At 36.5% G+C, this 72,089-nt stretch overlaps 4 protein-coding genes, 1 long non-coding RNA gene and 1 pseudogene across 7 annotated transcripts; 2 read left to right on the top strand and 4 right to left on the bottom strand.

Moving 5' to 3' along the window:
* Positions 1-2,765: 2,765 nt before the first annotated feature.
* On the bottom strand, positions 2,766-3,959 carry LOC146929113 (uncharacterized). The gene has a single exon (XM_085707218.1). The coding sequence runs from the start codon at positions 3,957-3,959 to the stop codon at positions 2,766-2,768; it is 1,194 nt and encodes a 397-aa protein (XP_085563344.1).
* Positions 3,960-4,281: 322 nt separating this feature from the next.
* On the top strand, positions 4,282-10,905 carry LOC146929111 (uncharacterized). Of its 3 annotated transcripts, none has more exons than XM_085701180.1 (10): positions 4,282-4,548; positions 5,405-5,487; positions 8,366-8,591; positions 8,688-8,917; positions 9,006-9,230; positions 9,309-9,401; positions 9,479-9,583; positions 9,945-10,244; positions 10,465-10,537; positions 10,648-10,905. In XM_085701180.1, exons 3-10 carry the CDS (start codon positions 8,372-8,374, stop codon positions 10,677-10,679), a joined length of 1,278 nt encoding a protein of 425 aa, XP_085557306.1. In that variant the 5' UTR covers positions 4,282-4,548; positions 5,405-5,487; positions 8,366-8,371; the 3' UTR covers positions 10,680-10,905. The 3 variants fall into 3 exon arrangements, with proteins under 3 accessions (XP_085557306.1, XP_085557305.1, XP_085557307.1); XM_085701181.1 differs by lacking the exon at positions 10,465-10,537 and having other exon boundaries at positions 4,411-4,548; positions 8,366-8,411; positions 8,472-8,591; XM_085701179.1 differs by lacking the exon at positions 10,465-10,537.
* LOC146929112 (uncharacterized) lies at positions 6,410-8,262 on the top strand. Its single transcript, XM_085707217.1, has 4 exons — positions 6,410-7,020; positions 7,089-7,157; positions 7,246-7,351; positions 7,435-8,262. Exons 1-4 carry the CDS (start codon positions 6,410-6,412, stop codon positions 8,119-8,121), a joined length of 1,473 nt encoding a protein of 490 aa, XP_085563343.1. The 3' UTR covers positions 8,122-8,262.
* Positions 10,906-13,942: 3,037 nt separating the features above from the next.
* Positions 13,943-17,886, bottom strand: LOC146929110 (uncharacterized; annotated as a pseudogene).
* Positions 17,887-35,546: 17,660 nt separating this feature from the next.
* LOC146929109 (uncharacterized) lies at positions 35,547-38,595 on the bottom strand. The gene is made up of 4 exons (XM_085707216.1): positions 38,331-38,595; positions 37,486-38,270; positions 37,251-37,365; positions 35,547-35,758 (listed from the first exon to the last, which is right to left on the bottom strand). Exons 1-4 carry the CDS (start codon positions 38,593-38,595, stop codon positions 35,547-35,549), a joined length of 1,377 nt encoding a protein of 458 aa, XP_085563342.1.
* Positions 38,596-60,252: 21,657 nt separating this feature from the next.
* Positions 60,253-63,063, bottom strand: LOC146929108 (uncharacterized). Its single transcript, XR_015005962.1, has 2 exons — positions 60,848-63,063; positions 60,253-60,603 (listed from the first exon to the last, which is right to left on the bottom strand). It is a non-coding gene; the product is annotated as an uncharacterized LOC146929108 (long non-coding RNA).
* Positions 63,064-72,089: the final 9,026 nt, after the last annotated feature.

The following is a 72,089-nucleotide window of genomic DNA, read 5'->3' as shown; positions in this document are numbered from 1 at the left end:
GTGTTTTACTCTTGTAAGATAACCATGAATTTCTAGTGTTTATACATAGAGTTTAGTACCCCTTTTTATGCCATGCTTACTAAGCTTGTAAATACTTGCCATACAAATGTTTTATAGGTTTTCTATGACCACTACAGTCATAATATGCATAGAAACACTTGATTTTGAGGTTTTTGGGTCAAAAATACCATTTTTACAAGTTTTGGACTGTCACAACTCGCCACAGCGAGCAGGTAGCCAGCTAGGCCACAGAACAGGGGGGTTGCTCGCCCCCAACTTGCCACAGCGAGTAGGATCACTCGCCTAGGTGAGTAGACAGTGTGCAAAAGCACTGTTTGCTCGCTTCAGGCGTTGTTGGCATGTTCCGGTTCAATTTCTCTTCGAGTAGTCCTTTTATAAAGTAAACCCCTCAAACCAAAATCCTATTTGATAATCTTGTGCAATGTTTTCTTGAGAAAGAAGCAAGTATTTGACAAGTTAGCAAAACATGGCAAACGAGAGACGTTACGATAAGAATCGGGTAGCAAGTTAATCATTCGGGAAGGGAATGAAAGTAGAGCCTTGACATAGCTTGTCAAGAACTAGAATAGTTTGTAAAGAAATAGAATGCTAGACATGAGTCTTATGCTTGAAAGTGAAGTAGATAAAATAGTCACAAGAAAGGGGGGGTTTGAATTGTGACCCTTTAAAAATAACCTGTAACTTAAAAATAATTCTCAAGAAAATTCTTGGAATGGTTAAGTTAACTTTCTGAACTCAGAACGTTCTGAAGTTCATACACAGAAACTGATTAATGAAGTAAATGTGTTGGTGTGTGTTGTGTATACTGAAATTAAAGAGTATAAGGAAGAAGGAAAGAACACACAGAGATTTATAGAGGTTCACCCAATGTGGGCTAGTCCTCTCCTCACAATCTTGTGAGAGTTTTCCACTATGATGCTTGAGATAACTTCTCAACTCCTGCACCTTACAAAACTGTGTTCACCTGAACACTTACAACCTGTATTCTCTAAGCCTCAGCAGGCTTGCACCTTTTTGCTAAGTTAACCACTTAGACTTTTACAATTCTTGCTCAAGCTAACACTTTAGAACCCCTAAAGCTAGATGAGACTTTGTTACAATTTGTGTGAGAGTTTGTTTGTGAATCAGACAAACAGAAGAAGAGAGGAAGGAAGAAGTTATCTGTGACTAAGATAACAAAGAGGGAGAAAGAAAATTGATGTACACTATAAAGAAGGTAAGAAGAAAACCTTCAGTGATGATCAATTGTATTGCAAGAGCTTCAAACAAATTAAGTTGTTTTCTTGTATGCTTTGCAATGGTGCAAGTAATGCTGAGCCTTTGATCTCTATTTATAGAGTTTTTGGGCTCATATAGCCGTTGTAAGGTGACCAATGGTGTTATGCCACGTGTCCTGGGCCCCACAAGCTTTTACTTGAAAATCTGGGTGAACATTCTGACCATCAGAATGTTGTTGAGTTCCCAGGATGAACATCAGAATGTTGCTGTGTTCTTCATCAGAATGTTGGAAATTCATGATGTTCTTCATCTGGGTTCATCATGGATGAATGTTGGATGAATTTCTGGGCTTGCCCAGCACGTGATGTGAGATTTGTTTGAGTTTTATCCTCCAAAAAGTAGCCTTTCCATAAGCATCCAGTTTTGCTGGAAAAGGTGGGATAAAGTACACCAAATCTGTCTTGGACTTTGTGCAGGAGAGAGAGAGCAGTGGATCTGCAACTTCAGGCTCATGCTAAAAAGAAATCTGCTTGTTTACAGCTCAGAGGTCAGGTTATCTCTGATGCAAGATCTCTTTTGCTTTGCTTGCTAACTTTTCATCAACTACACTGTTCATTGGTAGAAGCATGCGCAGACATGAACATTCTGACCATCAGAATGTTCCATTTGTGCTTACTTTAGGATGATTTGTAAGACTAGCTTTTAATGTAATCAATCCTAATAGTAAGGACACTACTGAAGTGCAGTGAATGCAATATCTAGGATTAAATTCACATTGGAATATTCCTAGTACTTTAATGTTCATAGTCTTGGATGAACATTAAAGATCCTTTACACATGATTCCTTGTTCATGCCTTTATTTGTTGATAGACCCATGCAAATGTACTTTTCTGGACCTTTCATTTATGTCAAATGTACTAGCAGGTTCTTCATGTTCTTGATGATCCTGTGTTTGCTTATGAACACTTTCTGGGTTTCCATCAGAACGTTCAGCTTTCTGAACTTCAGCTTCTGAACTTTAGCTTCAGCTTCTGAACTCTTATCAGAACGTTCTGATCAACTCACTGATCAACATTCTGAACAACCTTCTGAACTAACTTTCTGAACTCAGAGTTAGTTCATGATTTCAAATGTCCTTTGATTTGGTATGTTTTAAACCTGTTCCTGTCTTAGTAAAAACACTCAAAAGCGCAAGTTAAATACCAAGGAATTAATCAAAGTCCATTTAATCCTTTAATCATTAAAGTTTATTATCTTTAAAATTAATTAGGGATTTTGCCTCAACAGAAAGATGCGAAGTGATATAGAGCATTCTCTTCGCATAGGAGCTAGAGTGACCATACGAGTATGGCAAGACGTGAATTGATTAGATATCTCTTCACATAGTAGGTCAAACAAGCATATAGTTTACCTCTAGTAGGATCGTTTAAGGATCCGAGGTAAAAGAGATAGCATGTATATATTTAATCCTCATGCATGTATAGACCAAGACTTTATTACAGATGTGAAGCGATTAGCTATCTATTCACAAAGAAAGTTTAAACAACAAATAAGTGTCGTGTCTCTTGGGTTCAGCAGCATGAGAAGGTTCAGATTTCTCTCTATTGGCTGTGACAAAAGTGTTCAAAGAGTCAAACAGGGCAGACATGTTTGGAAGCTTTTGAGTGGTTCTGGATTGAGGAGGTGGTGGTGTGGATGATGGAATGGTGTTTGGTGTTGGTAGAGAGGACACCAAATATTGGCTAATTCCAGCAGTAGACCCCATAGTTGATGTTGACAAGTTCACAAACTGAGCATGTTCCATGTTTTGATCAGAGGGAACATTCTGATTAACCTGAACATTCTGATTAGGTTGAACAAGATGCTGAACTTCCATAGAGGGCAAAGATCCTGAATCCAGTGGATTTGGATCTGCTGACAGCTGCTCAGTGGGAACATTCTGATCTCCAGCTTCCTGAACATTCTGATCAGTATTGTTTTGAACATTCTGATCATTTGGCTGAATGTCTTCTCCTTGAGCATCTTGAAAGATCTCATTATAGAGATCATTTGTAGTATCTTCAATGTTGAGATCAAAATCAGAATGTGTTCCAACATTCACTTGAACTTCATCATCAACTTCCATTTGTTGATTCTCACTTCCAAGAGTGTTTGATGCCAGGATTGCAGCAACTTCCTGTGTATCATTATCAACATTCTGAGCATCTTGCTCAGTATTTTCTTCAACTCTTATATCTCCAGAAGGTGCTTCAACTTTCTGCTGACCTTCAGCAGATTCTCCAACATTCTCAACAGCTTTCCTAGCAAGCATGGCTTCAAACTGTTGAGTGCTTGCTTCAACCAGCTCTCTTGCGTGTTCAGCAATATGAGCAAATACTTCTTGAGCTGGGGTGGGTTTTCCTTTCTCATTATTGTGAGAACTTGATCCAATGACCTTCTTGGCATGCTTGTCAGACCTTTGTTTCTTCCTGACTTCTTGAACATTCTGATCAGCAATTCTTTTTACTGATTCAGTTTTTTGAGGAATGGGCATGTTGGAGGAAGTGAGGCGTAGTTGACTTATGGTTTTAGCTGTGAACTTCATGAAAGTATCCAGACTTTCTTCTCCATCCAGAGACACACCAACAACTTTGAAGATGGGTGTCAGATGCATCCCATATGGTAAACCAGCAACGTTTTGCTTGAAGGAGAAGCATTGGTCAATCATGTATTGAATCATGATATAGCAGAGATTTAGGGGAGTCTTGTTCATAAGATGATAAAGAATGCAAAGGTCTAGGTCTGTGATTGCATCAAAGCACTACAAGAAAATTGCCATATACCTACGGAGGTTTATAGTGACGGACAAAAATCCGTAGGTATTGATAAGTTTTACCTACAGATGTGGCCATAGGTATAGATATCTAAAAAAAATAAAATAAAAATAAAAAAATAATACAAGAGAGCGCGCCTAATGAAACTATAGACCGGGAAATATCCCGCTTTTTCCAATTTTTCCCACATCTAAATTAAAAATATATAAAAAAAAACCCCAACTCCATTCTTCACGTTCCAGAAAAACATTTCACGTTCCAGAACACGGTTTCATTCTTCACCCATTTCCAGAATCTAAATCGAAATCTCACTCTTCCTAATCCTGAAATGGCCAAATCAAAACCTCACCTTTTCTTCCCTGATTGAAACCTCAGCCTCTCTTGTTCTTCCCTGTTCCCAAATTGCAACATTGTTCACACCCAAATGGAAATCCTTGAAGATCAACTGAAAGAATCTGAAGTCAAATCCCTCTGTCTCAAAGCAAACGAGATCATGTAAGCCATCAATTTTCACGTTTCTTCTGTTTTTATTTGCTGTAAGTCATCAAAGGACAAAATTCTGTTATTAGGTTTTCACTAGTTTCACTTGATTTTTTGATTTATTTTTACTATAATATTTGTTGATTTTTTGATGTGTTTTGATTACATTTTTAGTATGATAGTATTTTTACTTACTGGGCACACTGTGATAATTGGGCACACTGTGATAATAAGTAGTAACAATTATTTTAATGAAAAGTTATTTTAGTTTTAGGGTATCTGTCAAGGAGATTTAGTAGGTTTGGGGAGTGTTTGGGTTGATGTATTTGCTCTTATATACGGGCATAAGTGTTGTGAGACTGTTATTTGGCAAGAACTTATCAAAACAGCTTATGACATGTTCATAAGCTGTTTTCAGCTTATTCTCATAAGTCATCGAAGATAGGCTATTAAAATAGCTAATAGTTTATGAAAAAGCAACATAACTTGATTTTGGCAAGAACTAATAGTTTTGTAAGACTGTTGTTTGGCAAAAACTTATGAAAACAGCCTATGACATATTCATAAGCTGTTTTTAGCTTATCCTCATAAGTCATTGAAGATACTGATTTAACTTGGTTTTCCCATTTAAGAAAATATAAATAGAGCTTCTGTGAAAAGTAATGACAATGATGAACTAAAGACATATGTAAAAAAAAAGGTTAAAAAGATAAGTAGCGAAGTAGCGAGACTGAAGCAATTATGGCCAAATCAATGGTTGTAACTCATTCACATATTTTTCATGAATTTTCATTTGCTATATTTAGTATTTTCCTTAAATGTTATATATCTATTTTGCTAAGTGAGCTTGTTAATGATTTGTTCATTTCAGTTCCAATTCGTGACTTGTTTGTTCCTGTTCGTGACTCGTGTTCCAGTTCTCTCCTCGCTCTGCTCTTCATCTACGAATTGCTGGTATATTTTGCTTTCTCATTCTTGTTTTATTCGATTTTGATTCAGATTTTTGTTATTGTTTCATTTTAATTGTTGTGTTAATTTAAATCTATGAGTTGTGTTGTGTTAATTTGAATTATTGATCATATGAGTTGTGTTGTGTTAGTTTGAATTTTTAATGTTTAGCTCTTTAGTTTGGGACTGTAGGGAATGGCTATTTAAGGTGGATACATGTGAACAAGAATATACCATTATACTGGTATAGTATATGTATGGAGACGTTTTTTATTTTACAGGACAAGGGGAGAGTTTTTAGCTAGCTAGCTTAGTACATATTCGATTTTAACATATTAGTTTGTGTTGTAGAATATGCCATGCTCAATCAAAATGTGCACTTCAATAATTTTCAAAAAATAAAAATGACATATCAGGAATTTTGTGCTCAGGTTGATCTCTTTTTAGACATTCAATAATTTTCAGAAAATAAAAATGACATATTAGGAATTTTGTGCTCAGGTTGATCTCTTTTTAGACATGATAATGTTTGATTATTTGAATAAGATATCCTGTTGAAGGATTTTATCTATAGAATTATATTTGTACTAGTAATAGTAATCAAGTAGCAATTTGAGAGATGTAAACACTTGTTTTTTTTTTTTTTTTTTTTTATAGAAAAGATGTACATACATATAATATTTCAAACTATGCTTCATATTATATATCTTATCAACGCTAAGGTCGTAAATTTTGGATATAGAATTTGATTTCTACTAAAAAAAATATTGAACAAATGTATCGTTTACTTAAATTGAAGTTATCATCAACATTTTTGTTATGGAGAGCAAATTCATGATGGTGAAGGGAAGTCTATTAACGTGCATTGCGTAACTATTGTGAAGGGTGTCAAATTACATGGCAGTAGAGTAGGATTGGACCTTATCAAATGACGCATAGAGAGTGGATGCATGATCCGACAAAACAAAGTAAAGATTATATTGAAGGGGTTAATGGATTTCTTGAATTTGCTTTTCGAAATTCAAAAACCAAAAAAATATTGTGCCCTTGTACACATTGTGCTAATTATCACAAAGGATCTCGCACAAGTGTCCGTGAACACTTAATTGATCCACGGCGTGGATTCGTTAAAGGTTATAGGCAATGGGTATTTCATGGTGAGGATCCTAAAATTTCAAGTCAAACAACTGAACATGCAGAAATGGAGCATGACATGGATGGATTAATTAATGATGTTTTCAGAGGTAATTTGATGGAAGAGGCAGCTTTGGATGAAGGTGAAAGAAATCCACAAGTCGGAGAAAATAGTAAGTTTTACCAATTAGTGAAGGAGAATGAGGAAATGCTATATCCTAACTGTAAGAAATATAGCAAGCTATCATTTATGGTACATTTGTTTCATTTGAAGTGTCTAAATGGATGGAGTGACAAGTCATTCTCTATGTTGCTAGATTTATTAAGAGATGCTTTACCGGAAGGGAACATTTTGCCGAATTCATACTATGAAACAAAGAAGATGATTTCAGGGTTAGGTTTGGGGTATGAGAAGATCCATGCTTGTCCGAATGATTGCATATTATATCGAGATAAATATGTCAACGATCAAGTTTGTCCAAAGTGTGGTACGTCAAGTTTGTCCGTGAACACTTAATTGATCAAGTTTCTCCATATATAGAGTAAGACACAAATCATATTTCATTTTTATACTAATTATAAGTCAAAATCGTAATTTCTTATGTAGTTTTTCACTATAATAATTTTTAGTGAGCACCTGGAACTTCTTAAGAGACAAAATCGGAAGCAGAGATTGTCACAACTTGAAATTGACAAACAACATGGTCAAAAATTTACTGAGTGGTTTAAACAAAGGGTAAGGATTAAATAATTGAAGAAACTACAATTTTAGTGACTATTTTTATATTTCAACTTACTATTTTTAATAAAATATTTTAGATTCATCGCTTGGATGAAGAAGGGAGCCGACAAGTTACTGATAAGCTTAGATGGTTAGCACGTGGACCAAATGAGGTTGTTAGAAGATTCACTGGTTATGCAATTAATGGTTTTAGATTCCACACAAAGGAAAGAGAGAGATATTTGAAAACACAAAATAGTGGAGTAGTTGTTAAGACAAAGACTTCCAAAGATGAAGTTAATTATTACGGGGTAATAACTGATATATTCCAGTTGGATTATTCTAACAACTACAAGGCTGTGTTATTCAAATGTGATTGGGTTGATATCAAGAAAGGTGTCAAGAAAGATAAATTTGGGACAACACTTGTGAATTTCAAATATTTAAAACATACCGGGAAGGATATTTGTGATGACCCATTTGTTTTTGCATCACAAACTAAGAAGGTGTTTTATGTATATGATGAGAGAAACAATGATTGGCCTGCTGTTCTGGATGCAAAGATCAGAGATATCTATGACATGGGTGATGAGGAATCTAATGAAACTGAAGAAATTCACGAGCCACTAACAAATGACACAAGTGAAGTTACTCATAATATCGATGATTTGGTTCGGCTGGAAGTTGACGATGATAATGCTTTCTTTGAAGTCATGGTCGATGTTAATAATTTAGGTGATGTGGAGGATGAAGATGATGAGTGGAACAGTATGATGGAGATATGAATGATTTTGGTTATGTCTTGTTTTGGTTATGTTTTAGTTCTGTATTGTGGTGGTTATGTTTTGGTATATGTAACTAAAAAAATATTGTTTCTAAGTTCTATGGAAATATTAATATTATTGGTTTTGTTATAGTGTATGAAATTAAGCTCGTCTTCTCTTTGCATTTGTGCTTTATGTACATCTTAATATTACTGTGTGCTAATATATTGAGTTGAGATTATTTAAAAAACATTTTCATATTTAGAGCACAATGGCTCGAAGAAGGAAATTGAGTATTGGGCATCGAGAAAATAACAATGAAGGAAGACAGTCCATTCCCACAAATTCAGATTCAACAAATGTGCAAGGAAGTAATGGTGCAGAAACTGGTTCTGGTCCTAATCATACAGAAAGTGTCATCCATGAGTCTGTAGAATCTCACTCCATTCCTTCTGACATAGAAGCTGAAGAAGAAGAACGTATTGTCGAAGGTATAAATTATATACCATTTTCTATTTTGTTCATTTGTGTTATTATTTGAATATGTTTTTATGTTATTATGTCTTTCCTTTTACTTGTGAATGTAGAACCTAAACGACGTAGAGGTCCAACAAGAATGTTAGATATATGGGAATTGGATGATGATTTCATCATTGTTAAGTTGGATAACTATGGACGACCAATTGGTGACGAAGGGACGGCTTTTACCCGTTTCTTAGGTAGTATTGTTAGAAGGTCTCAATATGCACCCATCAACATCAAAACTTGGAAAGATATGCCCTCAGATAATAAAAAAGCGATGCTGGAACAAATAGAGGTATTAAGTTTGCAAGTTTTTTAATTATTTGTGTATCAGAATTTGTAATATAACTTACATTTTTTATTTAACATCTCTCAATGTGTAGAAACGATTTGAGTTTGTTCCTCCAATAACTGATGAATTGCGAGAAATTATAAAATCTGATTTGAATGAAAAATGGAGACAATGGAAGGGTGATTTAAAGGCAGCTGGATTTGACTCAAGTAAAACAGTAGATGAAATTGTATCTGGAATTGAGTTACGTGATGCTAGGATTGACGAAGCTCAATATCGTGGGTTGGTTGAATATTGGTTCTCTGATGAAGCAAAAGTAAGTCCAAGTCATACATATTATACGTAATACACTAAAATGCGTATCATTATGACTAATATTTTATAGCAATTGCAGAAAGCGAGTGCAATCAATAAACGAAATCGTGCAAAGTATCAGGATGTCCATTGTATGGGGACGAAAAGTCTCCCAAAATTTATTGATGAAAAGGTTTGATTTTTGTATTTTTCATTGGATGAGCTGTATTTAAAAACAATAAACCTATAACCTGTTTGTTTGGTTTTTAGATGAAAAAGGGAAAAGGAGTGATGCCTGGACGTCATGATATTTACATTGAAACTTGCACAAGTAAAGATGGGTCAATTGTCAATGAAAAAGCTGCAAGAATGATTGTAAGCATCCAACATTTTTGGAACGCATAATGATTCTCTGTTTTTCTAAATTTTGAATCGAATGCCTGTCATACCATTTGAAAGTATGATATCTTGCTGCTGTTTGATTTCTTGTAGTAATTATGATTTGGTGAGATATGGAAAACCAGGAGTGAGTAGAGAATTGTTTGTTTTGTGGCTAGTAAAATATAGTTTAGGTGCTTTATCATGTTAGCAACAGGATCAACAAATTAAATGCTTGAGTAAATATTTTTGTCACTATGTTTTGCCAACTGCTTTTGTATTAACAGCAGCGCCAAGAAACTCTAATGCCTTTTCATGCCTGATTGCCAACTGTTTTTAATTCTGTTTTGGATTTTAGGAAGAACTAAAAAAACATAGTAATGAGGCTGGAACATCTCAATCAACTCAAAACAAGCAGGGTTCTATGTCTTGGAAGGATGACATATTTTCTAAAGTACAAGGAGCTGCAAAGAAGGGGCGCGTGCGATGTATGGGAAAGTTACCTAAATCTAAAAAATCAAAGGTCAATTTGTCTGAAAATGAAGAGCTGCGTGATAGAGTTAAGACTATGGAGGGCTTGTTAGCAAATGTCATGACTTTGATTCAAAGTCGATTTTCTGGAGAAGATGTGAATGAGATAATACAAGCTGCTAGACAGGTACTTCTGAATTTACTAATCTTCATATAAAAATACAAGTTGCTTCATTGATTTAAGAGAACATGGAATTTATATAATTACATGTTTATGAAAACAATGCTAGTTTTGTGTTTGAGTCACACAATTCGTTGAATTTCGCACGTGGTGGATCGCACCATTTAGCAATACTCTTGATTTAATACTAATCTTTATCTGCAATTTTCGATTTTCTGTGATATAGGTTACTGATGCTTCTAGTGTTCCTAACCCTTTGAATTCCCCTAGTCCAATCAATAATGAAGATAATGAAAATGGTATTCAATTAAATATCACTGAAGTTGTTAATATTTTCTTTGTTTTTTAGGAGTGATATTCTCAATGATGAATTGTGTTATTATTCATCTTTTCTTTTTATTTCTTGTAGGTGAAGATGAGGAGGCTAATATGGAGACTTGAAGATGGAAATTTGAAATTGGAAACTAGGCTAGACTTTGTTTTGGTTCTTTTCTTTATTGACATAGTTATAAGGTTTTGTATGCCGAATATGGTTCTGTCTTGTTTTGGTTAATGCTCTAAAGTACAATAGGATTGACATGATTTAGCTTTTGTTAATTTCTATGTTTGGAAGAATTGGTGTTAATCTTCAATATATATGGTATGGAATCTTTTTTTGGTTTCTAAATATATCCATTTAATTGCCTAGTTTGTAATTTGATTAATTTCATAAAATAAAATTTTCAAATAATATAGCATCAAGAACGTAGTGTGTACATTAATTGCAATGAAATGCGTACGGTAACAAATTTATACGAACAAATGATAGGTCTCAGCAAGTTTTTAGTGACGGAAATGGTCGTAGGTAAAAACCATTTGCAGTTCTATACCTACTTCCAAATCTGTAGGTAAAAAGCATTTGTACTTCTGATTGGGTTCTATACCTACGCCCAAAATCCGTAGGTAAAGCATTATTGTCTAGTCCAACGGCTAATGATTCCGTAACTATAGGATGTAGTGACGGCCAAAATCCGTAGGTATAACACCAGTATCCACCACGAAAAAAATGGCCGTAGGTATAGGTATTTTGACATATACCTACGGCAAAAGGATATTTACCTACGGTTTTTGGCTGTCACTAAATGTCAAGTTTCTTGTAGTGAAGGTTCCACATCTAGGTAAGATGGTGTGCCTAATCATGTTATGAAGGATTTTGGGAGCATCTTTGAGGTTTGTGGAGGTGAAATCAAGGTTTGGTTTGGTATACTCTAGGATGAGTTGCTCACGTGTCACATCTGAGCAAGAAAACCAAGTGTTAAAGAGTTGTTTACCTTGATTGGGAATGTTCAGAATGTTTGAGAGAGAGTCTTGAGTGACTTGGAACTTTACTCCTTTGACTGTGGACTCTAGGAATTTTTCTCCTTTTTCTTCCTTGACTCTCATTGATGCATAAAACTCTTTCACCAAGTCCTCAAAGGTTGGTTCTTGTGTAGAGACAAATCCTGACCATCCTTGAGGATCTGTGAAAACTTCCAAGTTCCAGCCCTTTGTTTTGAGACTTTCAAAATCAAAGAACTTTGCTCTGCTTAATGGCCTAGCTGCCATTTTCTCCAAGTTCTGAACCTTCAAAGCAGAGGCAAGAATGGCAATGTCCTTGCCTTTTCCTCTTCTCGAGGAAGGGACTTCTTCCTCAACATTCTCTTCTTTTCCAACTTCTTCATTTTCCAGAGATGGAGAAGCAGTTTTCTCTAGAGGCAGAGCATCAGTAGCAATTTTCTTCCTCCTTTGGTAAACCTTCTTAGCAGTTTTAGCCATTTGAAGAAGAGTTTCACCAGTTTCTTCAGAATTTGCTTCCTCTTGAGCAATTTCTTTTCCCTTATCAGAAAGTTCTTCCTCAACTTTCTCTGTTTTGTCAGACTCGTTCTTTTCAGAGTGTGTTCCTTCCTCAGAAGCTGTTTCCTTTTCTTTCTTCTCATCATCAGAGACTAGGTCCAAGTGAGAAGTGGTTGGTGTTGATGAAGATCCTCTTTTCATTCTTGTTGATCTTCTAGTAACCTTAGGTTTTGGTTTGGCAGATTTTTTAGAAGATTTAGGTTTAGGAGAGTCAAATAGAGGAATGATCTCATCAGGAAGAATGGTATGAACAGCAGTTTCGTTGAGTGGAGAATGATCAGAGTGTTGATCAGCAGCGTGTGGTGGTGATTGGGAGTGAGAGCGTGAGGTGGTTTTGGTTCTCGCCATTTTCGTTAGAAAAACAGAGTGTTGAGAATTTTTGAGAGAAAAAGAATGTTTGAAGATGTGATGAAAGGTTTGGAGTTGGTTTAATGATTTATAGACCAACGTGTAAGAGTGGAAAGAGGAAGTGAATGGGTGTTGGCAGTTTTATTAGGAAAGATGAAAACTGAAAAGTTGTGGGAGAGAGAAAGAACTAGCCGTTTGACAGGATGGAAGGGGAGTGGTTGAAATAATTTTTAAGCTTTTGTCTAATGGACATAGCTTTAGCACAACAACCCTTAATCAAGCATTAAATGCTAGAGATTTTGAGAAGATTACTGGATTAAATCCCATGATTTCCTGCGTACAGGATTTTTACCCAGAATCTAAGACTGAATATTCTGAACCTTATGAACATTCTGACCTGAACTATCAGATGAACATTCTGATTGTATGAACATTCTGAACTCTTGAACATTCTGATGAATGTTTAGATTAAGATTGATCTTACTGATTTAAGTCAGATAACATCAAGGGGGTAAGTTTTAGGCCCTTAGTGATTTAATGATCAATCTTTATTGGGATTTTTAATGATTTGTAATTTCTCTTTAAGAAAATTAAATCTATCCTCAACAAGGGGTTTTGTGAAAATGTCAGCTAGTTGATTTTCTGTATCAACAAAGCTTAATGCAATATTCTTTTTCTGAACATGGTCTCTAATGAAATGATGCTTAATTTCAATATGCTTAGACCTAGAATGCTGAATAGGATTTTTGGACAGATTAATTGCACTTGTATTATCACAAAAAATAGGAACATTTGTGTACCTTAATGAGTAATCTTCCAACTGATTTCTTACCCATAACATTTGAGAGCAACAACTAGCTGCAGATACATACTCAGCTTCAGTTGTGGAGAGTGCAATGGTGTTTTGCTTTCTGCAAGACCATCCAATCAAAGCTTCTCCCAAGAATTGACAGGAGCCACTTGTACTCTTCCTCTCAACTTTGTCTCCAGCATAGTCAGCATCACAATATGCTACAAGATCAAAACTAGAACCTTTTCTATACCAAAGGCCAAGATCAGTAGTACCTACTAGATATCTAAAAATCCTTTTAACTGCAGTTAAATGAGATTCTTTTGCACATGTTTGAAATCTAGCACATAATCCTACTGCAAACACTATGTCAGGTTTGCTAGCAGTCAAATATAATAATGAACCTATCATGCCTCTATATTCTTTTTCAGAAATAGATTTTGCACTCTCATCCTTATCTAAACTTGAAGATGGATGCATAGGGGTGACCATGATTTTTGCCTCATTCATTTTATATTTTTTAAGAATGTCTTTGACATACTTTTCTTGACTAATGAAAATTCCATTTGGATGTTGTTTGATTTGTAAACCAAGGAAGAAACCAAGTTCACCCATCATGCTCATCTCAAATTCACTTTGCATAAGGTTGGAAAATTCTTCACACATTTTTTCTTTGGTAGCACCAAAAATAATATCATCCACATAAACTTGAACAATTAGTAAATCAGAGTTATGTGTTTTTCTAAAAAGTGTGGTATCAATTTTTCCTCTAGAAAAACCATTTTCAATCAAAAATGTGCTAAGTCTGTCATACCAAGCTCTAGGAGCTTGTTTAAGACCATAGAGTGCTTTAGTGAGTTTGAAAACATGATTTGGTTTTTCTTCATTTATGAAGCCAGGAGGTTGGCTTACATAAACTTCCTCATTTAAAAATCCATTTAAAAATGCACTTTTAACATCCATTTGAAAAAGTTTAATGCTTTTATGTGCAGCATATGCAAGAAGAATTCTGATGGCTTCTAACCTTGCCACTGGTGCAAAGGTCTCATCATAGTCAATACCTTCTTGTTGGTTGTAACCTTGAGCAACTAACCTTGCTTTGTTTCTGACAACCTTACCATTTTCATCAAGCTTGTTTCTGAAAACCCATCTTGTTCCAATGATGGTTTTCTCTTGATTATTTGGAACTAGGTTCCAAACTTTGTTTCTTTCAAACTGAGAAAGTTCTTCCTTCATGGCCTCAATCCAAGAGTCATCAATAAGAGCTTCATTGATTGACTTGGGTTCCATTTGAGAGATCATTGCCATGTTGGCATCTTGAAAGGACAATCTGGTTCTTACACCATCAGCTGTGCTTCCAATGATTTGATCTACAGGATGATCTCCTACCATTCTCCAACTTCTGGGTGGACTTTGGAAGGTTTGATCTTGAACATTCTGATCATCTTCTTTCTCTGCTGAAGTTTTAGTGTTCTGACTGGGAACATTCTGAAGTGCTGGCACTTCTGTGTCTTCACTTTCTTTTGGTTGAGAATGTTCATCATATTCATCAAATATGACATGCATACTAATTTCAACTGTCTGGGTTTTTAGATTGTACACTCTATAACCTTTAGAAGTTGTAGAGTATCCTAAAAAGATAGCTTTATCTGATTTAGGATCAAACTTACCCAATTTTTCTTTGTTGTTCAGAATGTAGCAATAGCAGCCAAATATGTGAAAATAAGATATGCTAGGTTTAATGTTTTTCCAGAGTTCATATGGGGTTTTATTAAGAACCTTTCTTATTGAAACTCTGTTCAAAATGTAGCAAGATGTGTTAATGGCTTCTGCCCAAAAATAATTTTCAACATTAGATTCATTTAACATTGTTCTAGCCATTTCTTGCAAAGTCCTATTTTTCCTTTCAACAACTCCATTTTGTTGTGGAGTTCTTGCACAAGAAAAATTATGTTTAATACCATTTTCATCAAAGAATGTTTTGAAGGATGCATTTTCAAATTCTCCTCCATGATCACTCCTAACTGTAATGATATTAGAACCTTTTTCATTTTGAACTCTTTTACAAAAGTTTTGAAATGCTTCAAAAGATTCATCTTTGTGTTTTAAAAACAGAACCCATGTAAATCTGGAAAAATCATCAACAATAACAAAACCATATCTTTTGCCTGTTAGACTTGCAGTTTGAACTGGACCAAAGAGATCAATGTGAAGAAGCTCTAAAGGTTTCTGAGTTGAGATAAGCTCAATGGTTTTAAAACTGCTTTTTACTTGTTTACCTTTAACATAAGCTTCACAGATCTTGTCCTTTTCAAAGCTAATCTTAGGCAATCCTCTAACCAGATCAAGTTGAGAAAGTTTAGCAATGGTTTTCATGCTTATATGACCAGCCCTTTTGTGCCAGATCCATTTGTCTTTTTCAAGAGACATGAAACAGGATTCAGCAGGCATATCATTTAGTTCTAAAACATACAAATTTTTTCTTCTTGATCCAGAGAAAAACAGTTTGTTAGAGGAGGTTTGTCTTATTTCACATATGTTAGGTTTAAAAATCACTTCAAATCCACTATCACACAATTGACTTATGCTAAGTAGATTGTGTTTTAAACCTTCTACATACTGAACATTTTCTATTTTAGCAGAGTTAGGCTTACCTATAGTACCTTTACCTCTGATCTTACCTTTGTCATTATTTCCAAATGTTACCAGTCCTCCATCCTTCTTTTCAAAGGTCAGAAAACAGTTCCTGTCACCTGTCATGTGCCTAGAACAACCACTATCCAAGTACCATGGCTTTGTTCTAGCACCCTGAGGCAGGACCTACATTTGACAAGATAAAAACTTTAGGTACCCATGTAATGTTGGGTCCTTGAGGGTTAGTTCTTCTAAGAGATCTTTCCTTGTTGCAACATTCTGTCTTGTAAGATCAGATTTGTTACAGTAGGAACATATCTTCTTAGCCTTCTCAACCTTTTGTGAACTTTCTGATCTATTGAGATGAGAACGTTCTGAACTAAGATTAATCTTATTTTTTCTGATAAATCTTTTCTTAGCATGACATACTGATTCATTATGTCCTAGCTTATCACAATAAGAACATTTCATTTTAATCTCAGTTTTCTTAGGTACAAAACTTTCAATGATTTTGCTAGGATTTTTAAAACCTAAGCCAGATTTTTCAGCAGTACTACTTTGAGATCCCAAAATGTTTTGAAATGTTTCTGTAGATTTTATAAAGCCTGTAAGATCATTTTTTAACCTTTCAACTTCCTTTTTCAAAAGTTTATTTTCCTTTTGCATTTCAGAAGGTATGGATAAAATGCCCTTTTGCTTTTTGTTTAATTCTTTTTGTTTTTCTGACATTTCAAAATGGGAATTTTGCAAAACTTGTATGGTTTTTCTAGATTCATCTTACTTGTTTTGAAGTGTTTCTTTTTCTGCCTTTATCTCAGAAAGTTCTTTGATTAAAGAATGACATCTATTAGTTAAGAAGTTTGAGTCATATAAAAGACTATCTATTTTACTTTCAAGAACTTTGTAAAAAGAATCAGTTTTATAGATAATTACCTCTTCTTCATCATCTGACTGAGCCATCAATCCCATGTTGGCTTCTTCATCTTCTTGAGGTTCTGATTCTTCCAAGTCATCCCAAGTAATCATTGCCTTTTTCTTGAAGGGAGGTTTCCTTTGCACTTTCTTGATGTCAGGACATTCACTCTTGTAGTGTCCAGTTTTGTTGCAGCCATAACAAGTGACTTGGCTTTTGTCAGCTTCAGTTCTGGTGCTGTTGTTGGTGTTTGGAAACTTCTTTCTGATCTGATTTCTTCTTAACATCATTCTTTGAATTCTTTTGGAGATTAGAGCAAGTTCATCTTCAGCTTCTTCTTCATGAACTTCTTCTAATTCTTGTGGTTCTTGCACATCATCATCAGCTACTAATGGAGTTTGCTGAGATGCTTTCAAGGCAAGTGTCTTTACCTTCTTTACTGGTTTGTCTCCTTGAAGTACAACTTCATGAGCCCTCAGTGAACCAATGAGATCTTCTAGATTCATGGTTTTTAAATCCTTGACCTGAGTGATTGCAGTGACCATAGGTCTCCACACACTAGGAAGACATCTTAGGATTTTTCTGATCCTATCATGAGTGGAATATGCCTTTCCAAGAGATCTCATTTCATTTACTATTGTAGTAAATCTAGCATACATCTCATCAATGGTTTCATTTTCACTCATTTCAAAGACTTCAAACTTTCTGACCCCAATGTCAATTCTAGTTTCTTTGACATGAGATGTACCTTCATGATGTATTCTCAGAGTATCCCATACCTCTTTAGCATTCTTACATTCATCAACTCTTTCACTTTCTTCCATGGTTAGTGCACATGATAAAAAGAGTCTAGCTTTAGAGTTTAACAATACCTGAGCCTTTTCATCTGTTGACCATGAACTCTTTTCTTTGACAGCTCCTTCTTTGGTTGTTGGAACAAAGTCTCCATCTGTGATGACTTGCCACATATCATTGTCTTGAGATCTGAGAAAGAGCTCCATCTTGCCTTTCTAGAAGTAGTAGTTTGAGCCATCAAAAAGAGGTGGTCTGTTTGATGATCCTCCTTCAGCTATGTATTTGACTTTAGACATACTTCCTGAATCTTTTCTCTAACACTTGTTTAAGTGTTCAAACCCTTAGAACCAGGCTCTGGTGCCAATTGAAGTAGATAAAATAGTCACAAGAAAGGGGGGGGTTTGAATTGTGACCCTTTAAAAATAACCTGTAACTTAAAAATAATTCTCAAGAAAATTCTTGGAATGGTTAAGTTAACTTTCTGAACTCAGAACGTTCTGAAGTTCATACACAGAAACTGATTAATGAAGTAAATGTGTTGGTGTGTGTTGTGTATACTGAAATTAAAGAGTATAAGGAAGAAGGAAAGAACACACAGAGATTTATAGAGGTTCACCCAATGTGGGCTAGTCCTCTCCTCACAATCTTGTGAGAGTTTTCCACTATGATGCTTGAGATAACTTCTCAACTCCTGCACCTTACAAAACTGTGTTCACCTGAACACTTACAACCTGTATTCTCTAAGCCTCAGCAGGCTTGCACCTTTTTGTTAAGTTAACCACTTAGACTTTTACAATTCTTGCTCAAGCTAACACTTTAGAACCCCTAAAGCTAGATGAGACTTTGTTACAATTTGTGTGAGAGTTTGTTTGTGAATCAGACAAACAGAAGAAGAGAGGAAGGAAGAAGTTATCTGTGACTAAGATAACAAAGAGGGAGAAAGAAAATTGATGTACACTATAAAGAAGGTAAGAAGAAAGCCTTCAGTGATGATCAATTGTATTGCAAGAGCTTCAAACAAATTAAGTTGTTTTCTTGTATGCTTTGCAATGGTGCAAGTAATGCTGAGCCTTTGATCTCTATTTATAGAGTTTTTGGGCTCATATAGCCGTTGTAAGGTGACCAATGGTGTTATGCCACGTGTCCTGGGCCCCATAAGCTTTTACTTGAAAATCTGGGTGAACATTCTGACCATCAGAATGTTGTTGAGTTCCCAGGATGAACATCAGAATGTTGCTGTGTTCTTCATCAGAATGTTGGAAATTCATGATGTTCTTCATCTGGGTTCATCATGGATGAATGTTGGATGAATTTCTGGGCTTGCCCAGCACGTGATGTGAGATTTGTTTGAGTTTTATCCTCCAAAAAGTAGCATTTCCATAAGCATCCAGTTTTGCTGGAAAAGGTGGGATAAAGTACACCAAATCTGTCTTGTACTTTGTGCAGGAGAGAGAGAGCAGTGGATCTGCAACTTCAGGCCGATGCTTCAAAGAAATCTGCTTGTTTACAGCTCAGAGGTCAGGTTATCTCTGATGCAAGATCTCTTTTGCTTTGCTTGCTAACTTTTCATCAACTACACTGTTCATTGGTAGAAGCATGCGCAGACATGAACATTCTGACCATCAGAATGTTCCATTTGTGCTTACTTTAGGATGATTTGTAAGACTAGCTTTTAATGTAATCAATCCTAATAGTAAGGACACTACTGAAGTGCAGTGAATGCAACATCTAGGATTAAATTCACATTGGAATATTTCTAGTACTTTAATGTTCATAGTCTTGGATGAACATTAAAGATCCTTTACACATGATTCCTTGTTCATGCCTTTATTTGTTGATAGACCCATGCAAATGTACTTTTCTGGACCTTTCATTTATGTCAAATGTACTAGCAGGTTCTTCATGTTCTTGATGATCCTGTGTTTGCTTATGAACACTTTCTGGGTTTCCATCAGAACGTTCAGCTTTCTGAACTTCAGCTTCAGCTTCTGAACTCTTATCAGAACGTTCTGATCAACTCACTGATCAACATTCTGAACAATCTTCTGAACTAACTTTCTGAACTCAGAGTTAGTTCATGATTTCAAATGTCCTTTGATTTGGTATGTTTTAAACCTGTTCCTGTCTTAGTAAAAACACTCAAGAGCACAAGTTAAATACCAAGGAATTAATCAAAGTCCATTTAATCCTTTAATCATTAAAGTTTATTATCTTTAAAATTAATTAGGGATTTTGCCTCAACAGAAAGATGCGAAGTGATATAGAGCATTCTCTTCGCATAGGAGCTAGAGTGACCATACGAGTATGGCAAGACGTGAATTGATTAGATATCTCTTCACATAGTAGGTCAAACAAGCATATAGTTTACCTCTAGTAGGATCGTTTAAGGATCCGAGGTAAAAGAGATAGCATGTATATATTTAATCCTCATGCATGTATAGACCAAGACTTTATTACAGATGTGAAGCGATTAGCTATCTATTCACAAAGAAAGTTTAAACAACAAATAAGTGTCGTGTCTCTTGGGATCCACACTAGGTTGGCTCAAGGGGTTTCCACTAGGTGAAACGGGGTTAGCCGTAAGGAACCCGCACGTCACTTAGGGAGTGCCGTTGGTTATACCTTAGATAGGTTTCCATCGGTTAGATAGGGATTGTGCTCGGGTTTACTCCACCCGAGGGCTCTCCGTAAAAATGAACTCAGATATTGTTTGTTTGTTCAACGCTAACCTAATGAATGAATCTGACTATGCATATTTATTAGACATGTTTATGTTTTGTCATAGAGCCTTGACGTAGATCGTCAAGAACTAGTAGAGCATTGACGTAGATCGTCAAGAACTAGTATGATAGCAAGAATGATATGTTGTTAGACACAACGTATTTATGCAATAGAGCAAGTAGAGAAGGTTGTGCCGATGAAGATCTTAGGTTCCCCCTAATCGTCCGGTTTAGAATTGTGTCATGATTATAGTATGTGTAGGCCTCGATGCGTAGAGCGTGTCCTGGCATAGCGGTCTTAGATTCCCCTTGACCGCCATGACACGTATAGAGATAGCAAAGCCTATAACAAGTTAAGAAGATTCTTATGACGGCCCTAGTATGCACGACCGTCTAAGTATGCAAGTCCCCGCACACGTATAATCAATCGGCGGGTTGTATTGTAGATACGTGATGACCGTAGGTTTTCCTCGAGGTTACCTATAGCCTAGGATTAGGTGGAACTCACTGAGACATTATGTCTCATCCCAATCCTTATTTGTTTCAGATATCTGGATGGTTTAGCAAGCTAGTAGCCGAATGGATGTTGCGGTAAGTGTTCGTTCGACCCGCTGCAGGATGATATGGATATTCAAGGACGCATTTATTATACTTTAGAAAGGTTGAGTTGTAATAGTATTGTACGAACGCATATTGTTGTGTAAGTTATTCATTCGAAGCTTTTTTTTTGTTGTAAATTTTAATGTATCCAGTACTAAAGATAATGCACATGCTAAACTTTCTAGATACAATTAGTATGGGTATTACAAATTTCTACCCCGAACTAGGAGGTTTTGATCCCTTACGGGTACGTAGGCAAAGAACCTTGTCCTTCCTAATCAATAAAAAATGTAAATAAAAAACTTTCTTTTTTTCTTTTATTTAATCTCCACTCTAATTTCTTTTTTTGAAGCAAGCAAGTTTAAGCACAAAAAGTTAAATAAAATCAAGAGGTTCTCGTAGAGTACTACAAATATAAAGGGTGCTAATCCCTTCCCTTTATGTAACCAACTCCCGAACCCTAAATCTTTTCAACATGGGGTGTTTTTGAACTTTTTCCCCCTTTTTTTTTATAAGAAATTAAATGTTCGGTCGTGAAATAAATTAGTGAGTCAAATGCTAATCAAATAGCCTTGTCGACTTCACTGGGGATATTTTTGTTTGGACATGACCATCTTTGAGCAAAGCTGGGAGTAAATCCGTATATCTCACGGGAATCGGGTCAATTGGTGTTCTCTGGTTCTGTGGACGGGGCTGCTGCTGATATGGATGTTGTTGTTGCTGTTGCTGAGGATTCTGCTGTTGATGATTCTGTTGCTGAGGATATTGTTGGAACTGTGGCTGGTAATTTGGCTGTTGAATTGCATTGGCGGCGGGTGTGATGGAAGCAACATGTTGATCGGTTGGATAGTGTTGCTGATGTCTTCCATGGGTCACCATACAGACCTCTTGTTCCTTCTTCTTTGGAAAATTGTTACCATAATTCTTTGTACCACTAGCAGATGCACTTTCTTTCACTAACCGTCCTTCTCGGACACCTTCCTCTAGACTTACACCCATACCAACCATCTCTGCGAAGTTCTTGTGCGCATTTCCGACCATTTTGTCGTAGTAGAATTGACTGAGAGTTTTCAAGAAAAGCTTGGTCATCTCCTTATCTTTTATACGTGGGCTAACCTGGGCAGCAATATTTCTCCACCGCTGAGCATACTCCTTGAATGTTTCTTTGTCCCCTTGAGTCAGAGCCTGAAGGTCATCCCGGTCTGGAGCCATGTCTACATTGTAGTTATACTGTTTTACAAAAGCATCACACAAATCCTGGAAAGCTTGGATGTTTGTCTTGTCTAGATTCATATACCACTTCAAAGCGGGATTAGCCAAGCTTTCTTGAAAGAAGTAGATAAGGACCTGATCATCTTTAGCATATGCAGACATCTTTCTTACATACATTGTCAGGTGGTCTTTAGGGCATGAGCTTCCTTTATACTTTTCAAAATCTGGGACCTTGAACTTGTGGGGTATTCGGACGTTTGGGTCTAAGCAGAGGTCATAAGCAGTCTTCCCGAAAGTTTCTTTCCCCCGAAGAGCTCTCATCTCCCGTTGCATCTCATCATATTTCTCTTGTAAGTCATCAACCCTGTCATAGGCCCCCACACTCCCGGAATGGAAGATGGGTTGCTCTTCTTGTGGGATAGTGTGAACAACAGGTGCTGAGTAGGTCACAATAGCTGAAGGAAACATTGTAACTTGCTTGTGAAGCTCAGATGCCTACTTTTCAACGTCCAACTTATGTTCCTCAGCAAGTTACAATATTTCCTTGAGCTAATGTGACCTACTACAACAACAACAACAACAACAACGCCTTATCCCACTAAGTGGGGTCGGCTACATGGATCAAATGCCGCCATAATGTTCTATCAAAGACCATATTTGGATCCAACTCATTGACCTCTAAATCTTTTCTAATGGTTTCTCTAATAGTTTTCTTAGGTCTTCCTCTACCTCTTTTAACCTGACTCTCCTCCATTTGATCTACTCTTCTTACCACGGCGTCTACGGGTCTTCTCTCTACATGTCCAAACCATCTAAGCCTATTTTCTACCAACTTTTCTACTATAGGTGCTACCCCCACTCTCTCTCTAATGATGTCATTCCTAATCCTATCATGTCTAGTCTTACCACTCATCCAACGCAACATCCTCATCTCCGCTACGCTTACTTTACTCTCGTGTTGGCTCTTAACCGCCCAACACTCCGTACCATACAACATTGCCGGTCTGACTGCTGTCCGATAGAACTTTCCTTTCAGCTTAAGTGGTACTTTCTTATCGCACAAAACACCTGAGGCTCTTCTCCATTTCAACCACCCAGCTTGAATACGATGATGTACATCAGCTTCTATTTCTCCGTCATTTTGTACTATGGACCCAAGATATCTAAACCGTGTAACTTGGGGTATGATATGATCTCCAACTTTCACCTCTAAGGTAGACCCACTTCTCCTTTTACTGAAGTTACATTCCATATATTCCGTCTTGTTTCTACTCAGGCGGAAACCGTACGCTTCTAAGGCTTGCCTCCAAGTCTCTAGCCTCCCGTTTAACTCCTCCCTCGACTCACCAAGCAAGACTACATCATCTGCAAAAAGCATACATCTCGGTGCTAACTCTTGGATGTGTTCCGTCAGTACATCCAAAACTAAAGTAAAAAGATAAGGACTTAGGGTTGACCCTTGGTGCAGTCCTATTGTTATGGGAAAATCTCCGGTATCCCCATCCTGCGTCCTCACACTAGTCGAAGCCCCCTCATACATATCCTGGATAGCTCTAATATAGGCAATCCTCACCCCTTTCTTCTCCAGGGCTTTCCACAAAATCTCTCTAGGTACTCTATCATACGCCTTCTCCAAATCAATGAAAACTAAGTGCAAGTCTTTTTTATCCGTCCGATATCGCTCCATCACGCGTCGAAGTAAGTAGATCGCTTCCATAGTCGACCTCCCAGGCATAAAACCAAATTGGTTATCCGTAACGTGAGTCTCTTTTCTTAGTCTTCGCTCAATTACCCTTTCCCATAACTTCATGGTATGACTCATTAGCTTAATTCCCCTATAATTCGCGCAATCTTGTATATCCCCCTTGTTCTTATAGATTGGAATTAAGGTGCTTCTTCTCCACTCGTCCGGCATTTTCTTCGTCCTCATAATCTCGTTGAAAAGTTTTGTGAGCCACCCAATTCCTCTATCGCCAAGACTTTTCCACACTTCGATAGGTATGTTGTCCGGCCCAACTGCCTTGCCATTACTCATCCTTTTCAACGCTTCTTTCACCTCGTGCTCCTGAATCCGACGATAATAGTTATAGTTTCGGTCCTCCTCTCTGATGTCTAACCTGTTAGAGTCTGGTAAGATCTCATATCCTTCGTTAAATAAGTTGTGGAAATACTTCTTCCATCTATCCTTAATATCTCTCTCTTGCACCAAAACTATACCCTCTTCATCCTTAATACACTTCACTTGGTCCAGGTCTCTTGTCTTTCGTTCTCGTCCCTTCGCAAGCTTGTATATAGATTTCTCCCCCTCCTTGGTACCTAAAGATTGGTATAATCCTTCAAATGCTTGAGTTCTCGCTTCGCTCACCGCCTTCTTAGCCTCTTTCCTAGCTATCTTATATTTATCCCAAGTTTCGGCATTTTTACACTTAGACCAATCTCTAAAACAATCTCTCTTGATCCGAACTTTACTCTGAACACTGTCATTCCACCACCAAGATTCTTTACCCCTAGGTCCAAAACCTCTAGATTCTCCCAATGTCTCTTTTGCCACCTTCTTAATCTCATGAGCCATCCTCTCCCACATATCATTAGCGCTTCCATGTGGTTGCCTCAAACCTCCCTCTAATATCTTGTGTTGGAATATCCTTTGTTTGTCACCCTTTAAATGCCACCACTTGATTCGCGGAGCCCCGCTACGGTCTCTTCTCTTTGCCCTCCTCTTAACCCTTACATCCATCACCATTACTCTATGTTGGGTAGTTAAGCCCTCTCCCGGTATGACTTTACAGTCTAAACAGATCTTCCTGTCTGTTTTCCTAATGAGAAAGAAATCGATCTGAGAACAAGAGGCCCCACTCTTGTAAGTGATGAGATGCTCCTCTCTTTTCCTAAAACACGTATTTGCTATTGTAAGATCAAAAGCCGATGAAAAATCTAAGATGGAATTTCCCTCCGCATTTACCTCCCCGAGACCATACCCCCCATGCACGCCCTCGAAACCTCTCGAAACCCTCCCTACATGCCCATTCAAATCCCCTCCTAGAAAAATCTTTTCTCCTAATGGAATATCCTGAATTAATCCTTCTAGCTCCTCCCAAAACTTTACTTTAAGGTGTTCTTCTAGTCCTACCTGAGGTGCATAAGCGCTAATTACGTTAAAGGTGTCTTGTTCCACTACACACTTTAAGGCTATAATCCGATCTCCTATCCTTTTAACATCCACAATATCTTTCTTCCACTCCTTATCCACAATGATGCCTACCCCATTTCTCGATCTAACTTCGCCCGTGTACCAAAGCTTAAATCCTGAACTATCTAATTCTCTCGCCTTTTTCCCCACCCACTTAGTTTCTTGTAGGCACATAAAGTTAATCCTCCTCCTAGTCATAATGTGACCTACTGTTAGCCAATATATTTTACTAGCTGTAATAAATGTGGTCAAAGTATAGTTGACCTAGATTTAAAGAAGATTCGAACAGAGTGTTGTATTGAAAGCAAATATGGGTTCGAAGATGGTAGAAGACTTCGATAAAGCAGTTTTCGAAGGTGGTTATCAACAGTTATTCTTTAAGTCAGTTTTTATTTTAAGTTTGTTTTCAAATAAGTAAAACTGTCGACTTGTGGCAGTTGTAGTTTGAATTTCAAAGAAGTGTAGTTATTTCTAGACTTAGTATAAATAGTAGTTTTTCATAGGAAAAACGGGTCACAATTCCATCATACAAACTTACACTCAAAGTATCCGTATGGAAGCGAGAAACGAGTCACAAGTTGCAATGTATGAATCTGTGTACCAACTTTTATTTAATCAATGCAATTTACCCTTTTTTCTTTAAGTGTTCTTGCACTTTACTTTGTTAAGTTCGATTGAGTTCAAGTGGATTGAATTCGATTGTTTTTATTGTATTTCTTATATTTTCGACACCAAAAAACACAGAATTTCTAACAACAAGAACAAACACAATATGTCCTAAGATTTACTGGTTGATCTTGCAAGTTACCATGTGTAAACCAGCGGTTGTTTACGAAAATCCAACGTAAACAAATTGGCACACCCGGTGGGACCGTTTGTGTTTTTTGTTTATAGTTTTTGTTAGAATTTCTTTTAATTCTGGTTTGTTTTGTTGTGTATGCAATTAAGAAACAAGAAATTGCTTCTTAATATGACACGCGCTAACAACCAAAAGAAAACAAATCCAACATCTTCAAATGAAGATGTGGATCAAGTGACGGTTGAAGATGATGTTCCATCCCCAGGGAATGTTAGAACATCACAGGCTGTTCCAACTAGTAATACAGTCACTCAAACATCGTCTCAGGCCATGCCTTCGATGGCCACAGTAATTTCTCAAGCCATGCCTTCGATGGCTACCCAAACTTCCCATGATTATCCAAATAATACTTCTATTCAAGGAGTTTGGGATCATAGATCAATGCCATATGGTATGCCATCATCATTGATGCAAGGCTTACAAACTAGTGGTAATATGTTTTCAGAGAGTTTAAATGTTTCATTACCACAACTTTTTGGTCCTGGGGTATCTACAACATATAGAAGTCCCCAACAAAATTTAACCAACGCTTCTATGGCTGCCATTAGGCAAACTATGGAAGAAACTAATCATGATATGGTTAATATGATGACCCAACAAATTGGTACTGTCATAAATCCTTTAATTCGAGACACCAACACTAGTTATCAACGGTTGTCTGATCAAATGGAAAGAATTGCCAATTTCTTTGGCGCTCCACCAATCCAAAATAACCCATTGCCTCAAAATCGAAATTTGAGGGCAATTGAAATAATTGCTGATGAACCAGTGGTTCGAAATCATGAAAATATTGTCCAACCACAAGTAGTACAACCACAAGTTCAGGCAGAACCTGAAAGACAACCCATTTTGGTTAACTGAAACCAAGATGCCGATCAAGTGGTTTTACAAGCCCGTCGGAACAATTTCGATGGTCAGAATAATATAGCGGGTATTGTCGAGGCTTTGTTAGCCCAAAATGGTTTTAATATGGGTTTACATAGACCAAATTTTGTGTCTCCTTTGTCTGAGTATGTTTTAGACGCTGAATTGCCTAGAAATTGGAAAATTCCGAAGTTTACCAAATTTGCTGGAGAAACTAATGAATCTACTGTCGAACACATTGCTAGGTTTCTCATGGAAGCAGGAAATATTGCAGAAAATGAAAATTTGAGAATGAAATATTTCCCAAGTTCTTTGACAAAAAATGCTTTTACTTGGTTTACAACTTTACCTCCTCATTCAATTTATAGTTGGAACCAATTAGAAAAAGCCTTTCATGAACAATTTTACATGGGTCAATCTAAGATTAGTTTGAAAGAATTGGCCAGTGTTCGACGTAAAAGTCATGAGTCAATCGATGATTATCTCAATAGGTTTCGTCTCCTTAAGGCTAGATGTTTTACTTCTGTTCCAGAATATGAATTGGTCGAAATGGCTGCTGGTGGCCTCGATTATTCTGTTCGAAAGAAATTAGATACCTAGTACCTAAGAGACATGGCCCAATTGGCAGACAGAGTTCGACAAGTTGAAAGACTTAAAGCTGAAAAAGCTAGAACTCATAACAAATTTCCTAAAAAGGAAAAAATTGCCTATATAGAAACAGGAGATAGTGAACCTGAATTCGATTGGGGTTTAGATATCGTTGAAGACAATGAAATAAACCTAGCAGAATTAAAAGATGGACCTCCATATGCTTGTAAAATGTTGAGGCCATCCAATGGAAAAAATCCTGAAGATCCCAAGAGTGACAAATATCCTTCTAAAACTTATACTTTTGATATTACTAAAAGTGAAGAAATTTTTGATCTTTTAGTTAATGATGGCATAATATTAGTGCCACCTAATATGAAGTTACCTCCTTTGGAACAAAGGAAGAAAAGAGGATTTTGTAAATTCCATGGTTTTTTAGGTCATAACCTATCTCGATGTACTCGTTTCAGGGATTCTGTACAAAAAGCTCTTGATGAAGGGAGGCTAAAATTCGGAGAGAAACCAAAACAGCAAGTGGATGGAGATCCTATGAAAAAGGCAGAGTCCATGTTTGCTGATGTGTCTGCCAATGTGGCAGAATCCATGTTTGCTGGTATTTCTATCAATATGGTGGAAATTTCAGATAATATTGATGTAGAAATGGTTACTGAGGACCATCAAATTGAAGAGCCAGTGGTTACTGAAGATCAATTGGCCAAGGAAATGGAGAAAGCATATCCAAAGGCTGAAGAAGATCTGGTTGATTTCTTAAACCGATGTAAAATATCTAACACCAATGCTATGCTTTGTCCTCGATGCAGTGCAGTGTTCGATAAAGAAGCTGCGAAATCTGTTGAAGGATATCAACCTCAAACAAAACGTAAAGGAGGGTGGTTCGAGAACCGTTCTAAATTTGGCTTTAACAAAAGAGGTGTTCCTTACAAGATGAAAACTTCAGAGAAGTATCAAGTGAAGAACCATAAGAAGACTTTCATTCCTTCATCGAAGTCTCCTATTGATACTTGGGTTTTCTCTGGGGGCAAGAAAACTGGTCATTCTGCGCCTCCAGCACCACCAACAAAATGGGTAAAAAGAGCTGTCAAAGTTCCAGACCAACCAGAGAGTTCTAATCCTAACAAGTATGCTTACAAAAATAACTATAAAGGTAAGAATCCTATGACTAGAACTCAATGGCGTCGTTTTCAACGCCAGAAAAAGGAAGGAGTTTTGAAAGATGTCACTAATGGTGACAAAAGTAAGGGAAAACAACCAATAGTTTTCGAAATGGTTAAAAAACCAGCTACTGAAAGAATTTTCCCTCCATTATCTTCTGCTTTAAACATCCCTAAAGGGGATGATGATATTCTAACTTCTACTTTTTCAGATTCTGAACCAAGTCTTGATATTATATGTGTGGTTTCTGTACTACCAATTGAATATGCATATGATGTATCTTCGAAGGCTAATCATGATGATGAATATGATTTCACTGAGGAAATGGCTCGTCATAGGCCTCTGTGTTATTATGTTATGAATAATGGCTGCATCGAAGATCAACATGCAGTGTTCGAGAAACCTGATGATAGCATGAAGCTTCATTTAAAGCCTTTGTTTATTCAAGCTAAATTAAATGGTGTTGGAATTAACAAAGTGTTAGTAGATGGTGGTGCAACTGTTAATCTCCTACCACAATCTTTTCTAAGAAAACTTGGTATTGCTGAATGTGATTTGAAACCACATAATGTAGTGCTCACTAATTATGAGGGATCTACTGGACAATCTCTTGGTGCTATCGAACTAGAATTGGTAGTAGGAAGCATAACCAGAGCAACTGTGTTTTTGGTAGTTCCTTCTAAAGCCAATTTCAATGCATTATTAGGAAGGGAATGGATCCATGCTGTAGGTGCAGTTCCTTCTACAATGCATCAAAGGATTGTGATTTGGAGGAAAGATGGTTTGGTAGAGAATATTGAGGCTGATCAGAGTTATTATTTCAAAGCTGAAGTTGATAATCAAGATATCAACAAAAAGAACTTTGACAAGCAGCTTCAATTTATTGCACCATTCATGGAAAATGATGCATCAAGTTCTATGACTAAAGAAGAGAAATTCTTTGTAAAACTTGCACCAGAATGGGGTTTTCGTTGGAAAACTGCATTTGACAATGACTTCGTAATGGTGAACAATGAAGATTGCCATGAGAAGATGCCTGTAAAGGAAACAGATTTGCTGAAGACAAGAAGTACTTCGTACAAGAGGGTTACTGATGACCAAGTATATTCAGCAAATAGAATCTCACCAACTGGGTGGGATATCAATAATTGATCAATGGTCGAGCCCAGCATATGGGAAAAGATTACGGCTTATGTAGCCGAGAAAAACTTCGATTTGGCTGAAACAGCCAAAGAAGAAGAGGTCTTCGATGCTTCAGTAGAAAATAATTCCGATGACCTCATTGATGATAAAAAATTAGACTGTATTTATGATGATGAACCTTTGGGTTTTGAAGAAGATCCAATGGGATCTACAATAAAAATGAAGGCCCAAGATCCTCTTGAAGAAGTGGATATAGGAGATGGTTCTGTAAAAAGACCAACATACATAAGTTCAAAGATTCCTAAGAGCTTCAAAGATCGAATTGTGGCACTTTTGAAAAATTACAAGGATTGCTTTGCTTGGGATTATCATGAAATGCCTGGTTTGAGTAGAAAGGTAGTAGAGATGCAATTGCCAATCAGGACAGATAAGAAACCAGTGAAGCAAATTCCAAGAAGGTTTGCACCAGAGATTCTACCAAAAATAAAAGAAGAGATCGAAAGACTCCTCAAATGTGGCTTCATCAGACCCGCAAGGTATGTTGAATGGTTAGCTAATGTAGTTCCTGTTAAAAAGAAAAATGGTAGTATAAGAGTTTGTATTGATTTTAGAGATTTAAATCTCGCCACTCCCAAAGATGAATATCCTATGCCAGTAGCAGAAATGTTGGTAGATTCTGCAGCAGGTTTCGAATATTTGAGTATGCTTGATGGTTATTCAGGTTATAATCAAATATTTATTGCTGAAGAAGATATTTCTAAAACAGCATTTCGATGCCCAGGGGTATTAGGATGTTATGAGTGGATAGTAATGCCATTTGGTCTTAAAAATGCTGGTGCTACATATCAAAGAGCAATGAATTCAATGTTTCATGATTTTATTGAAGATTTTATGCAAATTTACATTGATGATATTGTTGTGAAATCATCTTCTGAAAACAAACACTTAGAACATTTACGTTTATCATTCGAAAGGATGAGACAATATGGATTAAAAATGAATCCATTAAAATGTGCGTTTGGTGTTTGTGCAGGTGATTTTTTAGGATTTGTTGTCCATAAAAAGGGCATCGAAATCAATCAAAATAAGACTAAAGCTATAATGGAGGCTAAAGCACCCTCTACCAAAAAAGAGTTGCAGTCTTTATTAGGCAAAATAAATTTCCTCAGAAGATTTATCTCTAATCTAAGTGGCAGAGCACAAGCATTCTCGTCATTACTTCGATTAAAGAAAGAGGAAATTTTTAGATGGGAGCCTGAACACCAAAAGGCATTTGAAGACATAAAGTCATATTTATCTAATCCTCCCATTCTTTCACCTTTGTTGAAAGACAAAAAGATGAAGTTATATATAGCATCATCTGAAAGAACTATAGGGAGTATGTTAGCACAAGAGGATGAAAATGGTGTAGAAAGAGCCATTTATTATCTTAGTAGAGTTTTAAGTGATGTTGAAACAAGATATCATCCTAGTGAAAAATTATGTCTTTGTTTATATTTCTCATGTATGAAACTTAAGCATTATATAAAGCCTTTTGATGTTTATGTTTATTCCCATTTCGACATTATTAAGCACATGTTATCTAAACCTATTCTGCATAGTAGAGTTGGTAAATGGGCTTTGGCACTCACAGAATATTCTTTAACTTATCAATCTTTGAAAACTGTGAAAGGCCAAATAGTGGCTGATTTTATTGCTGATCATTCCATTGAAGAACCTGTGACTGGGGGCATCGAAACATTTCCATGGACATTATATTTCGATGGGTCTAGTCATAAAAATGGTTCTGGAATAGGTATAGTTATTGTTTCACCAACAAATGAAGTAACCAAATATAAATTTCGAATTAGCCAATATTGTTCGAATAATGAGGCAGAATATGAAGCCTTAATAAATGGTTTAGAGATTTTGCTCGAACTGGGGGCAAAATGTTTAATTATTAGAGGTGATTCTGAATTAGTAACAAAGCAAATAACAAAAGAATATAAATGCCTCAAAGAAACTTTGATAATGTATTACACTATAGTTAATGCATTACTTAAACATTTTGTTCAAATTGAAGTTCAACATGTTCCTAGAGCAGAAAATCAAGAAGCTAATGATTTAGCTCAATTAGCTTCTGGGTACAAACTTTCGAAGGAACAAGAGCAAGAGGTTATTGAAATTAAAACAAAGCGTAATTCGATAGACATTGTGCCTAACAAATTGTTAAGACCAAAACTTGGGGGCATGGAAGCATCTCAAGGATACCTTCAGAGTGCAAAATTTTCTGAAATTTTGGTCATTAACAATTTGGATGATGATGATTGGCGAAAACCCATAGTCAATTTTTTGGAAGATCCAGATGGCACAACTTGTAGAAAAGTCAAATACAGAGCCTTGAGTTATGTGATAATAGGCAATGAATTATTTAAAAAGACTCCAGAAGGAGTTTTACTTAAATGCCTTAGTGAAGCAGAAGCATATTTGGCTGTATCGAATACTCATAGTGGTGCTTGTGGTACACATCAAGCAGGCCATAAAATAAAATGGCTTTTGTTTCGACAAGGTGTTTATTGGCCAACCATGTTAAAAGATTGCATAAATTTTGCTAAAGGTTGTAAAGAATGTCAAGAACATGCTGGAATTCAAAAAGTACCAGCTAGTGAATTACATTCAATAGTGAAGCCTTGGCCATTCAGAGGATGGGCTTTAGATGTAATTGGGGAAATCAAACCTAAGTCATCCAAAGGCTACAAATATATTTTGGTTGGAATAGATTATTTCACTAAATGGATAGAAGCTGTTCCACTAAAAGATGTTACTCAAGATGAAGTTATAAACTTCATTCAAAAATTTATTATTTATAGATTTGGCATACCAGAAACTATTACTACAGATCAAGGATCTGTATTTACTGGTCGAAAGATGGTAAAATTTGCTGAAGAAATAGGTTATAAATTGTTGACTTCAACACCATATTACGCTCAGGCAAATGGTCAGGTAGAAGCAGCAAATAAGAATTTGATTACTATAATCAAAAGAAAAGCTAGCCAAAAGAAAAAACCCAAAGAATGGCATGAGTTTCTTTATGAAGCTTTATGGGCAGTTCGAACTTCTCCTAAAGAATCTATAAATACTACTCCTTTTCGATTAACATTTGGCCATGATGCTGTATTGCCAACAGAAATCTTACTTCAGTCTACTCGAATTCAAAGACAAATCGAAATTCCAACAAATCAATATTTGGATATGATGTTGGATGAATTAGTAGATATTGATGAAGAAAGATTAATGGCTTTAGAAGTGCTTACAAAGCAAAAAGAAAGAATAGCAAAAGCCTATAACAAAAGAGTTAAATCGAAATTATTCTTGCAAGGGGACTTAGTTTGGAAAGTTATCTTGCCAATGGATAAAAAGGATCGATGTTTAGGAAAATGGTCTCCTAGTTGGGAAGGACCATGGAAAATTCTAAGAGTTTTTTCGAATAATGCGTATGAGATCGAAGAACTACAAGAAGATCAGAGAATTATACGCATAAACGGTAAATATTTGAAAAAATATAAACCGATGTTACAAGAAATTAAAATTACACAAGAGTAATTTGATTCGAAATAAAAACTTGGCATTAATTTAAAAATGCCAACTGATGGGCAGGTTACATCGAAATGCTTAAAATGGAAAAACCATTACAAAAGGAAACACAAAGTACTTAAAGACTAAAAGCATTTAAAGATGGTTTTCACCATTCAGTTACAATCCCAAAACGATCGAGAAACCAACGAATTTCTGTATCGAGACGACACCTGAAGCAAGCATTGGCCAAGTAGTATTCATGATCTGGCCCAGGTAGAAGTGCATACCAGCCTCCAATTCTCCCATCTCCTGCACAGTTGTGGTAGTTGTTGCAAAAACGACGCCTAGTAAGCCAAATAGGCATGGGCCTATTCCACCAAGGACAGCGAAATCGATAAGTTGAAGTCCCTCCCAAAATGTCGCTTCGAAATTCTGCCAGTCGATGTGTCCATGCAAGATCTTCGAAGTCTTCGAGGATGTTTTCTGGCATAGGCATGGAGAGCGCATTGATGAGAAGACGGTAGTACCATGCACTCAGAGAACCAGTGGCGTTGATAGCAGTAGTAAGGAGGCGTTTCATTTCTTCAATGTTTGGATTAGCATCCAACATGTGTTGAGTGCTTCGAAGAATACAGAACATGGCGTTGCCATGATTCCAGAGTCTAAGTTTAAAAGCAAACTTAGAATGAGCCACCATAGCATTGTTGTACCATTCATTGGGGTCGTAGAGGAAGTAGAGGACATCATTTCCAAAAGCCCTAGAAACTTCAGAATCCTCACTGACACGCCAATGCCTGCTATTGGTATGGCGAAAGGCGAAAAGATCTTTCCTGCTTTGAGCAGCAATCTTTGCAGCAATCTTGACTAAAAGATCATCACTCAGATTATCAATGGTGGTCATGATGATTTAAGAAAGAAAAAGCTTTGAGTAAGAAGGATTTTTCAGACGAAGACGAAACAAAGAAAATAGTGATTTTTATAAAAGGAAAATCATATTTATAGTGGAGGGAAGTTGAAAGAAGTGGCTCAATCAGACGGTTCTTCTTGCTTTGAAGATGATGACACGTGGGAACAGTTATTCCAATGGCCAATGGTTACTTAACTTTGTAACCTGAGGGAAGTTTTAAAGGTTTTCTTTTAAAAAGGATTTATCTGTGTTAAAAGGTCATTTATTGGTTTTATTTCTTTTCAACTTCCTAGACAAGTTTAACTTGTTGGGTTAAACAAAAAGTTACTTTTTTGTTTCCTCATCATTAAAATGTCTTGGAAATTGTTCCAATCTTATTTGGATTTAAATAAAATTTAAATTCGATATAAGAGAATAAGAAAGGAATTTCGATGATTGAAAAGAAATTGTCGTTCGAAATAGAAAATGGTCCACAGATTGTTATAAAGACATTACAAGACCAAGATATTCGATAAGGCTGAAATAAAATAAAAGTCTTAGAGAATAAAATAGAAACAGAACTAAATCTCAAATGATGAGATGAGTTTCTCGATTTGGCTTTTGTATTCAGCCAGTTGAGTATCGAGAGCATGGTTGTCACTTGCAAGTTGAGCAATGGTAGACTCTAGTTCCTTGGAGAGCTTGAATTTGTTAACAGCTTCATTGGCTTCTCGATTTCTGGCTTCATCCTTAGCCAAAATTTCAGCTTTCTGAGCTTCCAGTTCTTTAATCTTGGCATCGATGTCAACCACTTGCTGCTTCGCATTGTTTCTTTCTTGCTGAAGAGTTTTAAATTTCTCTTGGAAGGATGACAGTTCGATCACAATTTGATCATGATGCGCTTTCTTCTCTGCCATTTGAGCTTGATCAGTTTTCCTCTTCTGGAAGTTTTGATTAGCACTCTCCAACATTGGTTCAAGATAATTAAACAGGTTTCGAAATTTCCAACCAGTTGGGAGAGCACCAAGTTTTTCAAATAAACTCCTGATTTCAGCAAGAGCTCCAGCATCCTTTTCAATCAACTCTAGCAAGTTGGCTTCGATGATCTTCTTTTGAAATTCTGCTAGCAGGTTGTTCTTTGAAGTCTCAGAGGGATCTCCCTTGGATTAATCAGAAGTTTGGCCAGTGCTAGTTGAGAAAAGAGTATTACTCTTAGCTATCAAGGCAAAGGCATTGAAAGGATCATCTTTGGCCAATCGATCGATTTCTTCCAGATCGATCATAGGGGTATCTTGTTGAGCAATCATCTCTGCATCACCAGGAGCATCTTGTCGAGTAGTTATTTTTGTATCTTCAGTAGCAAAGTTTGATACATTATCTCCAAGGGTGGGTGCAGAATAAGATTGATCATTGTTGAGTGATTCATCATTTACCAAGTCATCAGTGGGTGTTTCTGTTTGTTGTTGTTGAGGAGGATCTACTTTAAGACCTTCTGGACTGCTAGCATCATCATGCTCATCTTCTTTGTCTTCAGCAATTGGTGAAGTGGTCTTCGAAGAAGGAAGAACTTGCCCATGTTGTGATGGATTAGCTTGTTCTTGTTCGATACCCTAAAAAGAATAAGATAGATGCTTAAAACAAGATACTTAGAAACATTTTGTATAAAATATGGTTTTGATAAAATACCTTCGAACCATTATCACCAACATGTGAATGAGCACTAGAATGAGAAGTCTTTCGAAGACGTTTGAATGGTTTAGATGGTGAGATGGGGGGAGAACCTTCAGAAGCTTCCACTTCGACTTCCTTTTCTTGGACAAGTGATATTTGTTCTTGTTTTCTTTTCCTTCTTCCTTCAGTATGGACTTTGGGAAGTGTTACTTTGGAAGCTTCGATCTGTTCTTTAGTTATCTCCACCTCGCTATCATCATCAGAGAGATCGACAGTTGTTTGTTCTTTCTTGTTCTTCGATCTAGAAGGTCCTTTTGATGAAGTTGTTTTCACTTTGGGTTCCTTTGATTTAGGAGGTTCCTTCGATGCAGCCTCAGATTTCTTCGATTCAACTTCTTTAGTTTGGGAAGCTTTCTTTTTCTTCTTGTCAGACTTGCTTTTCGAAGTGTTCTGGGTGCTGGCATCATCGAGTTTTGCTTCTCCTGGAGTTAAAGGCAAAGCTGAAATATGTGATTATACAGATAAGTACTATTTCTTCTAAAAATAGTATTAATATATTTTAGTAAAAGAAAAAATCATACCCATGATACTGGGAGTTTCGATTCGAACTTGGGATAATTCATAGCCAAGTTCACCATTATATTGGTATAAATTGCATTTAGCATAGGTTACTAAATTATTCTGTGGGAATTTGAAATTATAAAGTAACCATTTTGGGTATGGTGGCCTAAAGGCCAAAGTAAGATTACAAGATGGAAGTCTTGCTAGTCTCATTTTCTTTTCTAAAACATAAAGATATTTATTGGGTGTTCCAGGGGGAAAAATTGTTTCTGGAATTTTTTCTCGAACTTTATCTCTCAAAGTTTGAGCAGCATAATATACTGTCCTCTTTGGATGTAAAGGGTCATATGCTGTTTGATAATATCTTTGAAATTGCTGAATTTCTTTAATGTGCGTACCTCTAGTCTTCTTGTCTTTGTTCTGCAAAGTGTGAAAAGTACTGGTCAGTTGAGGCAGCAATTCATCAGGATTCCCTCGATTGGATTGGCGTGTGTAATAATTTCGCCACCATCGAAAGAATGCTTCAGAGCATGCAAATGATGTTGAGAAATATGTAGGCTCGAACACAGTTGTTCTCCTGGCTTGAATTATGGATTTCCACACAGGTTCGATCAGAGGAATTTTCCATTCACTTATACTTTTGAACAAAGAGCTGGGTTTCAATTGAACCATACCAAACTGTCTAGCTACATGGTTAGGTTGATAACCATATACTCCATAAGGGCTACCAGGTGTAAGTCTGCTAGATAGATAGGTAGGGGTCAAATAAGCTTCCCATATAGCATTGATTTCTGTTTTGTTGGCTGTTTTCGAAGTAGTGGGAAAATCCTCTTTGAACCAGTTAGGTCCATATTTCCTAGTGGTAAATGGTGCCATTATGGGGGTGAAAATGGGACAATCAAGCAAAGTTTCGTAAGCATTCTCGAAAAGTTGTTGTGAAGACTTGTTCCCATCAGGGTGAAACATAGCTAAGCCTATACCCTCAGTGGTCCTTTCTGAGTATGCTGATGTGTAAGAGGAAGGTAGGATCGAAGCAAGTTTTGATCCAAAAATGGCTAAAAGCCATAGTTGGAACAACCATATGGGTCCTGATACAACTAAATTCCCACCAGTTTGGGGATAATCTCTAAGATTATTAGTTGTATGGTTAAGGGTTTCATACAAAGAACCTAGAATCAGTTTGCTTAAACAGATATCTGTTCCTTCATGTAACTGACTAGCTAGACACATGAATTTCTTAGGGACTTGTACTGACCTTGAGCAAAAAACATGCATAGATAACCAGTAGGTCAAGAAAGCTACATGTTCATCTGCAGATACTTCAGCACATTCGGTATCATGGTTGTTAGCTATAAACAAACCATAGGCAGGGCTATCGAAATTTACTGAGTATTGAGAGGTGGTAACATCTGGATTAAAGGTGTATCCAGTTGGTTTTAAGCTAGTAAGGCCAGCCACATCTAAAAGGGTAGGAGTGAGCATTCCACATTTCAAGTGAAGGCTGTTGTTCGATGGGTTCCAAAAATGTAAAGCAGCAAATATCAATTCATTATGGTATTTTGGACCATATCGAGATATTTGGATGAGATCAAAAATCCCTTTCTCCTTCCAGAATTGTCCTTTTTGTTTTTGAACTTTGTCTAACCAAGCAATGCATTCTGGATAAGTTTTGGGTTCAGTCCTAATTTTGGATTTTACAAAACTTAGGTCAAAAGGACCTTTTGTGAAAATTAAAGGAGGTTGAGTTTCAATGCATGGGAAAAGAGAGTTAATCTCTGGAGTTTCAGGTTCTAGAGAAATGGGGCCTAGGAATGCATGTGGAGTATCAGTACAAGGGATGATTACCTGGGTTTTCCAGATAGCTTTTTCAGCTTCATTGATCTTTGGTTCGTTCACAAAAGCAGGAGCAGCACTGGCGATTTCTTTAGTAAAATCAATGGGTTCTTCGCGATTCACATGAGAAGTTCCTGCTGCGTTCGTCATTGTTTAAGTATTTTTGTGAGAATTTGATGAATAGTGAAGATTTCGTGTTTAAAGATAGGAGTTGCAGAAAATTCAGAGTTTTTTCTTCGAGAGAATTTTTGGCGGAGAAGAGGAACAGTGAAAGTGAAAATGAAATGGTGAAAAGTGAGAAGAGTAAAGGTGAGTTTGTTTCTATATGGGCCTTTGATCATAACACATGTCAAGATCTTATTTTGACAGTTTTACCATTAAAGTGTTGTCTTTTCCAATGTTAGAGAACGTGGCCCACTAACTAAGATTGTGGGGTCAGTATTTAAAGGAAATTTGAATTAGTTTTGAATTAAATACTGACATCATTCATTTCGATGGAGAATGTTAGTTATTTTTTCAAAAACGTCTTTTTCTTCTTCGGTGAAATCGAAAATGGCGTTTCTGGGGGGCAATTTGTTAGCCAATATATTTTACTAGCTGTAATAAATGTGGTCAAAGTATAGTTGACCTAGATTTAAAGAAGATTCGAACAGAGTGTTGTATTGAAAGCAAATATGGGTTCGAAGATGGTAGAAGACTTCGATAAAGCAGTTTTCGAAGGTGGTTATCAACAGTTATTCTTTAAGTCAGTTTTTATTTTAAGTTTGTTTTCAAATAAGTAAAACTGTCGACTTGTGGCAGTTGTAGTTTGAATTTCAAAGAAGTGTAGTTATTTCTAGACTTAGTATAAATAGTAGTTTTTCATAGGAAAAACGGGTCACAATTCCATCATACAAACTTACACTCAAAGTATCCGTATGGAAGCGAGAAACGAGTCACAAGTTGCAATGTATGAATCTGTGTACCAACTTTTATTTAATCAATGCAATTTACCCTTTTTTCTTTAAGTGTTCTTGCACTTTACTTTGTTAAGTTCGATTGAGTTCAAGTGGATTGAATTCGATTGTTTTTATTGTATTTCTTATATTTTCGACACCAAAAAACACAGAATTTCTAACAACAAGAACAAACACAATATGTCCTAAGATTTACTGGTTGATCTTGCAAGTTACCATGTGTAAACCAGCGGTTGTTTACGAAAATCCAACGTAAACACCTACTCAGCACCTGTTGTTCACACTATCCCACAAGAAGACGAACCCATCTACTATTCCGGGAGTGTGGGGGCCTATGACAGGGTTGATGGCTTACAAGAGAAATATGATGAGATGCAACGGGAGATAAGAGCTCTTCGGGGGAAAGAAACTTTCGGGAAGACTGCTTATGACCTCTGCTTAGTACCAAACTTCCGGATACCCTACAAGTTCAAGGACCCAGATTTTGAAAAGTATAAATAAAACTCATGCCCTAAAGACCACCTGGCAATGTATTTATGAAAGATGTCCGCATATGCTAAAGATGATCAGGTTCTTATCTACTTCTTTCAAGAAAGCATGGCTAATCCCGCTTTGAAGTGGTATATGAATCTAGACAAGACAAACATCCGAACTTTCCAGGATTTGTGTGATGCTTTTGTACAACAGTATAACTACAATGTAGACATGGCTCCAGATCGGGGTGACCTTCAAGCTCTGACTCAAGGGGACAAAGAAACATTCAAGGAGTATGCTCAGCGGTGGAGAAATATTGCTGCCCAGGTTAGCCCACGTGTAGAAGAGAAGGAGATGACCAAACTTTTCTTGAAAATTCTCAGTCAATTCTACTACGAGAAAATGGTCGAAAATGTGCCCAGGAACTTCGCAGAGATGGTTGGTGTGGGTGTTTGAAAACTCTCAGTCAATTCTACTACGAGAAAATGGTCGGAAATGCGCCCAGGAACTTCGCAGAGATGGTTGGTGTGGGTGTAAGTCTAGAGGAAGGTGTCCGAGAAGGACGGTTAGTGAAAGAAAGTGCATCTGTTAGTGGTACAAAGAAGTATGGTAACAATTTTCCAAAGAAGGAACAAGAGGTCGGTATGGTGACCCATGGAAGACCTCAGCAACATTATCCAGCCTATCAACATGTTGCTGCCATCACACCCGTCGCCAATGTAATTCAACAGCCAAATTACCAGCCACATTTCCAACAATATCCTCATTAACAGAATCCTCAACAGCAGAATCCTCAACAACAGTATCCTCAACAATAGCAGCAACAATGTAACACCCTATTTCTAATAAGCGGTAAAACGCGTGAATACATCAGACATATTCTAGAAATAGATGCTACGTCTCTGAGTAAACCACAATACAATACATGCATAAAGATCATGTTACACAACATAGCAGCGGACATACTTAAAAATCATAAAACATCTCCAGATCTCAACAAAATACAATTGTATTCTCCAAATCCCAAATAACAGAATATATCAACAACTCCAAGATACATAGTCAAAATGAAACAACATGCGAGGACTATCCTAGATCAGAGCCCTAATCTAGACACTTGCATGAAAAAGAGGAACTCCACTCCTCGGCATCAACAAGCAACAACTGAGCATCCTGCACGCCGTCTACCCATCCATACAGAGAGGTAGGCGGTCCACCACAGACCACTGAGGGTTAGCATTACATCATCATAATCCATAAAAGATTTAAACAAGAACATTGGAAATGAAAGATATATTCAAGAATACAAAATAACAAATCATACATGTATTCACAGTATTCATGATTCTCATACCATGCAAACCATTCCATATCATCATTCCAAGTTCCTATCAACAAGTGTATCATACACGTATCACATATACATAACCCTCCCCCTAGAACACTAGCATCACATGATCATTATTATCCCCCATCACTTACATTTCAAGCTATCACATTATTATCATAGCATAGCATGCATATTCATCCTCTAATCAAGTCATCAACAAAAGCTCATCATTTATCAACATCAATCAATGAAAACATTACTCACTTCATTACTCATCTAGCATGCTTATCTCAACAAGTACAATTCATCATATCGAAGTTATAAGCAAGCCATCATCATTATCAAAGAACATCACCACATCATATATGTATATATACATATACAAATCTCACCTCATCATTATTATTAAAATAACCATCATCAATTGATTCACCAAGTGTATAAGCACAAACAATTAAGACATGCAATTAGAGCATAATACAATTAGTCACAACCATCCACAAAATTCACCAATGTACATATACACCAATCCACATAATCACAACATTCACCAAATTTCACCAATACACAAATTCACCAAGTCATATATTCAATTATGACACAACTCATCAATTATTCAATTGCATGCAATGTTCTAGACTCTTCTCTAGATGCATGTGGTACCAAAACACCTCAAGGTCGTCACCTTCGATGCAACAAAAACAGCGTACTCACCTCGATTGGATATAAAATCCGCCACCATCAGTCTTGGATATAAAATCCACCACCATCAGTCATGAATGCATGAACATATGACTCAACTACAAATGCATATGTTCACACAAACAATAATCACCTCACCATCACCAATACATGTATATATGCAATCATCAATAATTCACCACCAACTTAACATATATACAATCACCAACAACATCAAAAATCACACAACATGAAGTTGTCACATAATTACACCACCAATCATCTTCACATAACATATAACAATTCTCCATAAAGTATTCACAATCAATTGGTTCTCAAAAGTCATCTTTAGTCAAGTTCGTCTCTCAAAATCACAACATTCAAGTATTTGAGCATTTAAGTCAAAACCAAGTAAACAAGCTCAATTGCCTATGCCATGTACTCTCACAAGTCACATATATATGCAGTAGAGGTTACATAAGCATTTCATCGGCCAAATACGACGAATTTAAGAAAAACCCAAAGTTCGTCTCACTTTTTCACTTTTCACAAAATTTTCTATTTTCAAAGCAAAACACGTTCAAACTTGATAGAACCAATCACATCCATTTTTAAAAATCATATAAACAATATACAACTCTAATCCCACTTCAATTTCCGGAGAAAACGAGTTTTTGGAAAAATCGACGTTTGGACCGTTTCGGTAAAAGTTAGACGATTTTCGTAAATTCAAGTCCAAACCAACTCAAATCTTGTTCCAGTAGGATTAAAGGTATAAACAGATGTTAATTAAGTCCAAAGAAACATTTTAGAAGTATTGGATTGGTCCCCCAAAGCTCAAAACAAACAAAACAAAAAAACTGTTTCTGGGCAATTTGGCTATTAGCTCAATCTGGGCTATTAGCGAAACAGAAGAAAAACTGCTTCTGGGAAATTTCGCTATTAGCTCAATTTGGGCTATTAGCGAAACTGAAGAAAAACTGCTTATGGGAAATTTCGCTATTAGCTCAATTTGGGCTATTAGCGCAGTTCTTGAGAAATTCTGCAGTATTTACAAGTTCCTCATCATTTTCACCCAAAATCCCATTTTTCAAATCCCCAACTCCCAAACCAAGTTCCAGAAAGTGTTTATGGGTTAAAATAGGTTCAATACACTTAAACAAACATGAATCATGCATCAGAAACAACAATTTGGCTCATTTCATCAAAATCATGAAATTTTCTCAAAACACCAACATAACCACAAATCTCCTCATGAATCCATAAATAACGATTCCAGTTACACCAATTCTGATGCAGGAGGGTTTTATTAGTAATTTAGTAGTATTTATTATTTAGTCAAATCTTAGTTATTTTCTAGAACTCTCTATTATTATTACGTTTTATTTTATTTTGGCCCACGGGTTTGTTATTTCTTTCACTATATAAGCAGAACTTATGTAGCCCAAGAGGCACACTTTTTGATTCAATAAAATTATTCGAGAATTTCTCTCAATTCTGGTGGATTCCGGAAACCCTTATTTTGATAGGTTTGTCGCTTGCAACCCTATTTTCACAAGTTTGTCGCTTGCAAACTTGTTCTTTTCTATCTAGGTTTAGCGCTTGCTAACCCTACGCTTCCGTACTGCGTCAGTTGGCATCAGAGCAGGTTTCTCCTGTTCTTTTTCTAACGTGATCAGCCATGGGAGATCAACCGGTGACGAGGGCAGAATTCGACATTTTACATACGGCCGCCAAAGCACTGTTAGATCAGATGGTGGCATTAACAGCTAAGATCGGTAATATCAACAACAACAACCGCAACTACAACGACAAAAACAATCAGAACAGGAGATATGGACCAATTAGGGTTCGTGGTAGAAACAATCAAATTATTGAGGATTCGAATTTTTCAATGGTGGAGAAAACTAATTTCAAAGAGATAATGTCGAATCACTGGAAGAAGCTGCAGATTTTACGAGAACAAGCCACTTCAGCTAAATCTATCGAAAAGGATCATAAAGCATTAAAGGCTAAAGTTGATGAATATGAAAATCTCCGGCAAAAGGGAGGCCTTTCAGCAAACACACCACAAGCTGAAAAACACAAGGAAGTTCAAGGAATTTCTGAAGTTTCAAGTCAAACTCCCATTTGTGAATCGCATATCGTAAATTCAACATCCATAACCACAAACCAGGAGAATCCCAAAGAACTAATTTCATCACTTTATCCTTTAAATCCACTTCCTAAATCACCTTCTTTCATGGATACATCTTTTCTCTTTGATCCTTTGATGTCCGGTGACGACGAAACAGAGGAACCACAAGGTGCAGACACCTTCGATGCAGATCCAATTTCAGAAATCAACACGGAGATAGACAAACCCACACCGTTGGACAAACAAATTCCTACTAAAGCATTCTCACCAGTCGATCTGCAACACTTGGGTGAGGTAAAATTCCAATCCCTCTCACCTAAAACAATCAGTGTACCCGCACAATCAGTACTACTAAGCTTCAATGGTCTCATATGTTTCGATCCTGGCGGGTCGTTATCATCATTGTTTCCGCACGTTTCGATCTCACTTTCGTGTCCACCAAGAGTCTCACTGTCAGGTGAGAATCATATCAGTTTTGATACAAATACATTGAAGTATCTTCAAACCATTGAACCTATTTTTAAAGGAAGTGATCTCAAAGCAAATTTGTATTCATTCTCAATGATGCAAAATGTCTTCCAACTATTTGAGAAAATGCCAAAGTGCCAAGTGTTTGTTTGGAATACCACTGTTAGTAGGTACACTTATATTGGGCTTAAATTTGTTAATTTTTATTTATCAAAGGGAATGGTTTTACAGAATTTAGCAACAGAAAGAACAGCTTCTGGTCATCTTCCCCCAGCTTTTGAAGATGTCATCCATGTTATACACCATAGTAGTTACCGGGTAGGGAGTGATCTTCCAGTAATGGAATCAACGGAGAAGGGAGTTACAAATGTAGACGTTGGTACACTCATCAACATTGTAAAGGATGATTTAGAAATCAGAAATGCAGGAACTCCTTTGTCCCTTAAATCTTCAAATTGCTCTGAAGTTACTAGCTTGAACTCAAATACTACTGATAATTTGGAAATCAGAAACTTGAGCTTGAAGTCAAGTATTTCTGAACATTCTGGTGTTGAAGTGCAAGATGTGATAGCAGGTTCATATATTTTTGTGTGCGCTTATGGAAGTCGCGACGTGAGGTGCGGTGTTTGTGGCTCTGTGCACATTGACAAGTTCAAAGAAGAAATTCAGCTCCGAGGATTGAAAGATCAGATATCAGTTTTGGCATGTTCTCATATTGATGGTCATAACTATGCTGGTAATTTAATCACATTTAATCATGGACCAGATGGAAAAATTATGCGTCATTGGTATGGCTATGTTACTCGTAATGATGTGCCTGCCTTGCTAGACCAACACATTGCAAAGGAAAGGATCGGCTACAAATTGAATTCAATTGATAGAGAAAATATGAGAGCTGGTTTACAACAAGCAGTGAGGATTCTAATAGCAGCATGAACAGTTGAAGTAGAAACACGCAGAAGTGATGCATCAAAGTTTTTACATGTGAATGAAAAGGAGAACAATGGTTGCGGTATAATTACACAATGTAATTCTATCAAGGAAGATTTTGGGATATGGATGTGAACAAGTCTTTAGTTTTACCATCTACAAATAAAGAATGCCAGAAGCATACTGCCAATACTTTACAAGTAAGTGAAGATCAAAAGAATGAAAATCCATCGACGCAACCTCCACTCCCACCTAAGCCACCTGATATTTGTTGTCGTGGAGCTGCTGCCATGAGATATATTGTTTCAGACTGTGATTCAGTGGAAGTTTATTACGATTCAATTCATTACATTGATTACTACTATGGTGACCGGACAATCTTAGCTGGTCGAAAGGAGATGGAATTCATGGCTAACTTTTGTGCATTTCAGTTTTGGCAGCACATTTTTAAGGAATTGGACAAGAAACTTGAACAGAAGGAGGCTGAAATGAAGCTGGTTAATAATGCTTCAGTTCTCAAGCAACATTATGAAAAGAAACGTAATGAGTTGGAACATGAGAAGTTGTTCATGCTAGACTATCATGATTTATGCTTGCCATATGTAAGCAAAGTGAGAAAGAGTGAGGGTGCAACACTATATGGATCAAGGTCACTATTCTTCCTCACTAGTGACGGCATTTTGAAGCCACCAGATATTAAGCTCACTAGACCACCTATTAATAGCAACTCACAATGGAAGCAAGTCTTCACACCTGATTCTGATTCCTCCTATTGGCTAAAAACTCATTGTGTTGTCGAACCTATTATAATTGCCACGCATAGACAACTCAGTTCCATGCATCCAATTTTTAGATTATTGCATCCACATCTGAGGTATACCATGGAGATCAATAACGCACTTACAAATGGTCTTATCAATAGAGGAATGGTTGTGGAAGATCCTAATGCACAACATGGAGTGAAGTTAATAATTGAAGACTATCCTCTTGTCAATGATTGTCTTCAAATATGGGATGCAATTAAACAATGGGATCCTGGTAAATCGATTCAATGGCATAAAGGCAATTACTATATTTTTCAAACCAAGTCATCTTTGCATTTCACTCAATGGGATCCAAAAGGGTGGTCTCTTGTTCGTTGGATGGGTCAACATGGGAAGCTTCTTATCAGAATAAGAACTCGGGGTCGAGTTCTTTAGAGGTGGAGGAGACTGATGCAGGAGGGTTTTATTAGTAATTTAGTAGTATTTATTATTTAGTCAAATCTTAGTTATTTTCTAGAACTCTCTATTATTATTACGTTTTATTTTATTTTGGCCCACGGGTTATAAGCAGAACTTATGTAGCCCAAGAGGCACACTTTTTGATTCAATAAAATTATTCGAGAATTTCTCTCAATTCTGGTGGATTCCGGAAACCCTTATTTTGATAGGTTTGTCGCTTGCAACCCTATTTTCACAAGTTTGTCGCTTGCAAACTTGTTCTTTTCTATCTAGGTTTAGCGCTTGCTAACCCTACGCTTTCGTACTGCGTCAAATTCGATTCTAACATTTCAACAATCATCAACAACTAATGAACATAAATTCATGCACAATTCAACATCACAACCTCATTTCTCATCAAATTTGCTCAAGAACACAAAGTGCCAACAATTATGCATTTCAACATGTTAATTCACATACTAACATACAATTATCATATTAATCATGTTCTTAAACATAACAGCAACAAGTATGCACGAATTTTACAACAATTAGGTTCAATTCATCAATTTCACAAAAATGGGTAAAGAGAAAAAGATGTGAATTATGGTTGAAATCTAACCCTCTTACCTCTAACACCAAGATTCTCTAACCCAAGCTTCAATTTAGCTCCTAGATGATGAATCCCCTCTTTGCCTTCTAACCCTTGTTGTTCTTCTCTCTAGCCTCTATCTCTTCTCTTCTCCGATGAAATGAAATGTGAAATGTTGTAAAACCTAATTTCACCAACAACTAGAGTTTATATACATGCTCTACTCAATTGGGCTTATCTCTCAAACCTTAATGGGCCTAACCGATTTCTATTCTAACACCCAAAATGTCACTACTCACTTAATGGTAAATTATAACACTAACGGTCACTTAACGGTAATTAAAATAATTACTACACATTCTCTAGTAACTTGGTAAAATAATACTCTTACTAAGCACTAAAAATAATCCTCATCCACAATTACAAAATTACCCCTGCTCTCAAAATGACCAAAATGCCCCCAAGTCCAAAATGACTAAAATACCCTTCTACACCGAATTCTACAATTCCCAACCAAAAATACACACAGAGGCAAATAATCACATAAGAGCACATATAACACACATAAATAAATAATAAATAAAACTAGCGAAAATCGGGCTGTTACAAACAACATCCATATCAGCAGCATCCCCGTCCACAGAACCAGAGAACACCAATTGACCCGATTCCCGTGAGATATACTGATTTACTCCCAGCTTTGCTCAAAGATGGTCATGTCCAAACAAGGCCGCCTCCTCCAGTACCAGAAGTATTACCCTCATGGTATAGATTAGATCGGTTTTGCCAATATCATCAGGTTGCTCCAGGTCACGATGCCGAACACTGCTACGGCCTGAAATATGCAGTCCAAAGATTGATCCGAGATAAGGTTCTTTCCTTCACAAATTCAAACCCGAATGTGCAAATCAATCCTCTGCCAAATCATGGTGTGAACATGGTTCAAGATTGCCATGACACTCATCTCAGGACGTCTAGCATATCCGGACACCTTTGGTCCCTATACATACCAAGATGTGTGTGAAGCGTCTCTCTTTGAACATGATCATGCTGCCTGTGAAGTGTGTCTTCTAGATCCGCAAGGGTGTCAGAAAGTGAAAGATGATATTCAAGGGATGTTGAACCGAGGAGAACTCATTGTTGAAAGAAAATGTGATGATGTGTGTGCTATAACTCCCGAATCCAATACCCCGAAGCGGTTGGTGATAACCTTTGATAGTCGAAAGCCTGTTGTTACTCCTCTAGTGATCTGCCTGCCAGGACCAATACCTTATGCTTCTGAGAAGGCCATACCTTACAAGTACAATGCCACAATAATAGAGGATGGCGCGAAATTCCCATATCGCCTTTGCCTTATGTAGACAACATTGTTGAAGATAGCAGGGTATTGAGAAATGGATGTGTTATTCCTACGGTGTTCCCAAATAAAGCTAGTGCTCCGGTGCCTGAACAAGTACAAACAAAAGATTCTGGTACAAGTAAAGAGGTAGGCCAGTCTAGTGGGACCAGTTTTGATTTGGATGAAATTCTCAAGATGATAAAGAAGAGTGAGTAAAAGGTAGTCGATCAGTTGCTGCACACTCCCTCAAAGATATTCGTGTTCTCCCTATTACTGAATTCTGAGGCTCATAGAGGTGCTTTAATGAAAGTCTTAGACCAAACCTTTGTGGACTATGATGTGACTATTGATCAATTCAGTGGGATCGTGGGGAATATAACTGCATGCCACAATTTGGGTTTCAATGATGAAGAGCTCCCAGAACAAGGAAAGAATCATAACCTAGCACTATATATATCCGTGAACTGTGGGACTGATGGTTTGTCGAATGTGCTGATAGATACCGGCTCATCATTGAATGTGATGTCTAAAACAACGTTTGATCAACTTTTCTACAAGGCTACACCTCTGAGACCAAGCTCGATAGTGGTAAAAGCTTTTGATAGTTCAAGGAAGACTGTTCGAGGGGAGACAAATTTGCCTATTACAATTTGGCCACAAGTGTTCCAGATTACTTTTCAGGTGATGGATATTCAGGATGCATACAGGTGCCTGCTGGGACGACCTTGGATTCATGCGGTTGGGGCAGTGACATCTACGCTACATCAGAGGCTAAAGTTTGTGAAGAACGGGAAGCTAGTGACTGTTAGAGGAGAAGAGACTTTGCTAGTGAGTCATTTGTCTGCTTTCTCTTTTATTGGTGCTGATACTACCGATGAGACATCATTCCAAAGTAATTTTTTTTTTCAGGGCAACTACAACCCGAAAGGTACAACACATTCCAACGAAAGAAACACTTGGGTGGAACACCTCAGTTTGGATACGGGTATAATTCTTCCTTTACCTCACTAATTTTTTTTTTATCATCATAACATAAAACCACACTTTTTTTTATCATGTTTTTATTATTTATTTTTTCAAAAGGATGTGGTTCATGACTATTATATCATCAACATGAGTGGTTATTCTTTATTTTTATTTTTATTTTAAAAGCCATCAATCCGAGTGGTTGTATCGAACATGAGGAAGAGATGGGAAAATAGATGACAATGACAATGATAAGAAGATAACAACTATGAAAAAGAAGTGGGAGATGGAGAAAGAGATAACAATGAAGAAGAAGGAGATGAACAAGTTTGAGATACAAATGAATAAGTTGATAACATGGCAGAATCAAATTGCTCTTCTGTTACTTTCTACGGCGTTGATACACTCTCAAAGTAACAGAAGAACAACTTGTTCCTGCCATGTCATCAACTTGTTCATTTGTAGCTCCAACTTGTTCATCCCCTTCTTCTTCATTATCTCTTTCCTCATCTCCAGCTTCTTTTTCTTAGTTGTTATCTTCTTCTCCGCCCTCATCACCATTGTCATCTATTTCCCATCTCTAGCTTCTTCACGTTCGATACAACCACTCAGATTGCTTGCTTTTACAAAAATAATAAAAATAACCACTCATGTTGATGATTAATAGTCACGAACCACATCCTTTTAAAAAAATAACAAAGACATATGATAAGTGGGTGGTTTAATTCTATGATGATTAAAAAAAATTAATGAGGTAAGGGAAGAATTATAGCCATATCCAAATTGAGGTGTTCCACCCCAATTGTTTCTTCGGTTGGAATGTTTTGTACCCTTTCGGGTTGTAACGGCCCTGGAAAAAAAATAATTAAAGTACTAGGTGAGAGCACAAAGTAAATATTAGTTTCTCATGAGTTCCTCTAAAATCCTAGGTTATGTAATTCATGTTTTCATCTAATCTATTTATTAATAGTAGTTATGCCACTTTACATTGCCTTAAGTTTTTCCTTCCGGAACACAAAAGAGTACTTAATGATACACCAAAATTTTTTTTTTGTTTACCTCTCTCTTTGACTAAGACACTCGATACAATGTATTCACTTGTTTGCTTCTTTAAATGTTATTCCAAGATTATGCCTCCTAGAATTAAAATATGGGTTATGTTAACTTATAAGGATACATGTTAAGCAATCCAAAAGTAGAAACATTTTTTAAATTTTTTTACATTCAATTAATTAAAAGTAGAAAATTAAATTTAAATGCATTAATTACAACAAAATAATTTTACTTTTAACTCGTTAACTTATGACATAAGAGCACAAGTTAACATTTCCCTTAAAATATTTAGCCCAAACTCAATTCTAAAAGCTAACTAAGAGAGAGAATTACTGACCCTTTTAATTATTGTTCAGGTCATTAACTTTTATCATCTATTGTTGTCTATCTATATATATTCACTAGTTTGTTATGTTTCCATTTTTATAGATCTAATTGGAATATTGATTAATTTTGTGGCTAGCTCTGGAGGATATATTGCGTAGCTTTGTGTTTTTTACATTACGTTTTCCTTAATCTGACTTCATCATTTAACTGCAACATTTTTTTGAGGTTATTTTGGATGAAGTGTCAAGAAACTGTGTTGACATTGCAACAGACAAAATTGGATGTTTCGTTATTCAAAAATGTCTTTGCCTTGTTGGGGGATCAACCATAGACATGTTGGATACAAGAATAATTTCAAATGCTAACTAGTAATATAACCGTGCTTCCGCACGTGTCGTATAACATTGCGGTAATCATATACAAAATAATTATATTGGTAATAGTGTTAAATATCTAAAGATATATTAAATGAAAATTATCAACATTAATATAATGTTTCTATTGAATATATTTTTTCTTATATATTTAGAAAAATATGTTAAATATTTGAACCACATATGTTGTGGTTTTTATTTTCTTATGTACTCGAAAACAAATTTTTATATACATATATAAGAAAGTTAATAAAACACTTATTTAAAACTCATGATTATTTTCAAAATATCAAAATTAAAATTAATGTACTGTTTCTATTAAATAAATTTTTATTTTATATGCAAAACACCGTTCAATGTTTGTATCGCACCCGTTTTATCTGCAGAAACAAATTTTATGTAAATATCTGTGATTTTTTTTGAAGGATCTGTGAAAGTTGATATGATAAAATTGTGGAAACTCATTAATATTGGACATATAAACATTAATATAGTGTGTTTATTGAATAACTTTTTATATTTTTTTTTTGAAGAAGCTAAATAGCCCACCTAAATTGGCACCGGAGAGAATCGAACCTGAGACCTTGCGGAGGAGCACACTCCCAAGACCCAAGCCAATACCACCAGGCTGAATAACTTTTTATATTAGATGACAACAAATTATAATAATGAGAAGCTCACACTAGATTATGATATGATCCAAACAATAGTTTAAAGTGACGATAATTTTTCCTTTTAGTCGAAGTATGAAGTGGAGATTTCGGGTTCGGAAGGCAGAAGATTGGTGAAGAGATGAAGTGGTGGATTGAAGAGATGAAGTGGTGGAGTGATATCTGACCGACAGAAACCGGAAAAGCTAAAACAACCCAAAACCAAAAAATGCAGAACCACCGGAAAAGAGTGATGTCAAGAGATGAAGTGGTGGATTGAAGAGATGAAGTGGTGGAGTGATATCTGACCGACAGAAACCGGAAAAGCTAAAACAACCCAAAACCAAAAAATGCAGAACCACCGGAAAAGAGTGATGTCGGTAGATCTGGCGTTTAGAGTTGGTGCGGAGGACAGGTGTCACTCGTCGCACCACCACCTTGAACAACTACATCGTGGTGGTGAGGATGTTGGATATGGAGGGGAGCGGCTATGATGGAAAAGTTAGAGAGTGGTCAGAGAACAAAGATTTTTAAGAGAGAAACCAGAGTATTTAACTTCCTCCCAAGTGGATGAAGATATAAGATGGATATTGCTACTCCAACCAATTAGAAATTAATTTTCTACTTTTGCAACAAAAAAAAAATTGTATCTTTGGCCGACAAATAAGTAAAGACTGGTATAAGTCGAGTAAAACAATGATTTATTGGTTTTGATTAGGAGTCTACTTAGAGTGTCTATTTTTTTTCCCCTCTGAAGTCAAGTTTGTATCTACTTATTCAATTGTATTATAAATTGTTCATTTTAACATTTATTTGGAAAAAAAATAAATTGCTTATTAACATCAAAGTATTCGTATCCATATCCAATGTGTAACCCCATTTTTTCAGACAATAAATCCATTTTGTTAACTCTCAGACAATGAATCCATTTTGTTAACTCTCTACTTATTTGATCGAATTGCAATGCATTTCGTTTGCCTCAATGAAGAGGACCTTAACTGAATGAAGATAGGGTTTGCTTTTATGAGGTGGAGGAATACATGACAATTAATGAGAAGATAAAATGCTCAGTTTACTTTAATCATTTATGCAAGGCAAAGAGCTTGCAATTCATGTTATCTCTAGCATTTCATATTCATTGTACACAAATCAATTCTTCTTCGATTTTGTTTGGATTAAAAATAGTATGTCGTCTGGAAGTTTTGTTGTATCCATTCGTGATTTAATCTTCCATGGATTATCCTTTATCTATTGTTTTCACCTTTTTTCACATATAAGGGAGGAGGAAGTGAGAAACTAACTATTTTCTTCATAATTATAATGGCTATGCTTTTTTTGGTCTTCCATGCACAAAAAATCACTTTCAATTTTACATTTAAATAATCATTAATAATTAACTTCCTGTGCATCGCACCGGTCCAATGTGACAAAAGTTGACAATGTAGGTGTCAACAAAATGCATGTTGATGGTTGTGCTGTAGTAAATCTGATGCCTTCATTGTGCTTGGGCCAGAATTATGGCCTATATGGCCGAAAATAAAGTAAAAGCGGCCATTATAATCGACAGAGGATTAGATTATAATTTTGGTAATGTGAAATTAAACCAAAGGTTTATTCCGCCAATAATTACTGAGGGTTTAAATCCCTCAGTATTACAATTTTGAATTGGTTAGTAATATGTGAAGGTGAGAAAAACACAAGAAGGGGGGGTTGAATTGTGTTTTGAAAAATTCTTCGTTTCTCCTAAACAACTGAATACACTGATCAGAAGTTAAGTGAGACAGCTTCTGAAGTGATGATCAGAATCTAAATGCAGCGGAATAAAACAGAGAGAGAGAAGAAGAACGACACAAAGCAATTATACTAGTTCCTTCCACAATCCGGAAGTAGTCCACTCCCCCTTGCACTTCCAAGGAGATTTCACTAAGAGTAATATCTGATTACAATTGCTCAAGCACATAAGCAAGAGACTTCCTTTGCTCAAGCACACAAGCTAGAGACTTCCTTTGCTCAAGAACACAATCAAGAGACTTTCTGCTCAAGCACAATTGCAAGAGACTTCCTAACTAAACAAAATTACACAGAAAATTGTTTAAGGTTGAACACTTGATATACAATCAGAGGTGCTCACAATATAAATCAGATACAGACTCAATGGACTTAAGAATTTCTAAGATATGACTTGAGAAACAGAAATTCTAAGTGAATGCAGAACAATTTCAGCAGAGGTTTGGCACTTGTAAAAATGTTGTGAGTCTTTCGTTCAGCGTTCTTGCATTACCAAATCTCTAGGTCTTCACTCCTTTATATAGAGGTGTGAAAGAGACGTTGTGAAATTGCCAGCACACCAAAGAGTCGTTGTTGAAGCTTGATCTTTCACCAATGATATATTGCCTGATTTGGTTGTTGTCCTATGAAGAACAAATTTGAAATCCATTCCTTATCCAAAGGAACATCTATGCAGGCGAAGCCGTATTCTGGGGCTGTTTTCTTGTCTTGTAGCGTGGACACAAAACAGAGTAGTGGAGAATGTGGTTGTACAATTCGTACAAAGTACAATGTCAACGCTTTCGTCCAAATTGCAAGCACATTTCAAACACCTTTGAAATGACCGTTGCAATGTTCCACTAATTTTCTGTTGTGTTTTCGAATCCAATAGACAGCTTTTGCAATGTAGATTCTTCAATCTTTGAATGTTCTGCAAATCCAGTTGATCTTCAGCTTCTGGTGAAATGACTTCTGATGAGGCAGCTTCTGATGAAGCAGCTTCTGCAGCTTCTGATGGTGCAGCTTCTCCAACTTCTGATGATGCAGCTTCTGATGATGTGGCTTTTGGACCTCTTGTCTTCAGGAGCACTATTCTTCAGGAGCACTACTTCTTCAGGAGCAGCTTGACTTCAGGAGCGCTATTTCTTTAGGAGCAGCTTGACTTCAGGAGCGCTTTTACTTTCAGGAGCGTATTGCCTTCAGAATCATCTAAGCTTCATCTTCTTTTGCTCTTTATTTGCTCATTCAGAACCAATTAATGATGTAACTTTTTAACTGTGGTCCTGTACACTTGAACAAATTTTAGCTAGTCCAATTTACAATTTTTAATACCTTGTTATCATCAAAACACTTTAAGGTTCATTGTTAAACACATTTTGTTCCAACAATCTCCCTCTTTTTGATGATGACAAACAATAGTATTTAAAATTGATCAATTGTTGTTAATCTAATTAACAAGTTGACCTTGGGGTTCTGAGGTTTGTAAGCTCAGAGTCTGAGGTTTGTACGCTCTAACTCCCCCTGAGTCTGATAGTCTTTAAGGTGAGGTTTGTAAGCTCCCCCTAAGTTCTATCCAGGTTAATTAAATTCATTTTTCGCACAATAATATCAGAGCTAAAAAAAATTGAAGGAATTGACTTATAGATAAGAAGAATGGTTCAATTAATTGTTATTTGAAATTTGATACTCCCCCTTTTTGATACACCGATAAAAAAGGATAGAAATTTTCAAAATTTTCAAACATGAATTAATGGGGCTCAGGGCCTTTAAATACTATCACATATACTCCCCCTTTTGTCATTAGCAAAAAGACATAAACAAAAAGAAGAGATGAGAAAAACATAAGATTAAAGGTTCAAAGCATAATTTAAAGCATTTTAAAGCATATTAACCATCTTCAAAGATTAAATGAACAAGCATAGCGAGCATTATTATCAAAGCAAATAATAACACACAAGGTATAAACAGTTAAAGATTTTCAGAAGCAGGAAGAGCGGAAATATCAGAAGCCTATAATATCAGAAGCAAAAAGAATTAAATCAGAAGCAGAATTGAACAAAGAATGTCAAAAGCCTAAAAAGACAGAAAAATAAGCTAAAAGTGTGCAACTATGGGTTTGGCTTATTTCTCTAAAATCTTCTTCAGAAGCTCTTGAACATCAGCATACTTCTTGTCCATATCTCTTCTGTAGTTGTCTTCTCTGATCTTGGCTTCTTGCATGTCAGCTTCCAACTTTGATATCTTCAGCTTCTGCTCTATTAGCACTGTTTCCAGCCTCTCATTTTCTTCTTTGAGCACCTTGTTCTCCTGAGCTAGAGCCAGGTTAGGTGCATCAATCTTCTCTAGGATCTCAGAAGGAATACTCAGATGCAGTTCCTTAGGCAGGAATTCATCAGGTGCTTTGCCTCTGATACTGAGTGGAGTCTTCACCCAAGTACCAAGAACTTCAACATCTCCAGTATTCTCTTCTATGCCATTCAACCAATCTTCCAGCTTCTGCTTGGCTTGCTCTTGAGCCTCAATACAGGAATCATGCAGCGCTGAAATTAGGTTGACGACCCTTTCCTTGATCCTTCTCCATTGCTTCTGATAGCTTATTGTATGACCCAGGTCATTTCTACTTGCTATCAGTCTGAGAACTTCAGAAGCAATATCTTCCCACACATCCTTTAGAACTTGAGAATCCAGGTATATGGTGGGAGGTGAAGGTTGTTTAGAGGGTTTTGGAGGGGCTAGGGGAATAATTGGTAGGTTTGGTGATGATTGGTCATTTGTAGTTACGGATTGGCTGGTTGATGGTTGGTCAGGAGTGGGGTCAACTACCATATCAGAGGCATGATCATTTTGATCATCCTCAGAGGTTAGCTCAGGAACAATGTGTTCAGGAGCGGCAGTTTCAGGTTCAGGTTCAGTAGTAGGTTTAGTAACTGGTTGTTCAGGAACAGTATGTTCAGGAACGGTCTTTTGAGGAGAGACTTGTTCAGGAACAGATAGTTCAGGAACAGTTGGGGGTGATGAAGTTGTAGGGGGTGAAGGGGCTTTTTCTGGTGAAGGTTTTTGTTGAGGGGGGTCTTCTGAAACAACTTTATCAGAAGCAGCTGCTTCTGGAGTTGTCTCAGAGGCTTTTTGTGAGGTGGAGTTAAAGTTAAATTGGGGTAGTTCACCTAGATAATGACTTTCTAGGTGATCTAGAAAGGAAGTGTCTTCAGAAGGAATAGAGGATGTGGTACAAGATGTGTGAGAAACTTGAGGTACCTTAGATAACATTGCTGAGTTATCTACTGCTTCTGAAGTTCCATCTTCTGGAGCATCTTCAAAAATGATGATCATTTCTTCTTCCTCGTTGTCTTCATCAGTCTTACCAGCAATTGTTCTTACTTCGGCCAATTTCTCTTTGAAGAACCTATCACAGTCTTCCATACCCAAAGTCTTGAGCTTGTCATCTCTTTGTTGAATGTATTGTGCTTTTAGTTCCTTTTAGCTTGATAAAATATCAGAAGCACGTTCATCTGCCATCCTTTTCATTCTTGGAGTCATCTCAACCATAGGACTCACAAGTTGAAGGGGAGCCTTCTTCTTCTTCAGCTTGGGCTCAGCCTCTTCTTTCTCTATTTCTTCAAGAGCTTCCTCCAGCTGCTCTTCGGTGATTACCAAATCTGCCTTACCTTTTCTTCTTTTCTGAGGAATAGAAGCAGCACCAACCTTCTGCATCTTTCCTTTATCCTTGGCAGAAACAGATTTAGCTTCAGACTTAGCAACTTTTTGCTTCTCAGTTTTAGCAACAGCAGCTTCTGACACAGTACTAGTTCTGGCCCTCTTTCCTTTAGTAGGAGCAGCATCAGATTCTGAACTAGTTCTGGCTCTCTTTCCTTTAGGTGCATCAGAAACAGCTTCTGACACAGCAACTGCCTTGGCCTTCTTGCCTTTCCCTTTAGCAAGAGCAGCTTCCTCCTGAGAGCTTGCATCTTCCTCCAAGACGTACTCAGCTACTAATTTAGCTAAGTGTTCAGGATTACTTTCCTTAAAGATGGAAGGAAAGTCCCTGATAAACTCAGTTTCTTCTGTGGTCATCTCCAACCACTTTTCATCTTTAGGAGCTGTCTTGAAAACATGCATAGAATGCAATGTCTTGCTACTGATAGTCTTCTCAGCAGTAGAAACTTCGAAGCATTTATCAGAAGCATCCCTTGTCTTTTTCAAGAAATCCAGCACTCTTCCTTGATAAAAGATTTCTGATAACAATCTTCCACAGGGCACTTGTTTCCTTCCTTTGACGGTGCCTTCATTAATAGCCCAACAGAGATAATCCATGACATATCTGGGGAAATTAATCTTCTCAAGCATGGCCATGAAGTAGATTGCCAGTTTTTGTTGATGATTCGGTTGGTCAGACCCTCCTGCTCTTAGAAAGAAGCAATCAGTGCAGAATTTCACCAACATCCTGTGATGAATGTCCATTTCTGAAGGCTTAGCATCTTTGTTACCACCCAGAAGAGTGTTGTAGTAGCTTTGCAGCAGGACATCTTCCTTTCTGACTATTTCTTGAAACCTTCCTTCTGCATTCATTCTACACGCTTTAGCTATAACGTCCTCAGTGATGGTTATGGGGATACCCATCACTTCAGACCTTATCTCAAGACTACTGAAGGAAGAGGGATTCAACTCTATCTCCATCTTTCCTTTCTTCGACCCAGCTTGTTTACCTGCTACCTTCACAGGCTTTCCATTGAAGATTTCAGCCCTTAACCAGAAATCTTTGACCAAGTTCACATACGTTGGCCCATTTAGCATCTTGAAGTATCCGGTCAGTTTCTGAGTTTCTACATAACCTTCCATGTCCACTTCGTACTTCTTAAGTGAAGTAAAGTCCACTGGTGATTCTACTTGGACGATTAAGGATTTCCATGGAATATCCATAGTCTTTTCTTTGTAGACTGACCCAGATTCTGTTGCGCCTTGCTTGCTTGAAGTAGATTCTGAAACTTTAGAGCTTGATGATGCCATTTGATGATGATTGAAGAAGATTTAGAGAATTTAGGGTTCTAAGGTTTTTGCGCTTACTTCGCAAGAGGTTTGAGAGCAAAATGTGTTTGTTGTGAGTGAGTAGTGTGTGAATTGACAAAGTGTTAAAAGTAAAAACGTTTGCAATTCAAAAGAGACAAACAAACATAACATTAATGACAAAATTGGGGGCGCGTGAAAAGTACTTTCAAAGCTATTAAATCATCATTGCCCTTTTAGTTATACACCAACACATACAGGCCACGTAAGAAGTTCACAGAGTAACTACCAAGTTAGTGGGCCAGAAGTTACTTTTAAAAAGTAACTCCCAACGTTTCCACTAATTCAACTATTCGAAAGTAATAAATCCAGCTTCTGGACTTCAGATGCTGACGTCATCATCAGAAGCGAATTTTCCTCAGAACCTCAATAAAGAGCTTCTGATGGACTACTGCTTCTGAACTAACTTCAGAACCTAAAATCCTATTCAGGAGCAAGCAAACATCTAATCAGACACGTAGTGCATGTTCAAATTTTTCTTTATAAAATCAAATCTTTCAACAGTTAAAGGCTTAGTAAATATATCAGCCCATTGATTTTCAGTATCAATGAATTGTATATCTAAAATTCCTTTTTGAACATAATCTCTGATAAAATGGTGTTTGATTTCAATGTGCTTAGCTCTTGAATGCAAAATTGGATTTTTAGACAAACAAATAGCAGCAGTATTATCACAATAAATGGGAATACTGTTAGCAGTTATCTGATAATCTTCCAACTGATGTTTCATCCAAAGAAGTTGTGTACAACAACTTGCAGCTGAAATGTATTCTGCTTCTGCTGTAGACATAGCAATAGTAGTTTGTCTTTTGCTAGCCCAGGATATAAGATTATCACCCAGAAATTGACAATTGCCACTGGTTGACTTTCTTTCAATCCTATCACCAGCATAATCAGCATCACAGAATCCAATTAGCTTATAATCTAAGGATTTCCTATAAAGGAGTCCAAGATTAGTTGTTCCTTTCAAATACCTGAAGATTCTCTTGACAGCAGTCATATGAGATTCTCTAGGATCTGATTGGAATCTTGCACACAAACATACACTGAATAAAATATCTGGCCTAGATGCAGTGAGGTATAACAAAGAACCAATCATACCTCTATACAGCTTCTGATCTACTCACTACACCATTTATGCTGTCTTGCAACAGTTGAAAATTGTTGCCAGAACATCGAAAAACGTTGCCTAAAAGAATAGGGGACGTTTTCCAGGGGTGTCCTATACGAGCGTTGCCTATTGTCTATGGGGACGCTTTTCTTGCTCTTTGGGCACACTTTTAATAAGCGTCGCCTAATCTAAAGGGAATAGGGGACGTTTTTTTGTTTCTCCTAAGGCGACGTTTTGAAGTGTTGCATAAAGGTGCGTGTACCTCAACTTATAGGCGACGGTTTTAAATCGTTGCAACTGGTAATATATTTTTAAAAAAAATATATTGAGCCCTGCAGTATCTTTCCCCTCCAAGATCTATTCAAAAAAACATAACTTGAATTGTGAAATATAAGCAACACAAATTCTATTAATAATCATAGAGCTAACTGAACAAGTGTGAGGGTTGTGTCAAACAACAATGACATTATCAATCAATCCAATAACTTAAAACTCAATCAATAACCACAACTACTTTTTTTCTCCTAAAAGTAAACCTTTTTTTTTTTACAACAATCTCTCAATCAATAACAATAACAAAAACTACGGTTGAAGTAATATTACACTAGAGCAGACTGAAAAGAGACGCAATTTCTCAAAGGTTTACACCAATGGATATTTGGAAATAAGTTAGAAATGTTGGGCTGCACACTTCGGTCTTAGGGGGATTGTATTCCAGGAGACCTTGCCGATACTTGAATCTGAGATCATAAAAATGTTTAACAGATTAATTTAAAAGTGAAACAAGATATATGCATTATTAAAGATGCCCAACTATCAATTATATCTACAATATCATTTCACGCCAAATCAAATAATGAGGTTAAATTAATAATACACACCCTAAACCAGAAATAACTTATTTCATATATGCACTCACCACAAATCAAAAGCTCCACTCAATTGATTTTACAAATAGGGGAAGGATCAAATGTTATAGCTCACCTGAAAAACCCTTTAGTTCACCCTTAGAGAAGGTTCCGCCTTGATCACATTTCACAAAATACATATAATCAGTAGGTTGAAGACCAAATCCGAGGTTGCCCCCAATGTATCTCATCCAACTCAATACATATAATTAGCTTGCGATGGAAAACTTCAATAGCATCTAGGCCATTAACAACCTACCATTTTTTTTAATCACTACATTGAAAAAACAAGAAAAATAATGAGAACAAAGTACATGATCAAAGCTTTGCAATACAACCTTGTGTTCATAAGGATGGAGACTCGGAGCACCTTGTAGGAAAAACAAGATCAATCTAAACCCTAGTGGCCAAGTACTTTTCATGATAATTAATATTATAATTCATTTTAAATGGAAAAAAAAAATCATGTTATAGAATAAAAAGATGAAAATAAATTAGATAATGAAAAATTCTCACTTTGCAAAGCTGCCTTTGGTGCCTAGATAAAAATGATACAATAATCTTGAATCTAAGTCATTCATATAGCAACCATAAAGCAACACAATTAAACTTGAGGGATTTGAGGCCTTAGTATTTATCCTTATTTCAGTTATTAGCTAAAAAAACAAATCATACCTTGAGATAACACACGTACCCTCTCTTGATCTACACAATACAAATCATGAAGCTCCATATGACAATGAACCATAATCACATATTTTCTACATATCATAAACTGAAATGATTACATCTAGGAAAATAGTGGGTTTATGAGGAGTTTACATTTGAATTTACTTAATAGGGATTCTTAGTTCTGACACATGAACAGACGCACATCAATTATTCCCCTCTGACCTCATACCGTAAAGGTCATTTGTGAGGGGGGTTTTCATTTGAATTTTGTTATAGGCAAATGAAAGATTTACAAACGAGGCGCCGACAATGTCCAAAATAGTACCACTGTCATGTATAAAAGAGACACACATCTAAGGCCTCGGGAAGTGTAGAAGAAGGAAACTTTAAAGGAAAAAAAATTGATTTTCATTTTCTTGTTATAAATAAGAAGTATTCAAAACTTCTTTCAAGTCATAATGTAGCAACTTTGGTTGTGAAAATATTTAGTTGTTTCCTTACATCGATGTCAACAATGATGTTAGTATCATTAGACCAATGGGGTATTATGATTTAAAAATATGATATGGAAAGTTGGAAACAAACCAACATCTTCTGTTTCAATACATACAGCCTCAACATCATTGCATTCAGATTTTTTTTTTTTAAAACAACTAAATATAAACAAAGTGGATTGAAATCTATTAGTCTGATGAAATGGCAAGGAATAAAAATAGTTGCAATTGGATAAAAGCAAAAGAAAAGAAGGAAATTAAAATCATCATATTAAAGTTTAAAACATCTAGAAATTGAAAAATAAAGATAGAATCTTAATTTCTTCAAAATCCTACTTGTGTTGCTTTCGTCCTTAAAGGTCACCGTCTATATATCTAAAGGAATCAATCTATTAGCTAGTTGATCATTTCAAGAGAGTACACTTGTTAGCAAGTGAACATCAAGGACCAATTCTTGAGGTCCAAACCAAAGTATAATTAACAAACAATTGTAAATATTAACTAATCACATTTTCCCTCTAAAATGAACAAGCCAAATTCCAATTCCAAATCCTTAAACAATACATATAATCAAATATCTAAAGTAAACAATAGTATCCATTTCCATACACTAACAGTAGTTTAATGGTGTTAAATGGAATGGTGGTTTGATCTCATTAAAAAAACTAAAGGGGGTGTGAGCGACAAAGTAACATATTGAGGGAGGTCAATGTCAATTGCCCTTACATCTATGGAACAAGCTAAATTGTCTAAAAAATAACAAGATATTACACAAAATATCTTCATCTTATTTACTCAACATCAATGGTATTTCAAAGCAAAAACAGAGCAGCTAAAAACTAGACAATAAATATAAAAAAAAAAACAAATGAAAATAACTGATTGACAGATAATAGAGAAGAACCAGAGAACGAGACAAACTAAAAACCACTTCAGATCTATATGAATCAGCATCTTATATAGCAATCTTACACACAAACATGTGATTGAAAAACATATTGCAAGAATGAAACTTCAGATTAATGATTGAATGTGAAAAATGATGTTTCAATGATCAATTAGTGATAACATAACATAAAAATTATGGTTTAAATCAAATATTGAACAAAATCGATGATTTAAGAGAAAATACATACCTCAATTTGGGATTATCCAACGCATCTGGGATACGAAAATTAGGGTTATCGAGCACATCTCGAGCAATAACGACAAATCAGATCGGTAAAGAGGACGAAACCGAAACTCGAATGAAAATCTCTCATGGCAAAGGCAGCGAAAAACAAACACTAACCGGAGAGGATGCGATGACGGCGGTGGGTTAGAGACGAAGTGAGCGTGAATGGTTCCTGAATGAATTTTAGCTTTGTTTTATACTATTTTTTTATTTTATAAATAATAGTGAAATATAAAATCTTAATCACCAAAAAATATTGCTATAATGACTTTTTTTTTGTGATAGTTTCAATCGTTACTTATTTTAAAAAAAAATTACGATGGTTATTTTTTTTAGATAGTTACAATAATTACTATATTACTTTACTTTACTATAATATAATCTAATATATAATATAATCTAATATAATATAATATTATATATAATATAATATAAGGATACTGAAAAGGAAATTAAATTGTAGTTAAAGTATTGAAATTGTGTAATTAATTCATAAAAAGTTAAAAAAAGTTTCATTTTACGATAATAAATTCTTATTTTGGAATCCTTAGGATACTAAAAAAGAAATTATATAGTCTATAATGCATTGAAATTGTGTAATTAATTTATAAAAAGTTAAAAAAGTTACTTTTTACGGTAATAAATTCCCTTTTCGGCATCCTTAACTGGTGCCCTCCGACACTGGTTAGCAAGACCCATAATATAAATAGAAATACAATACCCACGTTATTTATTTATTTTTTTTACCTAAAAGCGTTCAAATCCAACTTTAGACATTTAACATCGTTAAATTTGTCAAAAAAACATCATTAAAATAGTTAAGCGCGAAGGATATCTGATTTTAAAAAAAAAAAACTTTTTTTAGAGGATAAATTTCTTTATTGAATTGTTATAATTGCTATAACGACTAGCGAAAAGACAGACACTAACATGCCCGTCTTTCCACTCATTTTATTGCGCTAACGTTTGAAGTGTTGTTTTTTTATGATATTTTGATTTTGATTAAAACTAAAAATATAAATCTATGTTGCTTTCAAGTTATAACAAACCAAACTAATCGTGATTATATATTTCGATGACACCAAAGATCGACGGTTACGAATTGAAGAACCAAAGGCTTTCAGTTCAACGGTCAAGATGCAAATTTGAACCAAGGAAGGTACATCACAATGCCAAGAATGCGTACAACACACGAGTGTCATATCCCAATTTTGGACCAGTTATTTTTTTTAGTCGTTTTAAAAACGTCTCAAACTCTTTTTTCGCTTTAGCTATTTAAAGTCTTTTAGTTGTCTTTTAAAATTTTTAAGGCTTTTTATTTATCCCAAAAATCGAACAAGTAAAAAGTCAAATATTTTCTTAATAAACCTTGGATCCAAATCCAAGTTGTTTTTCTTTTCTTAATCAAACTTCTAATGAATCTTAATTAAACTTAGACTAAATTTCTTAATTAAAATGAAACAACCTCACTCTCATTTTATTCTTCTATACCTTGAGGTCTCGCAATCCTTCTCAAAAACCCTTTTCAAAAGCAAATTAAAATCAATCCAACCTACAAAAAATATTTTTTTAAGAGAGAACTACGGCGGTTTTGATCCCTTTTTAGGGTACGTAGGCAAGGGCTTTATTCCTTCCAAATCGATCAAATAAAAATAACAAAAACTCATACTTCTTCTCCCTCCATTCTTTCACTTAGACTTTAAACAAGAAATTTTCAAATAAAAATAATCTAGCACAAGATAAAGTTAGAAAGAGGTTCTCACGGAGTACCGTGATCTTTAGAGGTGCTTAACACCTTCCTCTATCGAAACCAACCCCCGGATCCAAAAAGGGTTTTAAATTCATCTTTTCCTTTCCCACGAATAAAGATCGAAAAGTCCAAACGATTGAAGGTTCAAAACCAATTAATGGATTGACACCCGAAAATCATGGTCTACAACGAGGAAGACACACGGAAAGCGAAACTAAACAGCCATCACGTCTTCAATGTTTTCGCTTCAGCATTAAATGCCAAATACTCCCACTAACTTACATTCGGGCGCCACTCCCGTGGGAACGGAATCAACTTCCGTAACAAAACGCGTCAATGGGCACCACCTTCCGACGGACAGACTTAAATTTCCCGACAAAACGCATTGAAGGCCGCCAGACAAAACTGTCAATGGATGCCACCTCCTTGCGGACAGACTTAAGATTCGTAACAAAATGCACCGAGAGTTCTCGGACGAAGCTGTCAACGGACGACTTTATCGAACGCCTCCTCCCACTCCTAAAGCCATCGTCTCATAAAGGCATCAATGACTTGGGGGGCAACTGTTCTGGATCGATCACAAGACCAACCTCACGATGACACGTGGCCAGACTTGCACCGCCTTAAGGCTTTTCACCCAAAGGAGCACTCCAGTTCGCGTGCACCGCGCCACACAGGAGCTCGCTCTCACACAAGGATCATCCTACATGTGGTCTACTCCACCCTAATCACGCGCTGCATATCCCGGAGACAGTTATGGCCAACGCACGCTTATATAAGGGTGAACTTGCTTCACTCTCAAAGTACACATCACTTTGCACAACACTTCTTACGCATTCTTTTCTCAGTTCCATTACTGACTTGAGTGTCGGAGTGTTAACATGCTTGCAGGCACCTTTCGTTCCACCGCGAAGACTCATCGTCGTCGTGCCAGAAGCAGTTACCATCACACCGGAGCATTTTCTGCCACCGTTGCTATTCAACCGTTCTCACCTGACAGATCAAATATTATAATTGTTTTTTTAATGATAAAAAACAATATAGAAAAAATAATATAATTTCTTATTTTTTTAATGACACAACAATATAACCTTATAATAAGAAAAATTTGAAAAAAAAATTATAATTGAAATAATGAAAAAGACATCTCAATATCCCGTATTCCTTTTATGTATAGTAATAGTATAGATGAATAAACATTTATTATTATTAAATCAAACAATTGAGCTCAAGTGATTAGTAAGCTCCACAAATAACAAATTGTTCAAAAGAGCTTAATTTTATTTTTAAATTAAAAATTGTAAAAAAATAAAATTGAATTAATTTTTATTATTATTATTATTATTATTATTATTATTATTATTATTATTATTATTAGTAAAAAAAACATTATTATTCAAACAATCATTATTTGTTAATAAACAAAATTTACGCTTTGGAGACAAGACTATTAAGCTATTTCAAAGATGTTAAATTTTGAAAGCAACAATTGATAAGCGTTGCCTTTGGTAGCAACATAGTGCATCGCTCTAAAACTGTCCCCTAAAACATCTAAGGGGACGATTTCGACTGTTGCCAACTGAATGTTATTGTTACGAACTGAAACTGTCCCCTATAAGATTTTAGGGGACGATTTTTTGGTGTTGCTGAAACATAATAGGCTACGCGCATATAACGTTGCCATAAACTAGTTTTAGGCAACGATTTACAAGTGTTGCATAAAAAAGTGTTGCCAGAAGCAATAAATGGTGTAGTGACTTTAGCTCCTTCATCTTCTTTGCTTAAGGTGCACGTAGGGTGCATTGGAGTGTTCATCACTTTACAATCTTCAAGTTTGAACTTCTTCAGAAGCTCCTTTGTGTACTTTGATTGATGAATATAGACTCCATCTTTGCATTGATTGATTTGAATGCCAAGGAAGAACTTCAGCTCTCCCATCAAACTCATTTCAAATTCATCCTGCATTAACTCAGAAAATTCCTTGCAAAGAGATGCATTAGTAGAACCAAATATTATATCATCAACATATATTTGCACAACAAGAATATGTTTCCCAAGGGTCCTTCTGAAGAGTGTAGTATCAACCTGTCCTCTTTTAAAATCATTCTTGATTAAGAAATTACTTAGACTATCATACCAAGCTCTGGGAGCTTGTTTCAAGCCATATAGTGATTTCTTCAGTTTAAAAACATGGTCAGGATATTTAATATCCTCAAATCCAGGAGGTTGCTTGACATACACTTCTTCTTCTATGACACCATTGAGAAATGCACTCTTGACATCCATCTGATATAATATTATGCCATGATTAACTGCATAGGAAAGAAGTAACCTGATTGCTTCCAATCTTGCAACTGGAGCAAACGTTTCAGTGTAATCAATGCCTTCTTGTTGACTATACCCTTGTGCAACAAGCCTGGCTTTGTTTCTTGTTACTTCACCTTGCTCATTCAGCTTATTTCTGAATACCCATTTTGTTCCAATAATGTTCTTGTACTGAGGTTTGGGTACCAGATCCCACACATCATTTCTTTGAAATTGATTCAACTCTTCTTGCATAGCTAGGATCCATCCATCATCTGAAAGTGCTTCATCAACTGTTGCAGGTTCAATCATTGAGATTAGTCCAATCATTGACTCTACTTGTCTGAAATTTGATCTTGTTCTTCTTGGACTATCTTTGTTTCCAATGATTAGCTCCTCAGGATGTGAAGACTTGTGTTTGAATGTGTTTCTGGGAGGATCTGCTTGATGTGAGCCATCTTGTGCTTCATCAGAAGCAGCTTCATCTTGCGTTTCTGATGTGGGTTCAGCTTCTGGACTATCTTCAGACTCAGCTATCTGATCAGGTTCTGGAGTAGCTTCAGGAACCTGTATCTCTGCAAAACTTTCACCTTGCTTTGAAGTTTTATCTCAAAGCTCCTTATCATCAAATTTAACGTGCATAGATTCTTCAACACAGAGTGTTTCTGAATTATACACTCTGTATGCCTTTGACCTTTCAGAGTAACCTAAAAAGATTCCTCTTTGGGCCTTGGCATCAAATTTCTTTAGGTAGAGCTTGTTGTTCAGAATGTAACATGTACATCCAAATTGATGAAAGTAAGAGATATTGGGTTTTCTTCCTTTAAAGAGTTCATATGCTGTTTTCTCCAAAATAGGTCCAATATAGATCCTGTTTTGAACATAGCATGCTGTATTCACTGCTTCTGCCCAAAAATGTTTTGGTAAATTGTTTTCATGAATCATGGTTCTGGCCATTTCTTGTAAGGTTCTATTCTTTCTCTCTACAACCCCATTTTGTTGTGGTGTTCTAGGAGAAGAGAATTCATGGAAAATTCCATGTTTTTCACAAAAAGCTTCAAATGGCTCATTTTCAAATTCTCCACCATGATCACTTCTGACTTTCAAAATTTTTGATTCTTTTTCAGATTGAATTTGAGTGCAGAAGCTACTGAATACATCACACGCAACATCTTTACTCTTTATGAATTTCACCCAAGTCCATCTGCTGTAATCATCAACAATGACTAATCCATATTTACTTCCATATAAGGATGCAGTACTCACTGGTCCAAATAAATCAATATGGAGTAATTCTAACGGTCTTGAGGTTGAAACAATGTCTTTGGTTTTAAAAGATGATTTCACAATTTTCCCTCTCTGACATGCACCACAGAGTGCATCTGAATGATAGTCAATGTCTGGTAGCCCTTTCACAAGTTGTAACTTACTAAGCTTAGAGATTAACCTCCAGTTAGCATGTCCCAACCTTCTGTGCCACATCCATTTCTTATCATTCACTGATAGTAGGCAAATCACCTTCTGATCAGCCAGTTCAGAAAAATTGATTTTATAGACATTATCAACTCTCTTTCCCTTGAACACAATGGATTTGTCTTCCTTGTTGATTACTGTACAGTTGGGTTTTTCAAAAAGCACATCATAACCATTATCACAAAATTGACTAATGCTCAAAAGGTTATGTTCAAGACCATCTACCAACCATACATTATTAATTGAGGTAGAGGAGTTACCAATAGTTCCTGTACCTATGATCTTGCCTGTCTGGTTTCCTCCAAACTTCACATTTCCTCCCTCTTTCATTGTTAGGCTGAGGAACATGGACTTGTCTCCTGTCATGTGTCTTGAGCAACCGCTGTCTAGGTACCATGATCTTTGTTTTGGCACTGCTCTTAGACATACCTGCATCATTGAGATTTTTTGATTTAGGTACCCATTGTTCTATGGGTCCTGGAAGGTTAGTACTTAAGGCTTTACTCTTCACTTCTTGTACCTTGTGCTGTAAGTTGGGTTGCTTCTGATTAACCATCACCTTAGGTTTTGGTACTTCAGAAGCAGTAACTGACTTCTTCTGAAATTTAGACTTCAGAACCCCAGATTTTGGTTTCACCAGACTCTGAGGAATAGGTTATGATCTTTTCAGGATCCTAACCTTTGAAATCTTGGAATCAGATTTGATCATAGCCTTTGACTTAGAGTTCTTTGGCTTTGAAGTAATCTTAGCCTTAGAACTAGAAGCTTCAGGTTCTGATTGAACAACAGTTTCCAACTCAGCCCCTTCTGGTACAAAGAAGGTTTTCAGACCTTCCTTGATGCATTCACAACAAGATTTTAGATTGGTTTTCTCAAGTTTTACTTCTGGAAAACCAATTCCTCTGCCATTGTTCTTGTAAATGCTATAAATCATAGAAGCTACTCTGCTTCTGTCAATGCCAGATATAATAAAATCTTCAAGAGCAATTTCATGATTACTTAAAGGTTTTTCATTACACTTTTCTTGTAGCTTCTGACATAAGAACCTGAGCTGATCTTCATATGTTTTACACATGAAGTCAAAGCCCCTAAGTCCTTGTTCAGAAGCTTTCAGATCCAATAGAGTTGATTTTTGCTGTTGTACCAAATCAGCATATTTTTCTTTTAAATCCTTCAACTCATTGGTTCTTACTTCAAAATGTGTAAGAAGTTCTTTAAGTGACTCAACAAGTTCATCTCTGGGAATTTTGGAATATACCTCGTTTTCATCTTCTGAGTCTGAATCTGATCCAGCTTCTGAAGTTGCTGTTGCTACCAACCCAACAGCTACCTTTACATCTTCATCAGCTTCCTCTTTATCAGATCCAGATTCACTACCCAAATCATCCCAGGTTGCCATTAAACTCTGCTTAATCTGCTTCTTGAATTTGCTTGGTTTGAATGTAGACCTCTTTGACTTGTCCTTTGACTTTTCTCTTTGAAGATCAGGGCATTCAGCAATGAAGTGTCCCGGCTTCTTACAGTTGAAGCATCCCTTCTGATCTTCTTTCCTTGAGCTTCTGGAGTTACCCCTTTTGGCGAGAAACTTTCTGTTCTTCTTGGCCAGATATTGAAGTCTGTTTGAGAGCATGGCCATTTCAGCAGCATCTGGTTCAGAATCTGAACTTGACTGTTCTTCCTCTTCAGATTCAACCACTTTGAGAGCTTTCGATGACTTGCCTTTGGATGGAAGAGCTATTGATTTACTCTTCTTAGTAGACTCATGTTCATTAATTCTTAACTCATGAACTTTGAGAGAACTAACAAGATCTTCGACACTTAAAGTGTTTAAATCTTTAGCTTCCTCAATGGCAGTCACTTTTGGTCTCCATCTGGCAGGTAAGCTTCTGAGAATCTTGCTTACATGATCAGAAGCAACATAGCTCTTCTTTAGAATCTGTAGCCCAGAAACTAAGGTTTGAAACCTTGAGTACATCTCCTTAATAGTTTCATCATCCTTCATCTTGAATAACTCATACTGATGTACAAGCAGAAGAGCCTTTGCTTCTTTGACCTTCTTGCTCCCTTCATAATTTGAACAGAGAGAAGCAAACATAGCTTTAGCAGTGGATTTTTCACTCATCTTCATGTACTCTGCTTTGGGTATGGCAGTGACAAGAGCTCCTCTGATAATATGATGCTTCTTGTAGAGTTTCCTCAGTTCTGGAGTATGTTTCTTTCTATCCACAGCAGCTCCTTCTTCATCAAGGACTAAATCACCAACACCATCTTCCATAATATCCCATAATTCTTCATCTAGGCTCATGATGTAACTGTAAAAGTTGGTCTTCCACCAAGAGAACTCTTCAGCATCTCCATTGAACTTTGGAACTTTTCCAACACTGGTTTTCTTACTATCACTATAATCATGTGAGACATTTTTATAGCTAGTATCACCAGAACCAGTAGGAGGAGGAATAGACATATTTTTCTCAGATCTTTGACTGTTGCACGGTTAAGTGTTACACAACAGACCAAGGCTCTAGATACCAATTGAAGGTGAGAAAAACACAAGAAGGGGGGTTGAATTGTGTTTTGAAAAATTCTTCGTTTCTCCTAAACAACTGAATACACTGATCAGAAGCTAAGTGAGACAGCTTCTGAAGTGATGATCAGAATCTAAATGCAGTGGAATAAAACAGAGAGAGAGAAGAAGAACGACACAAAGCAATTATACTGGTTCCTTCCACAATCTGGAAGTAGTCCAGTCCCCCTTGCACTTCCAAGGAGATTTCACTAAGAGTAATATCTGATTACAATTGCTCAAGCACACAAGCAAGAGACTTCCTTTGCTCAAGCACACAAGCTAGAGACTTCCTTTGCTCAAGAACACAATCAAGAGACTTTCTGCTCAAGCACAATTGCAAGAGACTTCCTAACTAAACAAAATTACACAGAAAATTGTTTAAGGTTGAACACTTGATATACAATCAGAGGTGCTCACAATATAAATCAGATACAGACTCAATGGACTTAAGAATTTCTAAGATATGACTTGAGAAACAGAAATTCTAAGTGAATGCAGAACAATTTCAGCAGAGGTTTGGCACTTGTAAAAATGTTGTGAGTCTTTCGTTCAGCGTTCTTGCATTACCAAATCTCTAGGTCTTCACTCCTTTATATAGAGGTGTGAAAGAGACGTTGTGAAATTGCCAGCACACCAAAGAGTCGTTGTTGAAGCTTGATCTTTCACCAATGATATATTGCCTGATTTGGTTGTTGTCCTATGAAGAACAAATTTGAAATCCATTCCTTATCCAAAGGAACATCTATGCAGGCGAAGCCGTATTCTGGGGCTGTTTTCTTGTCTTGTAGCATGGACACAAAACAGAGTAGTGGAGAACGTGGTTGTACAATTCGTACAAAGTACAATGTCAACGCTTTCGTCCAAATTGCAAGCACATGCTTTCAA

Source organism: Medicago sativa, chromosome 4 (genome assembly GCF_051527215.1).
Source record: "Medicago sativa cultivar Bolivia chromosome 4, Bolivia_mono, whole genome shotgun sequence".
In the NCBI taxonomy this organism is placed as follows: Eukaryota; Viridiplantae; Streptophyta; class Magnoliopsida; order Fabales; family Fabaceae; genus Medicago; species Medicago sativa.
Note: the sequence above shows the minus strand (reverse complement) of the source record. Positions and strands in the feature narration are given on the sequence as shown.

Bases quoted from the DNA above. Each gene is read 5' to 3' on its own strand.
- LOC146929113 (XM_085707218.1), bottom strand. From the start codon at position 3,959: ATGATTCAATACATGATTGACCAATGCTTCTCCTTCAAGCAAAACGTT.
- LOC146929112 (XM_085707217.1), top strand. From the start codon at position 6,410: ATGACGCATAGAGAGTGGATGCATGATCCGACAAAACAAAGTAAAGAT. The intron at 7,158-7,245 runs GTAAGACACAAA...AATAATTTTTAG, and splicing joins CAAGTTTCTCCATATATAGA to TGAGCACCTGGAACTTCTTA. The intron at 7,352-7,434 runs GTAAGGATTAAA...AAAATATTTTAG, and splicing joins CTGAGTGGTTTAAACAAAGG to ATTCATCGCTTGGATGAAGA.
- LOC146929111 (XM_085701179.1), top strand. From the start codon at position 8,372: ATGGCTCGAAGAAGGAAATTGAGTATTGGGCATCGAGAAAATAACAAT. The intron at 8,592-8,687 runs GTATAAATTATA...TTGTGAATGTAG, and splicing joins AGAAGAACGTATTGTCGAAG to AACCTAAACGACGTAGAGGT. The intron at 9,402-9,478 runs GTTTGATTTTTG...TTTGGTTTTTAG, and splicing joins CAAAATTTATTGATGAAAAG to ATGAAAAAGGGAAAAGGAGT.
- LOC146929109 (XM_085707216.1), bottom strand. From the start codon at position 38,595: ATGACGAACGCAGCAGGAACTTCTCATGTGAATCGCGAAGAACCCATT. The intron at 37,366-37,485 runs GCACCATTTACC...TTGACCCCTACC, and splicing joins CCATTTTCACCCCCATAATG to TATCTATCTAGCAGACTTAC. The intron at 35,759-37,250 runs GTATAAGTGAAT...CCACCCTTGGAG, and splicing joins ACCCAGCTCTTTGTTCAAAA to ATAATGTATCAAACTTTGCT.